Source organism: Pleurodeles waltl, chromosome 2_2, assembly GCF_031143425.1.
Source record: "Pleurodeles waltl isolate 20211129_DDA chromosome 2_2, aPleWal1.hap1.20221129, whole genome shotgun sequence".
NCBI lineage: Eukaryota > Metazoa > Chordata > Amphibia > Caudata > Salamandridae > Pleurodeles > Pleurodeles waltl.
The window spans coordinates 815,831,526-815,903,614 of NC_090439.1; the positions used below are offsets into that span (position 1 = coordinate 815,831,526).

At 45.5% G+C, this 72,089-nt stretch overlaps 1 protein-coding gene across 1 annotated transcript; it reads right to left on the minus strand.

Moving 5' to 3' along the window:
• Positions 1–15,494: 15,494 nt before the first annotated feature.
• On the minus strand, positions 15,495–38,316 carry LOC138277487 (putative nuclease HARBI1). The gene is made up of 3 exons (XM_069219228.1): positions 38,204–38,316; positions 15,981–16,623; positions 15,495–15,836 (listed from the first exon to the last, which is right to left on the minus strand). Exons 1-3 carry the CDS (start codon positions 38,314–38,316, stop codon positions 15,495–15,497), a joined length of 1,098 nt encoding a protein of 365 aa, XP_069075329.1.
• Between the last annotated feature and the right edge of the window lie 33,773 nt (positions 38,317–72,089).

Here is a 72,089-nt window from a genome sequence, read left to right on the forward strand (position 1 = left end):
CAATTATAGGAGTTTTACACTACCAGGACATATAAACTGCTCTGGTACATGTCCTGCGTTTTATCTACATAGCACCCTGCCCTATGGGTTACCTAGGACCTACCTTAGGGGTGACGTATATGTAGGAAAAAAGGGGAGTTTAAGACTTGGCAAGTACTTTTAAATGCCAAGTCGCAGTGGCAGTGAAACAGGCCTTGCAATGGCAGGCCTGAGGCATGGTTAAGGAGCTACTTAGGTGGGTGGCACAATCAGTGCTGCAGGCCCACTAGTAGCATTTAATCTATAGGCCCTGGGCGCATGTAGTGCACTTTACTGGGGACTTACAAGTAGATTAAATAAGCCAATTGGGTATTAACCAATGTCACCATGTTTTAAGGGAGAGAGCATATGCACTTTAGCACTGGTTTGCAGTGGTAAAGTGTGCAGAGTCCTAAAACCAGAAAAAACAGTGTCCAAAAAGTGGAGGGAGGCAGGCAAAAATTAAGTTTTGACCACCCTAAGGCGGTCAGGGCTAACAGACAGGGTAAGGGAGTCACATCGCTAAGATAACCCCTTCTCACCCCCTTGGTAGCTTGGCACAAGCAGTCAGGCATATCTCAGAGGCAATGTGTAAAGTAGGTGTGCACACACACAGAGTAACACAGTGAAAACACCAAAAACGTACCCCACACCAGTTTAGAAAAATAGCCAATATGTATCTGAGTAAAACAAGACCCAAATGACACAAATCCAGCATACACAATCATAGATACCAATTTTTAAAGATTAAATCTCAGTAAAGCGCTTAGAAACACAACAGCTCCAACCCGGGCTATTACAACGTCTTGATGGAGTCGTTCTCAACAGTCTGTCGCCACTTGCAAGGGAGTGTGAGTCTGTCACAGTTGCATGGACTGCAGGCACAGTACCTTTGAAAATGATGAGGAAACAAAGATGTTACATGGAGTCGGGGAGGTGAGGCATCACTTGAGCCGGTGCAACATTGGTTCCTTACTGCTACTGAGGAGGAGAGGTGTCAGTTTCTTATGGTTGCAGGGGAGGTGATGCTGTGTCAGTGGCAAGACATCGGTTCCTTAATATCAGGTGGGGTCGATGAAACCAGCAGGTCAAGACACAAGGCGTCGACTTTGCAGTGTCGTGATCACACCACGTGGCCACAGGTGCTGAAGCAGAGTAAGGGATCACAGACATCGGTGGCATAGCACTCGGGACTCACATTGTGGGGGACCTTCAGAAGCACTGCAGCAGCGTTGGGACTGTGGCGTCAGTCGCAGTCATTGCACTCAGCGGGGACCATGGCTGTGGTGCAGGCAAAGACCTGCAGTCGGACAGCGGTGCCAGTTCTGAAGTCGCCTTGGAGTCGGTGTACTTGGTTTCTTCTTGGTTACACCAGAACTCACTCCCAAGGGCACAGCAATTGTATTTGGCACCACTTGATAAGTCAGGACGCGCAGTAAGAGAGCCCTGGTGCTAACAGATGAAGTCTTTGATGTCCCTGAGACTTATAATTGGAGGCAAGCGCAGTCCAAGTCCTTAGAGATCCTTTGGATGCCGAATGCAAAAAGCAACGTCCAGTCCTTTCACTCCCGGACAGAAGCAGCAAGCAGCAGGCCAGCAGAGCAAAGCAGCAGGCAGAGTGGCTGTCCCTTCTACAGCATCTAGCTCTTCTTCCTGGCAGAATGTCCTCAGTCCAGAAGGATTCTAAAGCTGTGGTCTCAGAGATCCAATACTTATACTCATTCCTGCCTTTGAAGTAGGCAAACTTTAAAGGAAGTCTTTGTAGTGCAAAAAAGGCCCTGCCTTTCTTGCTCTGGCCCCAGACAGGGAGTTGGAGACTGCTTTGTGTAAGGCCAGGCACAGCCCTATCAAGGTGCAAGTGTCAGCTCCTCCCACCACTCTAGCACAGGAAGACCCATCAGGATATGCAGGTCACACATCTGCTCCCTTTGTGTGACTGTCTAGATTGAATACACAAACAGACCAACTGTCATCCTGGCCCAGACGTGTATTCCACAACCAGACAGATGCACAGATGGTTAAGCAAGAAAATGGCCACTTTCTAAAAGTGGCATTTTCAAACTTACAATTTGAAAATCAACTTCATCAAAATATGTATTTTTAAATTGTGAGTTCAGAGACCCCAAACTCAAAATCTCGACTTGCTCCTAATGGGAAATTACACTTAATATTTCAAGGCAGTTCCCATGTTAACCTTTGGAAGAGATAGGCCTTGCAATAATGAAAAATGAATTTAGCAGTATTTCACGATCAGGACATGTAAAACACAAGAGTACATGTCCTACCTTTTAAGTACACTGCACCCTCCTCATGGGACTGCATTGGGCGTACCTTAGGGGTGACTTACATGTAGTAAAAGGGAAGGTTTGGGCCTCGCAAGTGGGTGAACTTGCCAAGTTGAACTGACAGCTAAACCTCCACACACAGGCTCTGCAGTGGCAGGTCTGTGACATGTTTACGGAGCTACTCACATGGGTGGCACAATCAGTGCTGCAGGCCCACTAGTAGCATTTTCTCTAGAGGTCCCGGGCACACATATTACACGTTAATAGGGGTTTACTAGTAAATCAAATATACCAGTCATTGATACACCAATCACCAATACTATTTAGACAGAAAGCACTTGCACTTTAGCACTTGTCAGCAGTGGTAAAGTGCCCAGAGTCCTGAAGCTGGAAAAAAACGAAATTCAGCACAGGATAAAAAAATAGAAGGCCTGAAACCAAAAAGACAGGGGAAACCCAGCAGACAGGGCCATTTCTAACAATATCCCCTTATGATTCCAGTTCCTTATTACATGCAACATATAACAGAAGCATATAAGCAAGCATGCACGTTTCTTCCTGGTCTCCATTCTTGTTGAACTCCAATAAAATCAAAACACTAATTTCTGATGGATACACTACAACAGTAAACACCTAAATTAGCATAATTAATCATTGTATAAACTCTTATTAAGTTTGAAATAATGAAATAATGGTGTACAAAAGTAGACACTGGAATCAAGCTATTACGATTGTGTCAATGAGAACACAGGCAACATTGCTAGCAAGCAACACATGGACCGTATTCAAGAGAAGTATTGATGAACATCCAAAAAGTCTCCTTCTTGCATTTATAAAAGATGTTACCACAATAATATAGTGATTTTGAAGGTAGATATAATCTTAACCCACAAATGTAACTGTATACTTTCCATACTGACATTGCCGTGTTGTCACTTGCAGAATTATCATATCCAATGGTTTACCCTATATCTCTTTTATGTTGCTGATGATAACTAGTAATAGTTTCTCAGAACAATTTAATGTTGTAATCTTGAGAATGATTATGGCAACAATTTAGAAAGGCAGATATTCGACTTTGTGTGAGGGGCAGAAAACATGTCAAAAATCTCCACTAACACTAACAAAGGCTGCTCGAGAGTCAGTAATTAATAACATTGCATTATCTGCCTTGTTAATGTCTTAAATGCCTTTCTCTATGGTTAATCTCTTTAATCTAAGAGCATGGTTAACTTAAAACTGCAACTGGACTTTAATGTCAAATTAAAAAAAGTAGGGATTAATAGTAAACTCACAAGGGCCCTCTTTTCAAACCAAATGTATCAGCGACTTTACAACTGGTCCAGACAGTGGTCCTACTTCGTGAATAATGCGATGTCCAAAAATGTAGAAAAGTGTCACTAATACAAGATTTAGTCAATGTATATTTCAAATAGTATCAGTTATCTCTATTAAAAGCCTTTTTGTGAGTCAAAGGAAATTTATAATTGGTGGTTCGGAATTTCATTTTTTAAAGTGAATAAATACAAAGAATCTATTACAACTACTTTGATGTCCATTAACCCTTTCGCTGCCAGGCCTTTTCCCCCTCCTGTGCCAGGCCTTTTTTTGGCTATTTGGGGCAGTTCGCGCTTAGGCCCTCATAACTTTCTGTCCACATAAGCTAGCCAAGCCAAATATGCGTCTTTTTTTTCCAACATCCTAGGGATTCTAGAGGTACCCAGACTTTGTGGGTTCCCCTGAAGGAGGCCAAGAAATTAGCCAAGATACAGTGAAAAGTTCGTTTTTTAAAAAAAATGGGAAAAAGGGGCTGCAGAAGAAGGCTTGTGGTTTTATTCCCTGAAAATGGCACCAACAAAGGGTTTGCGGTGCTAAAATCACCAGCTCCCCAGCTTTAAGGAACAGGCAGATTTGAATCAGAAAACCCAATTTGTCAACACAATTTTGGCATTTTACTGGGACATACCCCATTTTTACGATTTTTTGTGCTTTCAGCCTCCTTCCAGTTCGTGACAGAAATGGGCATGAAACCAATGCTGGATCCCAGACAACTAAACATTTCTGAAAAGTAGACACAATTCTGAATTCAGCAAGGGGTAATTTGTGTAGATCCTACAAGAGTTTCCTACAGAAAATAACAACTGAAAAAAATAATATTTAAATTGAGGTGAAAAAAACAGCAATTTTTCTCTATCTTTTACTCTCTCATTTTTTCCTGCAATGTCAGATTTTTTAAAGCAATATACCGTTACGTCTGCTGGACTCTTCTGGTTGCGGGGATATATAGGGCTTGTAGGTTCATCAAGAACCCTAGGTACCCAGAGCCAATAAATGAGCTGCACCCTGCAGTGGGTTTTCATTCTATACCGGGTCTACAGCAATTCATTTGCTGAAATATAAAGAGTGAAAAATAGCTATCAAGAAAACCTTTGTATTTCCAAAATGGGCATAAGATAAGGTGTTGAGAAGCACATCTCTGAATTCCGGGGTGCCCATACTAGCATATGAATTACAGGGCATTTCTCAAATAGACGTCTTTTTTACACACTCTTATATTTGGAAGGAAACAATGTAGAGAAAGACAAGGGTCAATAACACTTGTTTTGCTATTCTATGTTCCCCCAAGTCTCCCGATAAAAATGATTCCTCACTTGTGTGGGTAGGCCTAGAGCCCGCGACAGGAAATGCCCCAAAACACAACGTGGACACATCCCATTTTTTGACAGAAAACAGAGGTGTTTTTTGCAAAGTGCTTACCTGTAGATTCTGGCCTCTAGCTCAGCCGGCACCTAGGGAAACCTACCAAACCTGTGCATTTTTTAAAACTAGAGACCTAGGGGAATCCAAGATGGGGTGACTTGTGGGGCTCTGACCAGGTTCTGTTACCCAGAATCCTTTGCAAGCCTCAAACTTTGGCAAAAAAAACACGTTTTTCTCATATTGCAGTGACAGAAAGTTCTGGAATCTGAGAGGAGCCACAAACTTCCACCCAGTGTTCCCCCAAGTCTCCCGATAAAAATGATACCTCACTTGTGTGGGTAGGCCTAGCGCCCGCGACAGGAAATGCCCCAAAACACAATGTGGACACATCCCATTTTTTGACAGAAAACAGAGGTGTTTTTTGCAAAGTGCCTACCTGTAGATTTTGGCCTCTAGCTCAGCCGGCACCTAGGGAAACCTACAAAACCTGTGCATTTTTGAAAACTAGAGACCTAGGGGAATCCAAGATGGGGTGACTTGTGAGGCTCTGACCAGGTTCTGTTACCCAGAATCCTTTGCAAACCTAAAAATTTGGTTAAAAAAAACACATTTTCCTCACATTTCGGTGACAGAAAGTTCTGGAATCTGAGAGGAGCCACAAATTTCCTTCCAACCAGCGTTCCCCCAAGTATCCCGATAAAAATGATACCTCACTTGTGTGGGTAGGCCTAGCGCCCATGAAAGGAAATGGCCCAAAACACAACGTGGACACATCACATTTTTTCACAGAAAACAGAAGTGTTTTTTACAAAGTGCCTACCTGTGGATTTTGGCCTCTAGCTCAGCTGGCCCCAGGGGGGGCAGAAATGGCCTAAAATAAATATGCCCCCCCAACCCCACTGGGGAGCGATCCTTGCCTATGGGGTCGCTCCCCCTGCGTGACATTGGCGCAAAAAAAAAGATCCCCGATGCCTAGTTGTTTCTGCCCCCTTGGAGGCAGATTGACCTAAAATCGGCCGATTTGCCCCCAGGGGGGGCAGAAATGGCCTAAAATAAATTTGCCCTCAAGGGGAACGACCCTTGCCTAAGTGGTCGCTCTCCTTACGTGAAATTCACGAAAAAAAAAAAAACTTCCTGGTGTCTAGTGGTTTCTGTCCCCCTTGGGGCAGATTGGCCTCATAAAAATAGGCCAATCTGCCCCCAAGGGGGGCAGAAATGGCCTTAATGTAATTTGCCCGCTAGGGGAGCGACCCTTGCCTAAGGGGTTACACACCACCTCTAAAAAACAAAAAAAACAACAACAAAAAATGATCCCTGGTGCCTGGAGGTTTCTGCCCCCCTGGGGGCAGATCAGCCAAATAATAGGTCGATCTGCCCCCAGGGGGGGCAGAAAAGGCTTTAAAAAAAATGCCCCCCCGGGAGCGACCCTTGCCCAAGGGGTCACTCCCCACCTCTAAAAGAAATACAAAATAAAAATGATCCCTGGTGCCTAGAGGTTTCTGCCCCCCTAATAATAGGCCGAAAGGCCTTTAAAAAAAAAATGCCCCCCCTGGGAGCGACCCTTGCCCAAGGGGTCGCTCCCTTATGCCAGTTTCATAAAAATAATAGAATTCCCTGGTGTCTAGTGGGCGTTTCAAAAGCCGGATTGTTTTACAATCCGGCTTTTGAAACGCTGAGAGAGACTTCAAAGGGAAGGAAATACATTTCCTTCCCTTTGAAGCCTCTCTGGGCCTCCTCCACGGGATAGGAAGAGAAATGCTTTGCTGGAGCTCAAATGCGGCATTGTGCTTAGCAGACATTATTCCTAGGCCATGTACAACCATAAGTTGATGTTTTATATAGGCCTATTACGTTTTCTGGGTTCCTTTACCCATTTTCCTTTCAGTGTCTTTTTGGTCATTACAGGGCCTTCTATTTTTCTACATTGGTTTGAGTCTTTTATTGTGTTGTTTCCTTGACCATAAAATTGCTGATATTATTTGCAATTAAAATGCATTTTTCCAGGGAATTCTGTCACAGCTACTAGGGGTTGATATAAAATTAGCTAACATTTAGGTTTTACCTTACAAGGGTATGCTTATTAAGTTGGCATGGACACCTCCTTCCTGAACTAATAACATTGCTTTTGATAACCTCACCTCACCATTAGAGCACTGGGAAGCCCATAAACGGGTAGCTGCACGCTCCATAAATATTTTGAACAATAATAATAATAACAATTCTTACTAAAATTAGGGGTACTCATTGATCTAACAATATCAAACATTTAATACAATTCTCAAAATTGTTGTTCATTAACCTATTCTGTGCCTTGGACGAGGTGATCTCATCCAAGGCACCGGTTCCCGGGTGCCTTGGACGAGATCACCTCGTCCTGCACCCGGGAACAGGGGGGAGCGCTAGCACTCCCCCCATGGGCCCCACACACCCCGGTCGTGGATGGAAGGAGACTCCCTTCCCCTTACACCCCCCACCCCTCCACCCCCCCGTGACGTCAGGATGGTATATCTGTCACGCGTGTGACTGAGTGAACCCCTTCACCCAACTCTAAATCAGGCTTTTAGATATTATGGCCCAGACTTATAGGCTTTGTGATGCAGGGTAGCTCAGCAAGTCACCTTGCTGCATTTCCATGCGTCACAGGGAAAGGGCATGAATGTGCTCTATTTATCCAATACAGCAAATTCCTGTCCTTTCCCCCTGCGGACCCACCCTTTTAGCTGCTAGCGCCAATGCAGGACTGTTACATGCAGGAAGGGGCAGTTTTCTGAAGAAAAAAAATCCTGTGAGACTTTTAGCTCTTTCTATCTGTGCCTGCAGAATACAGATCATATAGAAAGAGGAAAAAACGAGAAGTGAAGATACTTCTTGTTACGACATACCTGGGAGGCATAGGATTTTGGTGCACTCCCAGGTTTACCAGCTTTGGTAAATCTGGGAATGCACCTAAAACCACGGGAGTTGTGTGGGAACACTCATGCAATGTCCAGGGAACACCTCCCTATCGCAGAGTTAGTCAGCACATTGATTTGCGCTGTGTTGCCTTAAGCCATATTTATGATGTCACTCAAAGCCACTCAAAGTGGCTTTGCGTGGCTTAAAAAATATGACTTAGTAATTTGCACCACACGTTTACCACGTTGTGTGGTGCAAGCAAGGCGCAAACCCCTCATAAATATGCCCATATATGCTTTGATTGTGGAACCCCTGTTGAGCCCCTGTACCATCGACTACATTCCTGGATTCTGTCACAGCTTCATAATTGTGCTATGCCAATTACTTCTTGGCCCCTTTGGTGCCATATACAGATCATGTATGTTTGTAATCTCTCATTTTAGAGCAATAACAACTGCTACAGGATATCGGAACAAGATCAGTCTAATGACAAGTGTTTTGGCTCTAAACAGATAATGGTACTGTGCCACTGACATGTTAACTTTTTACCACAATGCTTCACTTAGTAGGCTATATGTTTCTCATTTACTGTAGAATGTTACCATTTGTGCAAAATCCACACAAATGAAAAACTATGCAAATTGTAAGTTTATTTAAGAACAGATAGTACCAGCAGTCTTGTACTCTGTTGAGAATAAAAAATAGTCACTCATGAGAGACTGCAGAAAATCCAAGAAAATCTCCATCTGAAAAGACAAGCTGTGCAATTATACACCAATGAGGGCTCCTGTGCGTCTTTACTCATATTCCATTCCCCATGCCCCTAATTCACCACCATCCTCAATATTTGTCTTGGACACATTGGGCATTGTTGCTGGGGAAGGAGACAGGTGGATTCAAAGTCATACCTGCAGCAGCATTCAGATCTGCAGCATGGTGGTAATCTGAATTTGCATAGAGCTATGAGGGCGCCACATATATTGGTGGGGTAAATAAATACTCCAGCCAACATACAACATTTAACTTACTAGACAGTTCAATAAACAATTTGTGTGAACCCAATTTTACAGTATTATGTTATAGGTGGATCACAAGCATTGTGGCACTGACTGGCAGTCCACAGCACACAGAGTTCTAATGCAAGTAAACTACTAATTCCCCTCCTTATTTCCTTATTTATGTAACTCGCATATTTCAGAGATTCCCAACTATCCATTACTTTTACGCTGTCTGAAGGTTAGTAGAATGTAAATTGGCCCCTGCAAATATTCTTATTCTTGAACAAAACGTAATCAGAACTTTCTGATTAGAGAAGAGAAATTATGTATAAGTTTCTAATAAGTTTCTACACCCCACCTCCACTATTTCGAATAGCAATCTTCCTTGCATGTATTGCTTCGATCATACTAACTAAAGCACCAGAAAAAAAAAATATGGGGCACAATAACAGCTGATGACTGGAGAATTAAAGTGTCTTTTTCCGCTGCTGATGCAGTGCATTCCCTTATCATGAGCATAACATTAGAAAAATATGTTTTAACTTCTCAAACTGGACTAAAACCTTCTAAACAAGAAGAAATGGAAGTCCTAGGTAAAGCAGTACAAAAATCCCCAAAGGAAGAGATTGCATTAAATGCCTCAAGACTGAGAATTAGAGCATCATCTGTTTTTATTAGACTTTGCAGACTCTTGTCCTCCTCTCAACTTTGGCAGTCTTTTCAGAAGACCGCCACGGTGGCGGCCGCCCAAAGACTATCATGTTGGTGGTAATCAGACTGCATTATTGCGAGCCACACTCTGAAGACCGCCACTAAACAGCCACAAATTAGACACCGCCAGGACATAGGAGGGCGGAAAAGAGGCAGTTCCACCACCAGCACCGTCAGCTTGACAACGTTCCACTCATCCGATTATGACCTACAAATCACTACAGCGGTACTTACATGGAAGAAAACCATTGGTGGTGTGAACCACTGTGCTCAAAAACCCACTTTAGACAGAACACAACACCACATTGGACAGTTTAAATACCACACATCTGACACATATACACACACCAGACACACATACTCACTGCACTATAAAACATGGCCCCACACAACCCACAATTCTTTGAAACTAAAACATTCACTGACACCGAGGAGCCAAAATCTAACAACGTAGCACTTGTACACCATAGGCACATATACACTTCCACTCAGCACACACCACACAACTGCACAAACACAATACACATATAATGACTACACACAAACACCACAACCAACCATCACGCACAACAAACCACCCCCACCCCATCAATCACTCTACACTATACCTTTACACACACAACACCCACCCCTACCCACAACACAACCACCACCATGTCCCGACAGAAGCACAAATCCTTCACAGATGGTGAGTTGAGGGTCAAGGTCAATGAAATTGTCAGGGTAGAGCCACAACTGTGTAGAGCACAGGTCCAGCAAACATCCATTGCCTGGAAAATGGAGTTATGGCAGAGAATAGTTGACAGGATCAACTCAGTAGGAAACCATCCACACACAAGGGAGGACATCAGGAAGAGGTGAAAGGACATACGAGAGAAGATGCATTCCATGGCATTGAAACACTAAATAGCCGTGCGGAAGATTGGCGGTGGGCCTCTACCTCCTCCCCCAGAGTTCACATCGTGGGAGGAGAAGGTCTTGGACATCCTGCATCCACAAAGCCTGACTGGAATACCCAGAGGACTGGACTCTGATGAGAAACTACCACTTCCCTGGCACACATTCGTCCTGTCCAGCATGCTTGCTCACCATCCAAGTACTTCCCAATTCACTTTTTTCTCCCACTACACCTACCACCTAATCACCTAATGCCCCTCCCCAGCATGCTACAACACCGCCCAGCCCCAATGCTGACACAGTCCCTGGCAAGTGCATGGATAGCAGTGCCAATAACAATCACTATGACTCCCACAATGCACCAGCCCATCTCCATCAAAACCTGCAACATGCACTTCATGTCACATCTTTAGCATGTATGACTATTGCACCAGCTACACCAACTGGATGCCACGACTGAGGACCACCACATGATAATGACAGCAATGCAATGGCTACAGCACAGCACTGTCAACAAGCCTAATGGTCACTTATCCTGATCAACAACCCTGAAATGGACTGCTCATGGTCTTGAAAGTCAGAAGGTATACTCCATGCACATGCACAACATGCACAGACAGGACAAACAACCTTCCATACATTGGACAAAAAGAAAAAAGGGAGCACACTGCCTCACACTCAAGCAAAAAGTTAGCCCCAATGCATCATGGTAAATGCAGTCACTTCGTTTTGTGCTGAAAAAGTAATCAAAAGTCTTTCACCTAAGTAGGTGCAGCAAGTGCTATGTATCTCTGGACACGTGTTTCTAGGTTTAGCCCGTCATCAGCAGAGAGCAGCCAAGTCTGTGGGGTTGCTTGAAATGCCGCCAAAAGTCTTCTCAGGTTTATGTACCACTCACTGGCGCACAGGTGCCTCTCCAGAGCTCGTCAGCTCGTTAGCTCAAGGGAGCAGTCATTGGACAAAAAGAAAAAAGGGAGCACACTGCCTCACACTCAAGCAAAAAGTTAGCCCCAATGCATCATGGTAAATGCAGTCACTTCGTTTTGTGCTGAAAAAGTAATCAAAAGTCTTTCACCTAAGTAGGTGCAGCAAGTGCTATGTATCTCTGGACACGTGTTTCTAGGTTTAGCCCGTCATCAGCAGAGAGCAGCCAAGTCTGTGGGGTTGCTTGAAATGCCGCCAAAAGTCTTCTCAGGTTTATGTACCACTCACTGGCGCACAGGTGCCTCTCCAGAGCTCGTCAGCTCGTTAGCTCAAGGGAGCAGTCATTGGACAAAAAGAAAAAAGGGAGCACACTGCCTCACACTCAAGCAAAAAGTTAGCCCCAATGCATCATGGTAAATGCAGTCACTTCGTTTTGTGCTGAAAAAGTAATCAAAAGTCTTTCACCTAAGTAGGTGCAGCAAGTGCTATGTATCTCTGGACACGTGTTTCTAGGTTTAGCCCGTCATCAGCAGAGAGCAGCCAAGTCTGTGGGGTTGCTTGAAATGCCGCCAAAAGTCTTCTCAGGTTTATGTACCACTCACTGGCGCACAGGTGCCTCTCCAGAGCTCGTCAGCTCGTTAGCTCAAGGGAGCAGTCATTGGACAAAAAGAAAAAAGGGAGCACACTGCCTCACACTCAAGCAAAAAGTTAGCCCCAATGCATCATGGTAAATGCAGTCACTTCGTTTTGTGCTGAAAAAGTAATCAAAAGTCTTTCACCTAAGTAGGTGCAGCAAGTGCTATGTATCTCTGGACACGTGTTTCTAGGTTTAGCCCGTCATCAGCAGAGAGCAGCCAAGTCTGTGGGGTTGCTTGAAATGCCGCCAAAAGTCTTCTCAGGTTTATGTACCACTCACTGGCGCACAGGTGCCTCTCCAGAGCTCGTCAGCTCGTTAGCTCAAGGGAGCAGTCATTGGACAAAAAGAAAAAAGGGAGCACACTGCCTCACACTCAAGCAAAAAGTTAGCCCCAATGCATCATGGTAAATGCAGTCACTTCGTTTTGTGCTGAAAAAGTAATCAAAAGTCTTTCACCTAAGTAGGTGCAGCAAGTGCTATGTATCTCTGGACACGTGTTTCTAGGTTTAGCCCGTCATCAGCAGAGAGCAGCCAAGTCTGTGGGGTTGCTTGAAATGCCGCCAAAAGTCTTCTCAGGTTTATGTACCACTCACTGGCGCACAGGTGCCTCTCCAGAGCTCGTCAGCTCGTTAGCTCAAGGGAGCAGTCATTGGACAAAAAGAAAAAAGGGAGCACACTGCCTCACACTCAAGCAAAAAGTTAGCCCCAATGCATCATGGTAAATGCAGTCACTTCGTTTTGTGCTGAAAAAGTTATCAAAAGTCTTTCACCTAAGTAGGTGCAGCAAGTGCTATGTATCTCTGGACACGTGTTTCTAGGTTTAGCCCGTCATCAGCAGAGAGCAGCCAAGTCTGTGGGGTTGCTTGAAATGCCGCCAAAAGTCTTCTCAGGTTTATGTACCACTCACTGGCGCACAGGTGCCTCTCCAGAGCTCGTCAGCTCGTTAGCTCAAGGGAGCAGTCATTGGACAAAAAGAAAAAAGGGAGCACACTGCCTCACACTCAAGCAAAAAGTTAGCCCCAATGCATCATGGTAAATGCAGTCACTTCGTTTTGTGCTGAAAAAGTAATCAAAAGTCTTTCACCTAAGTAGGTGCAGCAAGTGCTATGTATCTCTGGACACGTGTTTCTAGGTTTAGCCCGTCATCAGCAGAGAGCAGCCAAGTCTGTGGGGTTGCTTGAAATGCCGCCAAAAGTCTTCTCAGGTTTATGTACCACTCACTGGCGCACAGGTGCCTCTCCAGAGCTCGTCAGCTCGTTAGCTCAAGGGAGCAGTCATTGGACAAAAAGAAAAAAACCTTCCATACATACATACCCACCTCCGACTTGGACACCATGCTGCAATGTACAGCCATTCCCACTCACATCTAGCAAGCCTGAATTGCAGTGAGCTAACAGGACACACCTGTCATGTGAACCATCATACAGGAGCTGAATCCACCCATCGAGCAAAAGTAACGACGCGTGATTTACACCAATCTCTATGGAGCATGGTAGACATGTCACAATTCACTATCCACAAACAATGTAGGCTGTGCTACATCTGTCATTGTCATTGCTGGGAATCATGTCCAGCCACTGTATGCATCAGACAAAGAGATAACCAATTACACTTCCACCATTTAACTTTCTCTCACTCCATCCACAGGTACCCCTGCCAGTGTCACCATGGAGAGGATACCAGTGACTGCAAACCCTCCCCAGGAAGAAGGCCCCAGTGAGGAAAACAACTCTGGATGTCTGGACATGGACGACCTAGCTGGCACATCTGGGACACCTGGCGAGTCTACCACTCCCTGCCTCACCCTGCCCACATCAAACTGCCCTCACCCTGCGGCTTCACCATCAAAGCCAACCCTTCCTCCCCAAACCTGTGTCAGAAGGACAGTACAATCTATTGTGTACCCCACAGTACAGGGACCTGAGTTGCCCCCTCACACCCAAGACAATGAAGGACTTGGTGACACTGGGAGTGGGCACAACGTGCCAGGGGCACAGGCACATGAGCGCAGGTGATGTGAGAGGGGAGCTGTGGGGCGGAGGAGGGGGCACCCAAGGCAGTCAACTGACCAGCAAACCATCTCCCAAGTCCTGGGAGCATACCACCAATCCCAGGACAGGATGGGCCAGATCATTACTATGTTGGGGGAAAACCAAAGGCTGCAGAGGGAATACCACCAGGAGGTCATGTAGCAGTTGCAAGCCTACAATGCCACCATGGCTTCCATTGCAGGGGTGCTCATGGACCTCAACACCACCCGCGTGCTTCCTCTACCCACCAGCAGGCCCCTTCCACTAGCCACATCTCATCTGAGCCTTTAACATCTGTTGCAGCCAGTGAAATTAGGTCATGCCAGGGGCACCAAAGGCCTCTGGCACCCCTCCCTCTGTAGCTGAAGAACCCCCCTCAAACATGGCTGTCCACCCAGACATCCAGCTGGAGCAGATGCCAAGACCAAACCTACTGCCAGAAAGTGAAAGTCTCCTGATTTCTCTACTTTGTGTACCACTGAGAGACCCTGTTGACTGTACACCTTGTACCCTGGACCAGTGCAACCTACAGCTGTGCCACCTACTCTGATGATTACAACAACCAAGACCCCACTCATCACCTGTTTGTCACTGTATGCACCATACATTTTTTACTCACATTTCCCTTTTATGCACAATAAACACTATTGAACACAGCAACTGCATATGTGTCTTTATTTAAACATTTACAAGTGTCTTGACTGCAAAATGTTATGTGGTTTTGGCCCCCTACACCAACAGGCAGTGTAATGGACAGCAGAGGGAGGCATCCTCTGCAGGAGACACAGTACAACAGTATGACCCAGGACAGATGTAACTGAGTCACTATTCCATTCATACACAAGAGTATAGTCACATATCCAACCTGCAAAAAGCCCATGACAGAGAGTTCCATCGGGATAGAAGGCAGGTCCCACACAAAGAACATATTCAGTTCATAGTTGTTGTGCCCAGTGTAGTCAGCCTCCTAAGCAGGGCACAACATATATTAGTTCAAAATCCCCATTCTCAGGAAATACTTAACAAATTACAATAGCTGTCATCTGTAAATCTCTAATTTGTAATCAGTTAACAAAGGCTAATGACCATGAATGCCTCAAGTCTTAGGTAGAAGAGGCATTGATTAACATAACACACTCAGTGGGTGGAATGACATGAGAACAGAAAAATGCAGGACGCATAGCTCCAAACAGGTCTGAATCTAGCAACCTGCCGTGAGTGCACGTCAGTGAAGATACATTTCAACTCAGCACCTTACATTCAATGAGTCACCTCCCCCAACTCACACATAGGGATAGGAACATATTACAACATAACTCATGATTTAACTCAGAAGGTCCTATGTCACCCATCAATGTGGATATACAACACTTGCATACACAGTCATCATACCCGTATGTCACTGGAAGTAGTGATTGTTGAGCTCAGTCTTAGAGTCAGCTGCACCCTCCTCATCTGCCTCCTCATCACTCTCCATGTCTACATTACCAGTCACTGGTCCAGCTGCCTCGTCATCATCAGCTAGCAATGGTATCTGGCGTCTCAGGGCTACATTGTGGAGCATGCAGCTGGCAACTATGATCTGGCATGCCTTTTGGGAAGAGTAGAAGAGGGCACCCCCAGAGGCGTCCAGGCACCTGAATCTGGCTTTCACAAAGCCAAATGTCCTTTCCATTACACGCTTCATCCTGATGTGAGCCTCATTGAAAAACGAGGTCATCTTCCGTGGCAGGGTAACACACTGGTGTCAACAGCCAGGGGAGGTTAGAACAGCCAAAGTCATCTGTGTGCACAAAGGTAGGCCCTGTACAACACAGGTACAGCCACATGGAACAATATGATAACAGGTGCCATGACAGAGAAACACATCCAAATGCATACATACCTCTGAGCCAAGCCCTCTCTGTGTGTAGTGTGCCATCATGTGCGGGACGTTGCTGTTCCTCAGAATGTAGGAGTCATTCACAGATCCTTGAAACTTGGCCCTCACTTGTGAGATGTACTGGTCTGCCAGACACACCACCTGAACATTAATCGAGTGGTAGTTCTTCCTGTTCCTATACACCTGTTCATTGGCACTGGGAGGGACCAAGGCTCTATGGGTGCCATCCATTGCCCCTATCACATGTGGAATGTGGCCCATGTCATAGAAGTCTGCCTTCAAATAGGCCAAATGCGCACGTTCGGGGACCCAAATGTAACCGTCTAGGTGTTTTAGTAAAGCATACAGTACATCCTTCAACACAAGACTGAACATGGGCTGTGGCATCCCTGCTGTCAAGGCCACTGTATTCTGAAAGGAGCCAGTGGCAAGAAAGTGTAGCACTGACAGAACTTGTACTGTTGGAGGGATATCATAGGGATTGCGTATGACAGGTGTATGATCAGGCTCCAACTGTGTACATAGATCCATGGTAGTCTTACGATTCAGATGATAGGTCTGGATAATATGCCTGTCCTCCATGGTTGCAAGGTCAAGAAGTGGACGGTACACTGGTGCATGTCTCAGTCTCCTCATGGCAGGGTATCTAGGATAGAGAGGAGAAAATGTTAAAAGTGATAAGCACTTCACACATGTAAGCAGAACATGTCATTCACACAAACCTAATACTGTAGACATGCATTGCACTGCTGAGACAAACTATGATGGGCATGCTGAAGCAGCTTGGACTCCATCCTTGCTGCACATTGCTGAACCTGTAAATCGTTTGTGACACACATCACATGTGTAATGTACCATATGTGGCACACTGACCTGTCCTGCACTGATTATGTATATAGTCATGCTATGCACCTATATAGTGACACCACCTATGTGCCTCTGAGTATCTGGACATGCACGTCACTCTGACATCCTGCAATATCACATCACTGTTTCATGCATGTGACATGTCTTTTGCAAAAACATGATGGCACAACATAGGCCCACTCTGCAATTTGGGCAAAAATGTATATGGTGCACTTATTTAGGTAGGCACGATATGTGCATAAGATGGCAGCTGCCTGTCCTGCTGCACTGGACAGTTGGAAGTGATGTAAGTCCGCCGGCGTATGTCATCATGGCGGTAGGTGGTTGCAACCGCTGTGCAACTTCTCATTGGTTAACATTGCTGCTTATGGGGGACTGGGGCCAATGTCATTTACCGCTGATGGTGATGGTCCTGTATGCAGCTGCCATAAGTGACATTTTCTGGAGCCTTGCCCACTTGACTCCTGACACTCTTGTAAGCAAGACCTCCATTACCTGGGCTGCTTTGTACTGTCTCTGGGAGTCATAATGTCACATCCTGCAAGTAATAGGGCCCCAGCCTTCACCCCAGAGGAGCTGGAGAAGCTTGTGGAAGGGGTCCTACCCTTGTTTGCACAGCTGTATGGAGCACCAGTGGAGCAGGTGAGCCCAATGCCATTGTCCTGTGTGATAGGGGTGTGTGTGATGGTGAATGGGGTAAGTGTACCGGCGAGGGAGTACATGCCTTTAAGGGGCATGAAGTGAATGGGTGTGAGCCAAGAGGATGGGTATTTGTGGGCACTTGGTGATTCTGATGTGCATTGTCCACTGCTGTTGGTATGGTGCCAGTGTACATGACTATCTCCTTCTGTCTGTGTCATCCATGCAGGTGAAGGCCCATCAGGAGAAAGCGATCTGGCGTGGCATCACCAAGCAAGTGCGGATCCTGGGTGTCCACAGCCGGTGGAGCACGCATTGCAGAAAGAGGTAGGAGGATCTGAGATGCTGGGCCCGAAAGACCGCAGAGGCTAAGATGGGGATGTCCTCCCAATGAGGGAGGGGTCCCCATTGGACCCTGACCCCCTTAATAGTCTGCATTTTGGTGGTAGCCTGCCCTAAAATGGATGGGCGTTTGAGGACAGCAGAGCAGCCACAAGGGGGTCAGTACTGACTGTATCCTGGGACTTGGATGATCTTAAATGGGATTAGGGTCCTCACTGCAGCCAGTGTGACATTGTAGTAAATGCAACATGTTATTTGACTATTGGAAATGGGTATAATGCACCCTGGCTGAGTATAATTTGTAACTATGTGGCCATGGTTTCTTGTCAGGGTATCTAAATCAATCAATCAATCAGACATTTGTAAAGCATACTACTCACCTGTGAGGGTCTCAAGGCACTAAGGAGGGGGGAAGGGAATGGGGGGGTGCTGTTACTGCTTGAATAGCCAGGTCTTGAGAAGTTTCCTGAAGGTAAGGAGGTCTTTGGTGTGGTGCAAGTGGGTGGGAAGAGTGTTCCACGCTTTGTCATCTTGGTGTGAGAATGATCTACCACCGGTTGTAGTTCTGCAAATGCGTGGTAAGGTTGCGAGGGCGAGGTCGATGGAGCGGAGATGTGGGGTTGGGGTGTAGAAGGAGAGCCGTCTGTTGAGGTATTCTGGTCTGGTATTGTGCTGTGCCCATATCTAGACCTCTCCATGTCTGGAATGTGGTGATGGTCTACTGACATAGGTACTTGTGTGACTCCATCCTGCCTATTCTATGGTTGTGAGTATTTGCATCACCATAAGCATTGCGGATGACCAGCTCCATCCATCTGAATTTGTGGCTATGAGGTGTCAGGCCACTCCTATCTGTGTAGAATACCTGTATATGTAACTGTGTGACTCTCATTTTATCACAGGGACTATATACACCATGTACTGGTAATGGCATTGACTGAATGTGGGGCAGCCATTACAGTTCCACCACAGATATGGCCTTCATGGGACAGGATTATTGGCCTGATAGCTGTATAGCCATATATAGGTCATCTGCTGACTGTAGGGTATGTATAAGTTGCCAAACTGGGATCCTGAGACATGTTCAAATGATGAGGTGTGGTTGCAAACATTGTGCATTTATAGGTGCTAGGCTTGTGGGGATGTAACCTTTAAACCAATGGGATGATACTAGAGGTGGTAAGTGCCTTGAGAGATCTTGTATTTGTCACCATGGTATGTATTTGGCATGTATGACAATGCACTAGCAATTTCAATGCTACATTGCTGAGTTACTGCCAACATCATGTCCTAATGGTTAGTTGGGGCACATCTGATGGGCCTGAGACTATATCTGCTTGCCTTGGACAAGCTGAAGTGGCAGATTAGGAGAGGCGTGGGTATTGCATGACACATGGGATGTTGATGTGATTCAAATGTTGCATTTAGTCTCCTCAGGCTGCCTTATGTAACAGTGGGATGTGTAATTGGAGTACAGGTAGTGGTGTTGGTCCATGTGTGCCTAATGCATCCATATATTTACAGTCTGAGATGTGTGTTGTCTGGGCTCTATTAAAGGCATTGTCATTTCTGGAGTGGTGTGTGTGTGAAGGTGGAGTTGTGATGTTGCAGAGTTCAACTGGTGTAACTGAGTGTATGGTGGTATTGTAAGTGGAGCATGATGTAATAGGTGTGTTCCTGAAGAATAGCTATTGTGACACTGCACTCAGTGATTGAGTATGGATATGTTATATGTGCTAGATGGGCCATTGTAGATGCACTTTGCAGTATGATATGTTGTGACATATGTGTTTGGTGACTGTAGATCTGGCTCTGTGATTGGATCAGGCTAATGACATGACTATACCTCAGACTCATATTGTGCACATCAGAGGAAACCTGTTTGGGTGTCTGACTTGCAACGGCTAAATCAGAGTTGATATATGTATTGACATCATTGTACAGAGTGCTTGGTCTTCAGTGTGCTGTGTGGTCCGAAAGTGAAGTTGTCTTCACTGTAATGGATATATGACAGAGGACACGGACTGATCAGGTGTTGTAACTGTAGAGGCCTGAAGTGTCTGATTCTGTCAACTGCACATCCAATGGGTGATAGGGGTATGGAGAGTTATGATGTGTATTCAGGTATTCAATTAGTACAGCATCCAGGGCATGCTGTGCCTGCAAACATGGATTTGGTTGTCATCATATGGATGACTCCAGTCTTAGATATTGATGTAGGTGTGAGGTTTGGCATACAGATGTGGATAGTAGTGACAAGTTGTGACATGATGTAGGTAATGTGTATTGGCACCTGCGATGGCCTAGCCAGGATATGGATTGTCACAGATGTGCATGTGTACCAGTGTCTATGAGAGGTATATGTTATCCCATATTTGCCATATCTCTTTCTCTCTCCCTTCCTCTCCATTTGTGTGCAGAAGCATCATCAGGCAAAGAAGCAAACGGGCACAGGAAGCTGCTATCAGAAAGAGCGAGGGACCCAGTGGGACAAAGGGTGAGGGGATTGCCATGGGGGAAACCTGATCTATCACCTCTTCTTTGGAATTCTCCTTCAGTAGACAGACCCTGGCAGTGGCAGACCCTTCTGGAAGCACACCAGCACCATCTTTGTCCGCAACCCCCTTACTACCACTGCCTCCCTGTAGCTCCTCATCAAGTAACCCGTGTCCGCTCATTCAGGAGGATCGGCATCTCCATCGCTGCAGGCACCTCTGCCCCTGCTCCTCTCAGCCCTGCTTCTCTCAGTGAGGAAGCTATTGACCTCCTGAGGTCCATCTCTGTGGGTCAGTCGACCAGCGTGAATGCCATCCAGGGACTGGAAGCTCAAGTTCAGCAGAGTAATGCATTCCTGGAGGGCATTCACGGTGCCCTGGCTGGCCTCTAGAGATTCGTTAATGCTCTGGCCTCCACACTGACGGCAGCCAGTCTTCCTTTGTCTACTGTCCCCCCTCCATCTACCCCTTCTTAATCCCAAACTCCTCTTCCCAAACCCAACCAAAGCAGACAGACACACAAGCATGCATCTGCCTCAACAGACAAGAGTACCACTGACAAACACAAGCACCGCAAGACCCACCACCGGCATGCACACAATAAACATTCACCTGCAGAGTCAGCAACATCCACTATCTACACTGACTCCCACACAACCCCCTCCTTCACAGACACTACACCAGACAAACCTGCAGCCACCACACCAACATGCACGGAACCAGCTACAACACCTGTCTTACCCACAGTCAGCACAATATCAGACCTGCAGCCATCCACCCCAGTCACCACATCTGCACTCACCACAGCCACCAACACCCCCACATGCAGCACATCCACCATACCTGCAGACACCACCCACAACAGACAGTCACCCATCCAGCCTGGCATCTCCCTGCACCTCCTCCCAAGACACCTAAACGCCTGCACTCACTCACCCAAAATACACCCAGCACACACAAGTAGTCAACGCATGTACTTGCACCCATGACATTAAACACATCTTACAACCACTCCCTCTCCCTCCACTCCCAAACCCTTTTGCCATGACAGCCCTGTGTGTCTAAGAAGCATTTCCTTTCAGAGTTTTTTCTTTTTTCCCAAATCCTGTACCACCCTGGGATACCCCCAAGCGCTCTTTGTCCCTCCACTAGTCCATCCCTTACACCTCAAAGTCCTCCCCTGCCCCCCTGCTAGTGCCCCTGCCGCTCCCCCTGCCAAGAAGTCTACCCCTCCCAAGCCCAGGCCCAAGGATCCCCCTCCAAAGCCCATGGACCACCCTCCCGAACCCAAATACAAGCCCAAGAACCCCCCTCCCAAACCCAAGCCCAACCCCCCCTTCACCCACCCAGAATCCCTGGGTGCCTGCGCCCATGTTGCCCCTACCCTGTAGAGGTCATATTGCAGTCAGGAGTCAAGTAGAGTCACACTCAGGTACCATTTGTGCCTTTAGCACTTTAGACTGGCCAATGGCCCTAGCATTGTAAATATTTTATATTTTAATCATATTCCTTTTTGTAATACCTCTGACCCAACCTGTTGAATTTGATGGCAACATACTTGCCCTGCTTTTCTTTCCACATGACTGTTTGGGAACTTTGGTTTGTGTGTGTGTGTGTGTGTCATGTGTATGTATGTGTGTGGGTTGTGCTGGCTGTTGTGTCTGGGATGCATGTGTGGGTGTGGGCCTGCCATTTGTCCCACTGTCATTGCTGTGTATTGTGTGTAGGATATGTTTGTGTTTGTTACATTCATGTATGTATGTGAATTGGGTATTGTTTGTGTTGCCATGTGTAATGGTGGTATTGTGCGCCCATGTGTGGTTGTTGTGTGTGTGTCCATGTGTGGTGATGGATATGTCGTATGCATTGTGTGGGGTGTGAACGTGGTGTGTCATGTGCTTCATTGTATGGCAGTGTGATTGTGTTTATTGGTTGTCAGGTGTTGTTATATGTTGTTGTTAATATGTGTTGTCATGTGGAGGTGTGCAATGACATTGCTTGGCATAGCGTTTGTGTAGTTGCAGTTGTGATGTTGTTGTGTGAATCTGTGCTGTTTTTTATGGTTGTGTTAGACACTGCCGGTGCTGTGTGTCTGTGAGTTGGTGTGTGTATGGCACTTGTGTGTTGGCCTTAATGTGTGTAGTATGGGTGTGCGTGTATGTAGTGTGTGTGTGTGTGCGCGCCCGTATGGGTGTGTGGTTACGTCTGTGTCGCAATTGCAAGCTGTCCTGGATGTGTATGTTGTGTGTAGGTTGGGTTTTCCCTCCAGTGTGAGGTAGGTGTGTGTACTTGCAGTTGTTGTCTTTGTTGCTGGTTCCGCAGTCGTTATATCAGAAGAAGTAGTGGGAGGACTTCCAGTTCAGGATCTATGGTGGCTCCAGACAAGTATGTGTTCCAGAAGGTGAGTGCATCATTTTATAGAGTTGGTTTCTACCAGGGTTTTCGTGGAGGGGCGCCCCCCACAGAAACCTTGGCAGTGTGCAGTTTCGTAATGTGTCCGGGGGAAACATGCTCCCTGCCGGCCTGAAGGTATCTACCGCTGTGCGCGACAGCATGTCCGCACTGGAGGTACTGGTGGTTGTTTGGCTGTGTTCTGTTGGGGAGACCTCATGGTCAAAATTTGGCAGTCTTCACCCTGGTCCATTGGAGGTACGACTGCCACCGCCATCATGGCGGTCTTAAGACTGCCAAACTCATTGTTCCCTTTGTTCAAAACCTGAGGCGCTGTTCGCAGAGCTGAGAAAAGATACCACATTTGTGTGACTTTTAGAATAGATAACATGAATTAATGTAATTAAATTGTCCAGGTACATTTGCTCAGCCAATTTCGGTTTCTGGAAAATATTTGTGATGACAGGTGATGTCAGCTATTACAGGTTAATTGTGTTTGCTTCTATGAAATGTGGTGGTGTTCATGGTATTGTTATAGACACTTGCTGCAGGAAGAAATGTGTCAGAGAATGAGCCTGCTGTTTATTTTATTTAGGTATTATCTAGTATTAAGGAGTACATTTTGTTCTAAATGCCAACAATTACAATGTATTATTTTTATTTGGAACTATTGGAAGAGAAGGTGGAAGTGTCAACAGTTTAAGATGCAAATAATTTATCGGAATTTGTTTCTGTAAGATGAACTCTATTAGTACTCTTTCATTATGAGTTAGTGGGAATTTGGACAGGCTTAATGGGGGCTGGAATCTCCAATTCCGGCTGGTATCTTTGCAACAAGTTATGGCTATTCCAAGTTTTCATCCCAGAATGAGGAATAATTGCACGGAACTAGAAGTACTGAAGGTCATATTTACAAGTGACTTGTGCCGTCAGTGCACACTTTTTGTGATGCACTGGCAGCATGAGCTTCAGACCCATATCTACAATGCCATGCAAAGCCAGTTTCCATTCCTTTTCACAGCCTTGCAGATATAAAGTAAGGCTACACAAGTTGCTGCGTTGCATTACTCTTTGTTCCACGTGCTTTGTGGTGGGTGTTCCACACAACACCTATGGATTTTAATGCATTCTCTGATTTACAAGGTTTTGTAAACTTGGAAATGTGTCAAACGCATACACCTCCCCAGGGAAGGCATAACAAGAAAAAATACCTTAATTTCTCCTATTTTTAGAAGGACAGGATCTCCATTTACTGCTTTTGTGCCTCTTCCTGCAAAAAAACAATCATTCCTGAAAAGCAGACACCCATGCAAGCCAACTGTGCTCCAGCGCAGTGGAAGAGGACAGAAATTTGCCACATCTCATAAATACAGTGCATTCCTGCCCTTTTTTTTTTACACAGGGAAGCACAGCTGTGTGGTTTACTGTACATTTCCTCCCAATCTGTGGAAAAATCCTCTGTTGTTAATGCTTTCTGTGTGACGGGTCAAAGTGTTAGGAAGAGGGCAGGTGGAGAGTGAGGACATGAGGGTTAAAGGGATGGGCTGGGGTCTGGTTGTTTAGAGCATCCTCCTGTCTGTGTAGAGGAAACATTGACTTTTTCCCCTGTGCCAGGCTGTGCTGCTGTCCATAGGAGAGAGATCCAGTGTCCTGATTTAATGGGTCTGGAGTTTGCAGGCCTTGATCTATCGGGTTTGTTGGCACAGTAATTCTGGGCCTAGAGACACTTGAAAGTACTGGTAGCATACCTCAACCACGAGATATCACTCCTAGGTAGCAATCCAGGAGCGTTGTGCCTTCATGTTGTCAGATAACTTTTTGGGAAGGTGGAAATGTCTTAAATGTTGTTTGAATTGTGTCTCCAGTTAGTATGAATGATTATTTGCTTTGGGTATCCCCAAAAAGGTAATGTTATAATGTCAATAATTTGCAAACCTTTGGTGGCCAGATATTGATAGAGGTCAAATTTGAAGTATGTTCTGTGAATAGTGACACAATGTCATCGAATGTTTGCCACCATCAGACCTTGACAATGCATGTCAGATCTGTTGTACAATATGAATTCAGACTAGTAAAGTAATTTTGATCGACTAGTGGCACATTAATGTATGTATGTTGAATGAGCATTGCAGTGACAATAAAGTCCATTATATATTTACTACCCAATAGCACAATTGGAGGTGGAGAGAAGGAAATCACATTGTAGGAAATTGCCCTTTGTGTGTAGTCTTCCTCAATTCATTCCTTTTCCTGGACCCTATATTCATGCTGGCTTTAGAATGCTGTGCCCTGGCTAAGCAGTAGTAAAGTGTCTATGCTCACCCTTTAAACATAGTTGAATTTATATGGTCCTAAGAGGTATATTTAACTTGCCTATGAGTCGCAAGCATATAGTACAAAATGTACCTAAGGGCCTTGACGTTAAATACCATGATTGACCTGCAGCACCTATTGTGCCATCCACGATAGTGGCAGTGCAAACATGGCTTAAGGCCCACCATTGTAGCCCAACTGTAACAGTGCAAAACGTAATAATAATAAAAACTTTTTTGACAGGTAAACCCTCCCTTTTTAATATTTCCAGCTCACCTGTGTGTAAGCCTTGTCACCCACAAGGTAGGGTGCATGTTATTAAAAATAAAACACATGTAGAAACTTAATAGTACCATGTCCCTACAGTGACAAGGCCCTAAAAGTAATTTCTAACATGGCAGGCAAACCTGTCCTATGTAGAAAATCAGAGTAAAGATTAAAATGCTATCAATGTATCCCGGGATTTGGGCCAGCTAGAAAAATAATTACACCATTAATTTAATACCAATTCAGAGGTGAAGTTGGGTCATTAATAAATATTAAGGAAACCAACTTTTACCCTCTGTCTTACTGAACTTCCATAAGGTTAATTAGCTCGAGACTCTTCCATCTCCCGGCCTGTGCTCAGCATTGAATAGCTATGAAAATGGTATGAACAAGTTATGAAATGCATCCCAGCAGCAAACAATAGGCTGGCCTGAATGGGCAGAGGCAATGCCTCTGAACTCCACATAATATGCAGGTTGGGGGTTTGTGTGTATCCTTTTTAACACTATAGTGTCAAATGCTGATTAACAAGTCTGTTGAGCCACATGTAACACATGGGTCACACTTGAAATGGGCAGAATTATTTTCTATTCACTGTCTTTTTGCTAGAAGACCCTACGTTTGTTCTACCAGACTTCTGTTTTGGATTGTGGGTACAGTGCCTGGCTAAAACTGAATTTTAGTGTTAGATGTAGGAGGGCACTAGGACACTTAGGGCACTCAGACACATAGTAAAGACACATAGTACACTTCCCACACACACACCTCCAGCCCTCAGAGCCCAAGATTAGCATGGCCGAAGGCTTTTGTCATCTTCAATTTGCTCTGACACATTCCATTTTTAGCCTGTTTGCCATACGATAAACCAGAACTACTGCAAATGTGATTAGGATTGGCCAGGGAAACTTTTACCCCGTGAGTTACATCATGTCTAGAAGGCACCCCCAAATACTAGCTATCACCAGGCATAAATGGGCATTTCCAGGCACCCTCTCAAAACACTTTCTGGACTTCAGAAGAGCGCTGCACCTGCTGTCTGTGGTCTGAGAGGGACCCTAGAAGACTGGGCACACACCCTTTTGTGCCCAGGACAGAGAAGTGGACTTTCAAGGGTTAGTTGGCTGACATTCTGTATAGCTACAGAGAGACAACAAGCTGTAAGAAGCCTATTCCTGGGAGTACCCAGCTGACCATTGGCTACTGAACCTAGACTGACCCTGCTAGTGGATGCTGCATGACACATTGTGAATGTCTAATGGAGCTTTAGAAAGCTATGCAAGTGGTGGATTTGGACTTAAAAGACATATGGCCTGCTTTATATGTTGGCAGAGCGGGAACTCCACTGCAACGGTGACAGAGTCCCCTACTCACCAACATAATCGTCTGCTCATCTGATTTAAATTCGGGTGAACTATAGTTTGATGACTGCAGATTACTCTTTCTTCATGTGGCCAAACCTCCCCAATGAACCGATGGAGTAAGAGCCATTGGAGGTTTGGTTGTATGTCTTCCCACCTAATTTAGATGGGTGGACACATAGCTGTTTTTCAACGCCTGTCACAACAAGGAAAAACCTGACGGTACAAGACACAGAAAAGTGCTCAATACACCCCATCCATGGCGAGGAGAGCATTTTTTGGTTTTGTTTCAAGAAATAATTTGTGCTTTGAGATTTTCTTTTTGAAAATAAAAAAAAATTGCACATTTTGACATACTGCTCTGACATGTTGATGGAGCCGTACATCAAACATACAATGCATTGGCAGGAACCGCTGTGATGGCTGTTCTCGTCAGTGCTTGAAATGTCTGCTGTGACTGCAGACATTTCAAAATTTGGCAGGCAGCGCCTCCATCAGGGCAACAGAGTAAACTGGAGGATAAATGTGCTGCCCGCCAAAATACAAGTCGAGCCCTAAAAGAGAAGGTAAAATATTTTACCAGGATGACACATGATCCATCGCAGTCATCCTAAAATTGTGCCTACATCCTGATTTACTGATACCATTGGCAGCCATTGGTTCTCAGTGCTCTTTGGCACTCTTATTTTCATATTCAATTTTTAAAACTTGCATCTCTATTTCCTCTTATTGCATTTTTGTCTTTTTGGTGTCATTTTGTTTATTACATTTTACTCTTCTTATTTGGTTTTGTATTTGTTATTGTTTTGTGTTTTTAACAATTTACACATTGTCCTAAGTTGAGCCTGTGCACCTTGTGGCACAGCTACCAGGGCATTGAGCTCAGATGACTTTAGTTACTTCGAGGGTTCACCTGTCAAGTGCTGTGGTAATTCCTTGAGGTAGGAATAATAATTCATTTTCTTATACATATCAAAGAAAGTCTACAATGTGTTATTGTTTGTGAAATGTACATCGGACTATTAAAAACATACTGTTGAATACAACTGCACTAAACATGTTGCCACTCCTCCTTTTCTAGAGGGAGAACTCCAGAAACTCAAGTGTGCATCTCGTGTTGACAAACAAAGGAAGAAAAACATTTATTTTCAATTTGTGTATGAGTTGTAGTACAAATTGCACATTAGGGCTCTCATTTTGAGGTTGGCCGGCAGAAAAGGCCGCCCGCCAAGCTCTTGCGGTCAGGTCACCGCCAGTGCGGTGATCTTCCTGCTGCCCCTATTACGAGTTTCCTGCTGGGTTAGCAGGCGGAAACAGAGTTTCCGCTCGCTGGCCAAGCATGAAACAGCCCACAACACTGATGCCGGCTTGTAATCGAGCCGGCGGTAATGTTGTGGTGCATTGGATGCAACAGCACCCGTCGAGCTTTTAGCGCGACAAGGCTTTCATGGGGGCCCCTGCACTGCCCATGCCAAGTGCATGGGCAGTGCAGGGGCCCCCATAGGGCCCCCTGTACCCAAGTCTCTGCCAGCTTTTACTAGGCAGTGGTACTGCCATGCAGAAGCTGGAGGAGAGGGGACTCCTAATCCCCAGGGTGGCGCTGCATGCAGGAGTCCTGGCAACGCAAGTCCCTCATGTGGTGGGATCTGGTGGTGCCGGCGGTCCGACCATGGCGCTTTCGCGATGGTCATAATGTGGAAGTGGGACCATTGCTTTGGCGGCGGTGAGACCATCACTGCCAGTCTGGCGGCCCCAGGACTTAAGTGTAATTAATAATTAAAAGAGTTTCATAATTACAAATACGTTTAACAAGTGAGTATGGCACAGGACGGCTTCTTCCGAGCAAACTACTTGTTTAGAGAGTGATGAGTTGTAACATATGTGGAATCAGGAAAATATTGACCCATAAGGTGAAACAGTTGGATTTTGAAAGGTTTGTTATTTCAAGTGTTTAGTGAAGATGAAGAAATGACAAATGTACTGAAATAAAGAGAGATTGACAAGATTGTGTAGAAGATGACCATGTAGTAGAATAAATATCTCATTCTTATGGGTATCTTTGAGATTACTGGCCGTTGATGATGGCCAGTGCTGGTGCTGGAATCAATGCATTCATACTGGACCCGAAAGCCTTCGGACATTTTCAAAAATATAAACATTCACAAGCAACCCATAACAAATTTGGAAGAATGCTGTGGTATTCTTTCTCACTGCCTAGAGAAAGCAATTACTTGACTGTGATAAAGATAGATAGACCAGTAACCTAAAGGCCTATGGGAATCATATCATTGTTGAGTGCACTGTTCCTGAAAATATTTCCTGATCGTGTCCACCCAAATTAACACAATGAAATATGCTAATTGTCATTGACAACTTAGGAACTAACAGATATATTGTAATAGCAAGCTTAGTAAGATGTTGGTTGTAATAAATTGATTATATCAGAACATTCTTTTAACAATTACCTCGCACCACTCCCCCTGTTCCTCTGCACAACCATATATTTTTTTCTTTTGGTCTTTACTCATGTCATCTGGACAATCTGAACAGGTTATGCACTTGGCCACTAAGAGCAAGCTCAAATATTGCTCAGCATGCCATCAATTACCCCCACACAAGTAAGGCGAGAGGATCTCAAAATGGCAAGTTTTATTGTATGCATTATCTGGTCAGTCATGGGGACTCTTGTTTTAAACGGATTCCCTACATCAGGCACCCACACATAAACAATTCCTCCAATCAGGTCCAAAGGGCCAATTCTGGCATGCTAATCAGGACCAGAGCACTGGCATTTAGAAGCATACTGTACCATAACCCATTCTGGATACATCATAAGTGATACTGAACCAATTAATATCAAGTGCTAGATATAACAGCTCAATAAAACATCAAGACTCTCTGCCTGACCTAAACAACCTTAAGTGACCTCATACCAAACTTAGCAGAGACCTATGTTCGACCTTCCAAATTGTGCTCGCCATCATCTAACCCAAAAACAAATATTTTGAGGGCTGATCCTTTTACTAATAAAGCATATTACATTGACCCTCACCTCTGCTTCTCACCCAACTTGAACCCAAATATTTGACACTGAGCAAAGCACTAAAGTATCACCTGTTCACTTTATCTTAGGAAACTGGTCTACTGTGCGGAGATGATAGACTTCTCTTCCAATCGCTACCTCTCTGTCTCTCACCCTTCCGAGGTCACACCATAATTACATTTCACTCCCATCATTCCTGGAAGCCCACACAACATGACCACCAAATAAATTAAATGTACGACAAAGTTTCTCCATCCCATCTACATCTTCCTTCTAGTATTTTGCCACCCATGTGAAGCAAACCTATAAGTGACCATTCACAAGCTGGGAAACCACATGTACTCCCAACACAGTGCCTGATTCACAATGGTAAATTCACACTTTTGTGTAAGTTATGATTGTTTGCTATTAACAAAGGTAATTTACTAGTAGTATCTTTATGACTGAAGAGTCTCCAGACATAAAAGGATAGGACTTCCCCATCTTTTTATGTGCAGAGACTCTGCAGACATGAAGATACTACTAGTAGAATACCTTTGTGAATTAGAAACAATCGTAACCTCACACAAAAGTGTAAGTTTACAATTGTGAATCAGGCCCATAGACTGTAGCTAATGAACAAGCTTTGTTTAGACCTCGTCCATGAATTTATACTCCAAGCACTTCTATCTGCTATCTTAAGAAACAGCTGCAATTATGTTAATGTTTGGTGAAAGCAAGCAGTTGTTCACTATGTACCCATCTTGAGTGTGTTATGTTGGTCCCCTCAAACCATTGGCCCCTGTCTACATAGGGTCAAATAAGTACCTCAACCTCCTCTCCCTACTGTTATCCACCCCCACCACCCTCTACATTTATCCTTCCCATACTGAAATTGAAAAGAAATTACTTGGAGTCATGCAACCACCTAAACCGCATTCTCGTCATACCTTCCTCCTCACCCTCCCACCTTCCTAAGGCTCTGCGTATACCTCCTGCGCAAATTTGCAAACATAATACCTGGCGCTCTTCCTAGTCAGACACACAAACCTCTGTATATATCATTCCCCAGCCCAAGCTAACAAATACATGTGTCCCCTCCTGTCACTCACTGCAACCCATTCCCACCACACTTTGGGGATGATTTAAAGAAAGTGGAGCTGCATCCAGTGCAGCGCCTCTTTCTTTGCTGCCCTTACCGCCCCTCTACCACCACTATGTGTGCACCATATTTAAAATACAGCTCACCATGGCACAGGGTAGGGGGCAATACCGTCTTAATTTTTTACACTATGATGTACTCTGCAGGAGTAGTACCAAAATTAGGCAGGACTCCTGCAGAGTACATAGGGGCCCATTGTGTGCAATGGCATAACGCCTCTGAGTAGGCAATAAAAGTGCAGAAAAAAATCTGTTAGATTTCTTTGTGACATTTTGTCGGCACCCCCTATCAGGGGAACTCCCCCTTTGCATACATCATGCCTGGTGCAGGCATAATGCAGCGCAAAGGGTTACAAAGTGGCTCAATGCATGCATTGCGCCACTTTGCAAATATAGAGCGGCATTTTTGGCCTTCTAAAGCCACATTAGCTTAAAAAAATGAAGCTAATGTGTTGTTAGGTGGGCGCTAGGGGGCTCTTAAATTAGCTCCTCTGTGCCGTCCCAACTCCTGTCTCTCAGTCAGCTGAGTTCTGTCACCACGTGGATCTGGGAAAGCCACTTGTTAGCGTGGCTTGCTTTTGTTTGTCAACAAAGAGGAGAAGGAGATAGGAGCAGGCAACATGCCATCCACATTCTCTTGTCTTTCACCGATCTGTGGAGAATCAGGAGAAGTGGTAGAAGGCAGGAGAGGCCGTCTGCTGCCATTTTGATCAGTAGTAAAGCAGGCCAGGCTAGGTGGTGGAAAGCAGGAGAATGGATCAATTCTCTTGGTGACATCACAACAGTGGGAAACAACTAACCAGATTTCAATCCAGGTATTCATGCTAATGGCTTTCTAAGAAAGCCCTGCATACCTGTAAAACCAAATAATCTCAGCAACAATTTGAACATACACTTCTTTCTGAGAACATTACAAAACAAGTCTTTTGCGCACTTTTGTACTTGCTCAAATATCTGTGAGACATTTTGACAACATAACAAGAAACGAGCGTTTCGATCTCAGCTGGCATTTTAAACGTGACTGTCACATATTCAATTGCAGCAGAGTTGCGCACACAATGAGGCAAATAGTTTCACATTTTCGACAACATCTGTGCTCGAGAAAACTATGCCAGCTGTGCCGGAATGCCATCTAAATTCTCAAACCAATTTGTTTTGAAATGCATTATGAAATGGATTTAAATCATGTGAAAATGGCGGTGGATGGCATACAAAGACATCACTATAAAACCTGTTATCTAGCCTGGGTAATTTCACGCTACTTCATAACGGTAGTCAATGAAGAAAAGCCGCTCACTTTCACGAAACCATTTCTATTTCAAAGACTGAGCACACAATGTAAACAGGACAGTGGGATGACGTTTATATGAATAGAAGTATTTTTCAAAACAGATTTGAAAAGGAACTGGGAAAAAGCATGCAATGAAGAGTACTACTGGAATCAACTAAGAATATAAAACAAAGTGTTATCCTACATATGTATGTGACCCTTCAACTCTTCCAACCTTATGCACTCTATTTTAAACTGTGTTAAATTACGACAAACCGTGGCGCACTAATAAAATGTTAACAGCTTTATTGTCATTTAAAGCAATGTTTCTTCTGGTTTTAGCTCCAAGAAAGGACTAAACATCAACTGGTGCATAATGCAAACACATGACATTGTGGCCCATATTTATACTTTTTGACGCAAAACTGCACTAACGCAGTTTTGCGTAAAAAAAATTAGCGCCGGCTAACGCCATTCTGAAGCGCCATGCGGGCGCCGTATTTATTGAATGACGTTAGCCGGCGTTAGCCGCCGGCGCCGTCTGGTGTGCGTTAAAAAAAACGACGTACACCAGGCAGCGCCGGCGTAGGGGGATATGGGGCTTGGGCATCAAGAAATGGGGCAAGTCAGGTTGAGGCAATTTTTTCGCCTCAACCCGATTTGCGCCATTTGTTTTCACTCCCAACCCCCATAGAAATGACTCCTGTCTTAGCAAAGACAGGAGTCATGCCCCCTTGCCCAATGGCCATGCCCAGGGGACTTCTGTCCCCTGGGCATGGTCATTGGGCATAGTGGCATGTAGGGGGGCACAAATCAGGCCCCCCTATGTCACAAAAAAAAACACAAAAAAAACACTTACCTGAACTTACCTTAATGTCCCTGGGATGGGTCCCTCCAGCCTTGGGTGTCCTCCTGGGGTGGCCAAGGGTGACAGGGGGTGTCCCTGGGGGCATGGGAGGGCACCTCTGGGCTCCTTCTGAGCCCACAGGTCCCTTAACGCCTGCCTTTTGCAGGCGCTAAAAAACGGCGCAAAAGCGGCCGTACATCGGTTTTTTTGACCCGCCCACTCCCGGGCGTGATTTTTGCCCGGGAGTATAAATCTGACGCACATGCCTCGGAGTCGATTTTTTAGACGGGAACGCCTACCTTGCATATAATTAACGCAAAGTAGGTGTCCACGCTAAAAAATGACGCTAACTCCATGGACTTTGGCGCTAGACGCGTCTAACGCCAAAGTATAAATATGGAGTTAGTTTTGCGTCAAAATTGCGTAAAAAAAAACGATGCAATTCCGGCGCAAACGGAGTATAAATATGCCCCTGTGTCTCTTAAAAAAACATTTTGATAGGCGTGGACTAAGTGGAGTTCAAGTTGTAGTTTCGTAATCACTAAGCACTTATGCATACAAGACATTAGCTGTTGACTATACAAATAAATAATCAGCCACACACTTCTTACCATTGACCCACACAGAACATCGTATCTAACACAGCATGCACAAAACACACACATGCACATAATAAAGCACACAAAGCCACACAACACTCCAAAAAACACATCTCAACACAAACAACACACAATCCCAACACTTCAAAAAATCTTGAACACACAATTGTCCATCACACAACACACACCCCACCACTTTCAAACAAAAGAGCTGCACACAACCTCGCACACTCGCTAAACAACACAGGTAGCCCAAACAGCACACATACAGACACACAACTAATGTCAGCCAGGGACACCTCCATACTAGGGAAAGAAATGCATAACAAAGACTTAAAGAGGAAACCAACAACATTTTGGCTCAAATTATTATTAAATCCAATAAATTGGAAAAACAAATGCCAGAGGCCAGTCCATAATTAACAGTACCAATGCACAAAGTGCACATATGTGTGCTCCTTACTGCCATGTAACCTCCACAGATAAGGGCATCTATGTGACAGGCACGCACCTCAGGGGTTATCTGGGAGGTGGTGGTGGAGAGGGGTATGGGTTTAGGTTTTGAAGGGGGGCCGTTGGGATCTGGTTTGGGGACGGGAGTCTTGTCTTCATCTTAGGTTTAGAGGAGGGTTGAGTTTTCTTAGGAAGGGAAGACGTCTTGGCATGAGGAAGGATATGGGTACTTGCAGGTGGGGCAGGGGAGGTCTTGGAGATCGAAGGGCCGGACTTGGGGAGGGACACAGAACATCTAGGGGGTATCACAGGGTGGGGGAGGAGTAGGGAAAAGGGCAAACTCTGAAGGAAAGCTTTTTTAGGCACACGGGGATGGCCATAGCAAAACGGTTTGGGTGTGGAGGGAAAGGGAGTGGTTGTCAGAGGTGTTGTGGATGTAATGGGTGCATGTTTGTGTGAGGTACGTTTGTGGGTGATGGGTATTTTTTGGGTGGATGAGTGTGGGCGTTTATGTGTCCTGAAATGAGGGGGGTGGAGGTCCTGGGGAATGCCGTAGTGGATGGGTGACTGTTTGGGTGGTGACTGCAGGTATGGTGGATGTGCTGCATGTAGGTGTGTCAGTGTTTGTGGTGTCTGTGGGTGTGGTGACTGGGGTGGATGTCTGAGGGTCTTCTGTGGTGCTGTCTGTGGGTAGGATTGGTGCGGTGGCTGGATCAGTGAATGACGGTGTAGTGTCTGCAGGTGTGTCAGGTGTGCTATCAGTGATGCCTGGGGTAGTGGGGTTGTCAGGGCAGGTTGTGACTGTTGCTGGGCGTGCATTTGAAGGTTGCTTGTGTGCATGCCAGTGGTGTGTCTTGTGATGCTTGTGTTTGTCTGAGATACCCTTGGATGTTGAGGTGAATATATGCCTGTCTGTCTGTGTGCTTTGGCTGGGTCGAGTAAGATGGGTTTGGGTTTGGGAAGAGGAAGAGGAAGGTGGAGGGGGGACAGGAGGCAAAGGGTAACTGGCTGCCATCACTGTGGAGGCCAGAACCTGAAGGATCTCTGTAGGCCAGCCAGTGCACCATGAATGCCCTCCAGGAACGCATTACACTTTTGGATCTGAGTTGCTAGTCCCTGGATGGGATTCACGATGTTCGACTGACCCACAGAGATGGACAACAGGAGGTCAATAGCCCCATCACTGAGGGCAGCACGGCCGACAGGGGACGGGGCAGAGGTGCCTGAGGCAAAAGAGACGCCCACCCTCTTGAGTGAGCAGGCACGGTCAACCGGGTGGGGAGCCACAGAGGACGGTGGTAGTAATGGGGATGGCAGACTTAGATGGTGCTGGGGTGGTCCCAGATGGGTCGGCCTCTGCCATAGAGTGTCCGCTAGAGGAGGATTCTGAAGATGAAGATGTGGATCTTTTCTTCCCCGTGGCACTCCCCTTGTCCTCTGGGCCACTGGTTCCTTCGGTATCAGTGGTATCAGCATTTCGGGTCCTGTGGCCAGCAGCTTCTCCACTCTGCTATGTCCCGTCTGCTTCTCCTGCCAATGCTGATGCTGTGAAACAGAGAGAGAGGTATGGTCATCACATTCTTTACATACACATACATTATACCAGACACAACAGTAACATACCATCTATGTGTAAAGCACCCCCAGGTAGGAATCATTTTTAGCCAACATCATGTCACAACAACATACTTCCCACAACCCTATATGACAACAATGCCACACCCAACATAAGCCTACTACATGACCTCTACATCACCAACCTATCAGTACAGCTATAACAAACACTATTCCTGCACAAGATGATTTATCAACATAAAAAGCATGTCCCTATACAGAGTGTCACTTTGAAACAACAAACCATCAGTGGAAATCACTGTTCACTTTGATTTCAAAATCATACCTACTCCAAATCTACACTTGCTCAGTCCATTGCAAGCCCTCATGTTCTATGAAAGTTATCTCATCACATTCCAATTACACCACAGCATTTTGCTTACCCATCACATCTCTAAAATGTAACTATATCTAAAACATTCACTATGCCAAATAACTCAGATCCATCTACACCATTTGGCATATTCAATTTTGAAGTATAATAGACTCCCAAACCATTTCTCCTCCACATGCATCAATTGTTTTTTTGCAAATGATTGCACATACATTCAAGACCTATTCATCTCAGTCATTCTCACATTGAAAACAAAGTCATGTACAGCAATAGGGGTCTACTTAGCACACGGGATACACCCACAGACAACCACAGGGAGCATCCCAACACCTTCGATACAATGGTCACCTGTTGTGTGCATGAAGACCATACAATTCCACTAATCATGGTGAGCAGCAACCTCAAGAGATCCAGATCAAATAACCAACATCACTATCAACATTTCATACATGAGTCACCTCACATCTATGGAGTACAGTTACACTGACATAAACCACTTCTAAAGTAACCATGATTGACACATACGCCTAGAGTCCAGCAATTTGAATAACAACATATATTATTCCACCAACATGTAATTGTCAACTACAACACCTGCAACTCTATGTAGTCATGGTTAACTGAGCTTATCCATACTAGAATACTTTAAAACATATTCACAATAGCAAACGTAATTATGCCAAACCTAAATCTTAAATCTAAAAAATGGCAGGAAGTACCAATGTACCCATGATGTTGACAAAAAACAGTGTATGTTGTACCTATATAGGAGATGTCCTGCCCTATGTAGCAGGGGCAAAAAAATGGCTAAATGAATAGCAGGCTGTCCACTTATCTTCTCAAAAACACGAACATGGTACAGATAGTCTGAACTCACATGTCTATGATATGTCTTGCACTAGGAATATATAATTACCACCATACTTTTCATCATGTAGGATGCCCATCCTAATCAAACATCACATTTGCCAATGTAAAGTCCACACTTAACAATGGGGACACCTCCTCACACCTCTGAGTAAGTGTAGCAAGTATGCCATGTGAAATATCTGAATGAGATAACACCCTCACATGAAGTTGACATCTATTTCACAACTCAGGAATATTTGGCCTGTTTATCACCTTTCACACCCTATGTTGCACATAGAACTAGATCCAGTGGAATAGGAATGGACTGAGACCAGAGAGCTGGACAACTTACCAGGATATTTGGACTATGGATCAGTAGGTGGGACGGATGACACAGGAGGATCCACATATGTATAGCACTGTAGAGGCACACATATGACACAGTTACATGTACATCACCACATGCTGTTATACAATAAGCTTAACATAGGTGAGTGGTATATTTCTCTATACACAATACCATGTCCATAACTGTGTACTGTACTTCTATGCATTCCTAGGAGACCCTTTACCTTTAGCACTTACCACTTTGTTACAGTTTAGATACTTACACATCAGACACTGAACTGGCAGAGGGATTTAAATGTCAGTCGTCAGTACCCACCCCCTTGTGGCTGCTGTGCAGCTTTCAAATGTCCATCCAACTCAAGGTAAACCACCACCAAAATGCGGGCTGTTAGGGGAGTCACGGTCTGACGGGCATTCCTCCCTGATTGGGAGGACATCCCCAGCTGGGCCTCCACGGTCTTCCGGGCCCAGTGTCTCAGGTCCTCCTAGCACCTCCTACAGTGGGTGCTCCACCGGCTGTGTACCCCCGGGTCCACACTTGCTTGGCGATGGCATGCCAGATTCCTTTTCTTGATGGGTGTTGACCTACATGGATGACACAGACAAAAAGAGAAAGTCATGTTCACATACACAATACCAACACAAGTGGTCAAAACAATTAAGTCACAGTAAGTAGGCAAACATTTCCACTAAGTTCAAACACCTTCACAATTTAGCATCTGCAGGCAGCCCATATGTGTGTGTCCCATACAACATGCATGATCAGAACCTGGTATTGACTACATGCATATGACCAGGCCACATGATTGTACGTAACATGGAGTGTCTACAAAAACATTTCTTGCACCATCATTGTTGTCCATGCTGCAATCTATGCTGTGAATAAATTAAGTTACATTACGCACTATCTACCATGTGACAATACTGTATGTCTGCCTAAGCAAATGTACACATTTCTATACACCTAGACATGAGTTGCAAAACCTTCACTAATTCACATTTCAGGTACACCATCATATACTCCAACTTTCACACTGTGGTATACCAATGGTCTCACCTGCTCCTCTGGTGCGCCATATAGCTGTTCATACACGGTAGGACCTCGTCAACAAGCTTGTAGAGCTCTTCTGGGGTGAAGGCTGGGACCCTATCACCTCCAGGATGTGGCATGATAGTTCCCAGAGGCAGGACACAGCAGCTCAGGTAGTGGAGGTCTTGCTGGCAGCAGTGTCAGGAATCAAGTGAGCAATACTGCAGAAGATGGCGGTCATGTCCACCACGTACAGGACCGCCACTGCCGGCGGACATCGCTATTGGCCCAAGTTCACTAAAGGCAGGAACGGGTTCCAATGGCAATGTCACCTCGGTCGTAACCACCTACCACATACGCTGGTGGAGTGATGTCACTTCCTCATGGCCAGTACAGTAGGTCAGGCAGCAGCTATTTTGATGCAATTATTTTTATGGAAAAGTATGGGAATCTGCATCATTAATAATTCCACACATTGCAGGAAATATCAGTGAATGCTGCCTTTGTGTTTAATAGTCTAATTGTGCATGTGAGTAGTAAAAGCTTTCTGAAAGGGAGGGGATAGTGGAAATGGAAATGTACACCTATTCTCAACATACTATGTGCATCAGTAATGTACAATAGCTACAACAAACATATTTCACATGTACACTAAGTTGGACTATCGAGGATTCAGGAAATGTGAACCAAGGGGAGTGTTCATAGGATGCATAACAAGATGCTGTACTTCAGATGTCATATGTTGTCTCTGACATCGACAGCAGATATGTCTGACTTGTGTATGAACATATTCATTATATGTTCATTGTAAAAGTCACCTACAATCTATTTGTTTTTCCACATAGTTACTCTGGAATGAGGAGAGGAAGATAACCTCCAGTGTACCTCCCACTAGTAGTTCTGCACACCATGGAGGACAGATATAATATATACGGATCTATTGCCTGAATAGGCAGAAAATCATGGACCTTTGTGATCAGTTGGAGCCATATCTGATGCCTGCTTTTCGCAATCCCAATAGCGCACTTCCTATTGTTCAAGTCATGTCAGTGCTACACTTCCTGGCCAATGGGTCCTTTCAGAATACAGAGGCCTTAACTGCAGGGATGTCTAAGCCCATGTTCAGTCTAGTTTTGAAGATGTACTGTGTGCATTGTTGAAACACCTGGACAGCTACATCCGCTTTCCCCAACGTGCGCATTTGGCCCATGTGAAGGCAGGGTTTTATGCTATTGGATATATTCCACATGTGTTTGGAGCCATAGATGGCACCCATGTTGCCTTGGTTCCCCCCAGTTCCAATGAACAAGTATACAGGAAAAGGAAACACTGCCACTCCATCAGTGTTCAAGTGGTGTGTTTGGCAGACCAGTACATTTCACAAGACTATGTGAAGGATCAATGATTAATTCATGATTCCTTCATCATGCGCAACAGCAATATCCCCCTGCTGATGACACGATTCTACACAGAGAGGGCCTGGCTGTTTGGTAAGTCACATTCAACATGTGTGTTTGCTAAGTTTATCTCTTCCTATCACAAATCTAACTGTCCCAGATATCTGTTTGTGTTCTTATACCTATTCCTCACAGAGGACTCAGGCTATCCAAACAGTCCTTGGTTGTTGACACCAGTGAGGTATCCAACCATGCCAGAGGAAGTCTGCTACAATGAGGCCCACGGAAGTACAAGGTGTGTCATTGAACGGACATTTGGGCTCCTGAAGGCAAGATTTCACTGCCTGGATATATCTGGAGAAGCCCTCCTCTACTCATCTAACAAAGCTATGTCAAATAATTGTTCCTGCTGCATGCTACACAACCTTTCCCTGAGATGTCAGATACCATTCATACAAGATGAGGGGGAGTCAGCAGAACCTGTTGATGGAAATGCAGATTTTCCAAATGAGGGTGAGCCAGATGAAGATAAAGCTGGAGACTACAGGGCAGATCTCATCAATCAGTACTTTAATTGACTAAAGGTATGTGATGTCTTCTTAATGGTGAGATTTCATTTTAAAATCTAGAATTGATGGCTGGGGTGTCACCGCCTATTTAGCATCATTCATGAGGTCTTAGGTAGCTCCAATGCTAATAATTGAGTTGTGCATGCAGTTTGTAATTTTGTATTGCACACAGAACAGAGTGGTATACAGTCTCCTAAACTGTTAGTGCACATGCAAAGTCACACTTGTGAAAGTGACTTGTCATAATTAATGTATGTTTACAGCTATGTCCTATCCCTCATCTCTTTCAATCACAGATTTGCTGAGCTTCTGTTTGGCTCTTCATCATTGGCAAGTCACAGACAGCATCAGAGGAAGATGGGAATTGCAGGTAAACATGAGAAATAGACAATGATGAAACCATGTACTGATTGACATGAGTATGTGGAGTGTAACTAATATGGCCAGATTGTTAGGACACTGGGGTGGAAGTGTGTATTCCCACCAAGAAGACCTGTTTGGTACTGGAGGTAGTCAAATGGTGTCATGTGTGTGTTCATATGTGCCTGACATGAGAAAATCTTGAACCAGAGCCTCTATCATCATAATGGTTTCTGTTGTATGTGATGTCAGTGTGTTCCTACTTTGCAGACCAATGTGCATGTGTATGTGGACTGACATAGGTGAGTGGCAAGCGTACAGGTACGTGACCAATGTAAGTGAAAGGTTCCTGGATTGTGGACACCAGTACTGATCTCTGTCTGTATCATGGGGTATGATTATTAGGAAAGTAAGGTATGGGTATGTGGGTATGTGATAAGGCTTTACATGGTGTTACAAAGGACCAATCTGTATATCTCCTGGTTTGTAGAAAGACTGACATACCCCTAACTTCTGTATCCTGTCGGTTAGTAGTGTATGATACCCAAACTGACAATCATAAGTCACTAGCAGTAACAGTCTATCTGCTGTTTGCATATCTAGAAATACATGTGTTGAGATGTACAACACAGCTGTATTGGCTTCTGTCTATGATACAATCCCAATGTAATGAGTCTCCTGGTGATAGAGCACACGTGTGATGTCCATAACAAAGGCTGTACAATACAGAGGGACATATTGATACTATAGTTGGCATACATGGCAGTTGTACATGGTTGATGAATGACACTTACAAAGACCTGTGTTAAAGTGGTATTATAATGTGGAGTGCACAACAATATGTACGACTAGAAACCAAAAAAGAAACAAAGTAAAAAGTCAAGCGTTCAGTAATGGTTGCTGAAATCATCAGGGTAGCTGCTACACCATTAGGAAACACAAGTCCAGTGTTCTTGCACAACAGGAAAATGGAGTGAGTTTTCAGAACAATCAACAGGGTGTATCTGTGGCACACCAGGGGAACCAGCCAGGAGAGGTTTACTTCCTGGCAGTGGGTTTGATCTTGGCATCGGCTCCTCTGGATGTCTGGGTGGACATCCACATTCGCGGGGGGTTCCTCTGCTACAGAGGGTGGGATGTCTGAGGCATGCCCTTCCCCTGGCATGGCCTCCATTCCACTAGCAGCTGCAGTTGTCGAAGGGCCTGAAAAGCCATTTCTAGTGTAATAGGCGTGTGTTGTTTGCTAGACCTACTCAGGGTAGTATTAATGTCCCTCTGCACCCCAGCAATGGAAGCCAGGATGGCATTTTGTGCCTGCCACTGCTGCATGACTTCCTGGTGGTTGACCCTCTGCAGCTGTTGGATTTCCTCCATTGTGGTGACTACCTGGCCCATCATGCCTTGGGAACTTTGGTAGGCTCCCAAGACTTGGGAGATGGTTTCCTGGTCAGTATTGTCTCTTGGAGCCCCCATCCTCTAGCCAACACCATCCCTCCCATGCACCCTACCCCCATGTGCCTGTGCCCCTGACACAGTGTGCCCACTCCCAGTGGTGGCAGGACCATCATTGTCAGGGGTGACAGGGTGAGACTCAGGTACCTGTACTGGGGGACACACAATGGATAAAACAGTCCTTGGGACACAGGTTTGAGGGCGAATGGTTGCCTGTGACGTTGATGCAACATGGCTGAGAGGAGTCGCTGTGGGCAGGGTGAGGATGACAGTCATTGACTTACCAGATGTCCCTGATGGGCCAGCATCGTCCTCAGTGTCCACACTTCCAAGGGTGTTGTCCTCTCTAGGGCCTTCAACCCGAGGGATAGTGGTAGTCTTTGGTATGCTCTCCATGGTAGCAATGGCAAGGTTACCTGTGGGAGAAGTGGAACACAAAGTTGCAGTAACTGATACAAGTGATGTTTTATTGAGAGTATTAGTGATGTTGTATGAGATGCACACAGTGACTTAACATGATCCCCAGAAATGACAATGACAGCTGCAGCAAAATCTTACCTAGTACAACATGAGACTCGGTATTAACAATACCATACAGCATGCTTAAAGATATTAAACTATGATAGTCATTAGACCATCTTATGCTGTCTGACTATTGACATAGGTGTTCACCTTTGTTGCCTAGTGAAGTGTCTGGCATGATACATTGCACAAAAAAGCTGGACATTGCGCTATGGACATTTGGAGGGGTGGTGGGTGGTTTGTTAATTGAGGTGGGGTAAAGTGATGAAGGAGCATGTAGGACAAAACAATTAGGTGACATGAATGTTGTGGTGCCTTACCAGACTCCACTCTCCCAGGTATACCTGTCAGGCCCTCAGGATGCAGTATGTCCAAGACCTTCTCCTCCCAAGATGTGAAAGTAGGGCGGAGGAGGTGGGGGCCCACTGCCAGTCTTCAGTACTGCCAGCTGGTGCCTAAATGCCATGAAATGCACCTCCCCCCGGAGGTCATTCCACCTGTTCCTGATGTCTCTTGTGTGTGGATAGGTGCCTACTCCATTGATCCTGTTGACTATTCTTTGCCACAACTTCATTTTCCTGGCTATTGATGTTTGCAGGTTTGGCTATACTCTGACCATTTCATCCACCATGACCCTCAACTCATCATCAGTGAAACTTGGATATTTTTGTTGGGACATGGTAGTGGAGGTAAAGACGGTGAGGTAGTGTTAAAGGAAAAAGGCTGAAACAAATGTAAGTGATAAGGTGTAGGTGCTGTGATGTGAGTGGGTGACGGTCATTGTGTATTGTGTGTGATTGTAAATTGTGTGATGTGTACCCTGTGCAGATGTGGGACGTATGCGTGGTGAAATGTGTATGGATGCCAAAAATATTTACTGCTAAATCTGTGATAGTTGTTCCTCCTTTGTGGCTGTGAATGCTGTTCTATTTGCAAAGGATTGTGGGTTGTGCAGGGATCTGTAATATAGTGGCATGTGTAGGTGTGTTGACTGTGTAGATATATGTCAGGTGTAGGGTATTCAAACTATCCCATGTGATGTTGTGTTCAGTGTGATGTGAGTTGAGACTGCCGTGCTTCGCACCACCAATGGTTTTCTGCCATTGAAGAACCACTGTTGTGATTTGTGGATTGTAATCTGATGAGAGGATTTTTGTTGAGTTGGCGGTGCTGGTGGTGAAACTGGCTCTTTTCTGTCCTCCAGTGTCCTGGCGGTTTTGAAAAATTGGCTGTTATTTGGCAGACTTCACAGTGTAACTTTTAATAGGGCGGTCGGATCACCACCAGCATGGCAGTCTTTTGGTGACAGCCACTGCAGCGGTCTTCCCAAAAGACCGCCAAACTCATAATAACCCTCATAGTGTCTAGGCATGGGCAGGTTTTTTATGAGATGTAATTCCTGTTGTTTGGGTTAGACATATGTCACAGAATTATTTTCCTTTCATTCATTGTTGCTTAATTTTCTCATACAATTTCCTGCAGGAACTGACCTGCTAACTGATAAGTGCTATGATTGCAAGATATTTGTTAATTGGACTTGCTCTTCTGCTTGTGTCTTAGTAACTTTTGCATGTGAAGAGTGCCCTCTGTTGGCCAGCAAAATAGATTTCCTGTAAGAGGCATCATTTTTGCATAAATTACAGAAGTAGGAATTGACTAGAAGATGTGGCAGCTGTTGGAAAATGGCTCTTTGAAGGGTCATCACATATTTTTTACTTTTCTCCTCCTCTTTTACTGACCTTGTTTTTTGTTGGCTTTAAGACTCTAGAACTTTACCGCTGCTAACCAGTGCTAAAGTGCATGCATTCTCTCCCTAAAACATGGTAACATTGGCTCACACCCAACTGGTATATTTAATTTACTTGTAAGTCCCTAGTAAAGTGCACTGCATGTGCCCAAGGCCTGTAAATTAAATGCCACTACTGGGTCTGCAGCACTGATTGTGCCCCACACATAAGTAGCCCCTTAACCATTTCTCAAGCCTGCCATTGCAAGGCCTGTGTTTGCAGTTTCACTGCCACTTTGACTTGGCATTTAAAACTGTTTGCCAAGCCTTAAATTCCCCTCTCATTACATATAAATCACCCCTAATGTAGGCCCTAGGTAGCCTACAGGGCAGGGTGCTATGTAAGTGAAAAAAAGGACATGTACTTGTCAGCTTCACATGTCCCTGTAGTGAACAACTCCTTAAGTCATTTTTCACTACTGTGAAGCTTGCTCCTCTCATAGGCCAGCACTGGAAATCCCTTTACATACTTTTAAGTGGTAATTTCTGATCTGAAAGGAGTGGTATTGTCATGTGTGGTATGGATGGAATGGTGGTGAGAAATCCTGCTTGCTGGTGAAGTTGGATTTAACGTTACTATTTTAAAAATGCCACTTTTAGAATGTAGGCATTTCTCTGCACTTACTGCTCTCTGTGCCTTACAGCCTGTCTCCAATTCATATCTGGTCTGTGCTGGTTGACAGCTCCCCTTGTGCATTCCAGTCCGACAGCTATAAACACAGGACACAGCTGCATCTACATTCATCTGCATACTGATGGGTCTTCCTGGGCAGGAAGGGTGGAGGGGCTCTCACTTACACTTCAAAGGCTAGTGGCCTGCCCTCACACAAAAGACTGATACCCTCCACAGATCACCTGGCAGACAAGACTGGGTTGAAAGGGGAACTGGTGCACTTCAAAACCTCTCTTTTAAGGTTCATCAACTTCAAAGGCACATTTGGTAATACATACTGGATCTGTGACCCCATCAAATCAGACACATCTGGACCTACAGCTGGACTCTGTCGGAGGGACTGCCTTGCTGCCCAAAGGACTCATCTGGACTGCTTTTCAGGAAGGATTGCTCTCCTGCTTGTTGTCCTGCTGCTTGCTTCTCCTTGACTCTTCTGGAAGGACTTTGCCCTCCCCCACAAGTGATCTCCAAGGGCTTGGACTGAGCTTGCCTCCTGTTAAAGAAGTCTCAGGGCCATCAAAGACTTCTTCTGAGAAAGAAAATCCACTGCATTGAAAAAGTTGATGCAGTGCCTGTCTCGCGGCTGAAAAATCACTGCATCACCTACTGGATCGGCGCAGCACCAGTTTCATCTTCCCAGCCTGTTTTGGATTTTCTCGAGTTGTCCCTGGACATCAAAATATCTCCACACCGCAGTAAGGGGCCAAGACTGCTCATCTGAAAACCGACACATCACCTTGCCATATGGAACGTAAAGATGCATCCACTTTTCCTCATCGGAAAAAAGCTTTCTAGCACATCTCCTCCTCTGCGGCCCTCTGCGCCATTATTTTTTAAGCATTCCTAGGTACTGTGTGTTAAAATGATACAACCACTGATTCCTAAGGATTGAGACTCATCTAAACCTTTAAAAAGTGATATCTTGACTTGTGCATATTGAATTTTTGTCATTTTGGTCTTATTTTTTTTCAGATAAATAGTATCTCTGTTTCTAAACTGGTGTGGAGTACTTTTTACTGTGTTTTCACAGTGTTACTGCATGAGTTATTGCACAAATACTTTACCCATTGCCTTTGAAGTTAAGCCTGCCTGCTCTATGCCAAGCAACCAGAGGGTGAGCACTGGATCATTTAGGTTGTGTTGTGACTTACCCTGACTAGGATTTTGGTCCCTCCTTGGACAGGATGCATACCTTTTCCAACTAGAGACCCAATTTTTAACAGCAACAAATACCCTTGTGGAATGCCCCACAATACTAGCTTTCAGAAGAATTCAGAAGAGTTAATAATGATGTATTTTCTTCTGTTTGATAGGAAAGAATCGATCCCGGCCAAACTGGACTCTGACATTCCAGTCCACCTTCAACTGCAATAGTGGCAACTAGTGATCCACTGCTCCATAATTGGCAGATAGGTCAAGGAGGATCAGTGCCGCAGAGTGGATCAGGTTTAAGGATGTCTTTGACAATATGTATAAAAACTGATTCTGTGCAGCTCAAGACATGAATCATGATTGCCAGTAGTGAAGAAGATTATCATTTTCCAAATGCTTGTGGAAAATTATAGATGAAGATAGTGGGATGTATATGTGTGGTAAATACACAGTTATATTTGCCAATCAACTATTGTCAAATCACTTTCAAACCTGCATAGTGTAACAGTTCTGCAGGGAAACTGGTATAACTAAAAATATCACACTTAAATATGTGGTTCTTTAAATTAGGTCCAAAAAAGAAAAAAATTGCTTTGGTGCCTATTTGCCAGCATGCTATTGTTTTACATATTTGTGTGGACTTTAATCTTGATCAGGAACAGGATTTATTTTTGGAAGTGGCTATTGATACCCCTAACACCCCAATAATTCACAGACTCTTCTATTTATCCAGTGGCTGGCAAAATAGTACATCATCTCTGCTATTTAGCCAGCGTGAACAAAAAGGAGAGAGGAGCAGGATGGTAGTTTTCTTGTAATAGAGGTGCAAAGTATCTGAAGCATTTGAAAGTTAGTACACATAGATATGTATGGAATGTGTGAATTAACTTGTTTACAAATAAAAAAGTGACATCCATTTGGAATAAATGCATTTATGGTGATTGAATTAAATTATGTTTAGAAATCGAATTCCTGAAAGGCTGATCGATAGGAAGTGGATGATGACCAATAGGAGACTAAGGGCCAGAAGGGCAAGAATAACTAGAGTCAGGCAGATCAGGACATGAAGACCAAGGACCATAACAAGGAGTAGGGCGACCAAGTCCAGAGGGTACCAGAAACAAACAGACGTGGACGTTGATTCACCAAAATGCCATGGGTAGCGGAAGGAACATCACATGCCCTTTGACCCCAGATGATGTCACAGGAAGTGACATCACACAAACTTTGATAGGGTGACATCATGTGACCGGCAAACCCCCATGACAATTTCATATATAAGCTGATGAATCACATCATGCAAGATAATAATAATACCAAGCGAGATCAACAGTGGCAACATTAACATCTATAACACTGGCATGTGTGTGAGAGGGACCTCCCTACAGAGGCTGAGGGAGCCAGGGAAATAGTACAGGAGCAGTGCAATTAAGAACAGCAAGCAGGAGAAGACATGAGGGGTGTGAGAGAGTCTATCTGTTAATGTGCAGGGGGTGCCCCAGTGGTGTCTATAGTAATAAAAGTGTTTTAGGATGGTGGAAGGTGAAAGAGGGGGATGACATCCAATGCACAGGTCCTGGTGAACAACATTTATGGGGGAGGTGGAGAGCAGGGTACATCAAGGAGGGGGAGGATGTAACCTGTTGGAAAGCTGTGTATATGTATGTATGTCCCAGAGCATGATGGCCCCCACCCACCCCATAGAAGCAGATGATAAAGCATCCAACTCTGCAATCGCCGATTTATGTGTCGCTCAGAGCCATACTGAAACATCGGGTGATTAGACTGCTTTCCAAGACGTGGATAATAATCTTTTAAATAACACGAACGCCAAGTCGGCTAATTTTAAGTAGTGTTTAGAGTGTTCAGAACGTTTAGTGATGCCCAATAGGTAAAATGATGGGTATGGGGATATTTAAGGGATGATCACTGCAGAGGTGTGCTCTAGTACTTGGTTCCAGGTATGCATCAACATTAAGCATTCTGAAACCATGTGTAGAAATGTGGCATCCGTGTGTCCGCACCTTGGACAGGCCGGTGATGTTCCCATAAACATCACATGGAGCCGGTGTAGGGTAATAAATTGCGTAAATTTAAGGCACACATTTGGGTACACTTGATTGACATGACGTAACATCATTGCCCACTGTTTGTGCGTAAACTCAGTGCCTAAATCCATCTCCCACCTAGTCTTGCTCTTGAGTGTCCTGTTCACACTTGGTGCTAATAGAGCCATATAAATAAATACAATTGCTCTTTGGCCCGCCCCGTGAGCAAGAAAGCAGTGCAACCCCTGATGGAGGGGAAGCTAAGCATCTTTCATCTAGCATGTGCCCTCAATAACTAGTGTCAGAACACATTAGGTGAGAATGGAGCCTACACCTAGATCATGAGCATCTTGAAGTTGTGGAAATGCCTTTAGGGATCCATCCTCGTAGAGGTCTCCCAGATGGAGCAGTCCAACCCTTCACCATTGGACAGGGTCGTGAGCGGCTTAGAGTTGTCATGTGCTGGGTAAAACCCAGAGGGGAAGTTGTGGTGTATATGGAGGTACGGAGTGCCTAGGCTGCATATGCCTGTTCCATACCATTTGACTATGTGTAATAGCTTAGGCAATATTGTGTCTGGGTTGCCCACTGATAGGAGCAAGTGTAATAAATTTGTGCCTCCAAGTGCATGGAGTACAAAATGAAGCTTTTCTATTGTGTCCTTTTCTAGCCACCACATAAGCCATTGAAGTTGCGGAGCTGCAAAATATAATTCGGAATCTGATGTACCCAGACCCCTTCCTTCATAGGTAGATGTAGTGACAGACTTCTACGGGAGGGACCCCAAATCATTTCTAATTCTAGATCACAAAACTCCCTGAAAAAAGCTTTAGGGGGAAGTACCGGGAGACTGGAAAAAAAAAATAGAGCAGCCGCGGGAGGGCAAGCATTTTCGCTATATCTTCTCAGACCATCAGTGACACAAGTAGTTTCATCCATAATGCTAATGATTGGCGTATCAAGGTCAAGGCCGTGCCATAGTTCCCTTCTAACACACCTTCATCGTGGTGGTACACATTGACCCCTAAATAGTGAAAGGTCTCAAAATGCCAGGGGAAATGATCCTGACCCAGTCCAACCCACTCCTTTGGACTTAAACAATGGAGAGGACAAATGCAGGACTTGCCCCAGTTGACGTGAAGTCCAGCTAAGTCACCAAAAGTGTCCAACCCAATGTGTTGAAGACCCTCTCAAAGTCCAAAAAAGCACCACCGGAGTCGGTGACACATCTTTTACTGTGCCTATGACATGGTATAGGTGGCAAGGCACTTCAGACTCCACGCAGGAGGCATACATGGCAAGGCCCTTCAGTGGATGCACTTCTTCCTGACACGAAGAACACAGAGAGTCAGACTCCTGCCACACCTGTCTGAATCTACAGAGATCAGCTGTGGAATACCCCAAGGATCCTCATTGGTTCCTACTCTGTTCAATATCTACATGGCCCACTCGCCCCAATCGTCAGAAACTACAGACTGAACATTGTCCCCTAAACTGACGACATCCAGCAGATCATCTCCCTGACTGAAAACCCCATAATGGCCAAGAAGAACTTCCAAGATGGGATGAAAGCAGTCGCCACCTGGATGAAGGAGTGCTGCCTTCAGCTAAATTCCAACAAGACTGATATCCTCATCCTGGGTTCCTCCTCCACTGCCTGGGATGACTCCTGGTGGCCCTCAACACCTGGCAACCCCCCACTCCTACAGACCATGCAATCAACCTCGGCATCATCCTCAACTCAGCGCTCAACATGACAAGACAGGTCATCTCCACCTGTTTCTACAGCCTTCCGCTCCCGGGAACATCTTCACATGGATCCCAAGTGACTACTGCAAAACCGTGACACATGCCCTGATCACAAGCAGACTTGACTACGGCAGCGCTGGTACCACCACGAAGAACATAAGCAAACTACAACAAATCCAGAACACCTCCGCCAGACTCGTTCTGAACATCCCCCGTTGATAGCACATAACAGGACACCTGGGAGATCTCTACTGGTTCACCATCGAAAAGAGGATCAACTTCAAGCTCCTCGTACATTCCTACAAGGCCCTCCACATCCTTGGACCCAGCTATGTCAACCACCACATCACCTTTTGCTCCCCTTTCATACCTCTCCGCTCCTCCCAGCAGTCACTCACCACTGTACTCCACATAAAGAAATCCTCAGCTGGAGGAAAATCATTCACTTACCTTGTAACAAAATGTTGGAACACCTTACATCTCTACCTCAGACATTTGTCATTGCTACCTCAATTCAAGAAGGACCTCAAGATCTGGCTCTTCGACTGAACCCTGGGGACATTCCCCACAGCGCCTTGAGACCCTACAGGTGAGTAGCCCGCTCTAAAAAAGTCTGATTGATTGATTGATTACATGAGGTCAACAGACTTGGAATAAATCCACATTGGTAGGAATGGATCACAAAATCCAATGTGGGAAGCAATCTATTGGCTAGGACCTTGCTTAAGATTTGGTAGTCAATATTGAGCATTAAGAAGGGGCGATAGGAATTTACCAAAAGCAGGTCCTTGCCTTGTTTCAGCAATACTACAATAAGAGCCTCAAGGAGAGAGTCAGGCAGACAACCCCTTTGGTGTGCTTCGTTGTACATCACTAGCAACCTAGTGGTTGCTATAGTTACCACTTCAATTTCTGGAGTGCGGATTTGTGTCTCGAAGTACATGATAGAATGCAAAAGCATCGATCTCATGCTCCAAGAAGAATTTATGTAGTGCCTCCCCCCTCATGACTGCCTTCATGGCATCCCATTAAATGCCTTTGATGGTGTCCGCACTATCATTGTGTTCAAAGCAGTGGTAGAGATGTGTGCCAAGGGCATCTCTACAGGGCACGTCCCTTAGAGCCTCTGTCTGCAATTTCCATGTTAGAGTGGAAAACTTAGTCCTCCCCAATGGAATGTCACTTTAAGTAGGCTTTGGTCTGAAATAGTCTAGCCCAGATATTCGGCGGTCTACATTAGGAGCCAGCATTCTGAGGGGCAGAATATGTAATCTAGCCTATTGTGGATATGATGGCCAGAGGCATAATAGGAATATTCTGTGTCAGTTGGATGAATTAAATGCCAGGCATCATGAAGATGGCACACTGCAGTCCAGTGTTGAAAGCACTTAGTTGTCTGTATCCCCTGAGTCCCCAGTAGTGGGGGTGGTGATATAACTGAATGCAAGTTAGGATGCAATTAAATTCTCCACACTATAACCCAGGGGCTAGTGGGTCGTGTATCAAGGATGGGGACAAAGTGTGGAAAAAATCCCCTCGCTGTCTGTGAGGTGTGTAAACCAAAGATAAAACGAGGGGGCAGCTATCTAACAGTCCCTCAACCAAAAACATTTCTACCCTCGGTGACAATCATTACTTTGTGGGATACAAAAGGCATTACAGGAACCATCCAAATCAAAACCACACGGGCAAAAGCAGAGTAAACAGTACCATAAGTTTACCCTCCCCAGCGGTTGGCAACCTTCAAAAGTTCTGTATTTGTGAGATGTATTTCCTGGAGGCATGCCATATGCACATTGCGTCTCTGAAGGTAGGCATATCTCTTATGTTGCCTAGCAGGTCTGGCCATCCCTTTAATATTCTAGATTAGCACAGTAAATAACATAGACATGATAATAAGAGGAGTCCAGAAGAAAAACAAATGTAGCAGGATACATAACATCATGTAGAAAACCCTCACCTCACATTCCCATAATCCCTCCCTCACAGCCAGATTAAAAGAGAAACCCATAAGAACTGAAGTTCAACAAAATACCCAACCCCAGGCTTTAACACCAACAGGCGTCTTGCCACTGAGATCCGACAACAAAAAACACTCAAAGTGTAGGCCACTAGTAAAAAAGTGTCAATTCAGAAGTAGAGTAAAGAGGAGGGGGGCAGACCCAGTGCAATTTGCAAAAAGTCGGCCAACAAACATAGAAGGTTCTCTGAGCCCAACAAGTGTGATTTAAGTATGAAGCCCCAATATTCACAGGCACATCCTGCTCCGGCATCCCACTGTATTGTACATAGGAAAATGCAAAGGGCACAGAACAAGCAAACGTGAAACATGAGGAGCTTAGTTAATGGGTGTCTGAGATTTCCCCCCCAAGGGAACCCCAGGGGAGTGACCAGAGAACCCATTTCGGATGCAAACGACTTCGGAGCTCTGACTTCTGAGTCTGTGGCCAGGGCCTAATAATGTTTAGTGTTATAAGGGGAGACCTCAGCCACTGCATGTGCCCTCTCCAAAGCTGCCTGTTTTTCCATGGGGCAAGGGCAGAATTTTTGTGGGCGGCGGCAGTGCTTCGACCTCCTATCCGACCAACCCCCCAGCTCTGTTTGGGAGGCATTGGAGAGAAGCTGTACACTCTTGGAGCTCAACCCATTCCATGCTGTGGGAGGCTGGCCTGGTTTGTAGTGGGTACCTATGATACTTACACCTTATACCAGGTCCAGTTATCCCTTATTAGTGAAATGTAGGCAGTGTCCATAAGCCAGGCTCTCTATTGGTAGGTGTAGCTGAGCAGCCAAGGCTTATCTAAGAGACATGCAAAGGGCATGCAATACACTGTAGTCACACAGTACTCACACACATGAAAGAAAGCACTCAGGCTCACATTATTAATTTGGCGGTAAGTGCCGCCTACCGCCGTGGCGATGGCCACCAAGAGACCGTTGCCTCAGCTAACATCCGTCCGCCATAATATGAACACAGCTGGATTTCCGCCACAAGAAGGCCAGAATCCAGCTGTGGCCATGCTGGCGGACGGTGTTAAGGTGGCGCTGCTACCACAAGCAGCGCCACGCCAGTAGACCGCAACCAGCCCGTATTATGAAAAATAATACGGCCTGACGGTGTTCTGCTGGCGGGCGCTGCTGGCGGTAGGAGCGCTCCATCCCGTCCCCTGCAGGAAGACCCCCTGGATTCAGGTAAGTCAGGTTTCTGACAGTGGAGGGGGGTGAGGGGTTTTGTGTGTGTGTGTCGGGGTGTGTGCATGAATGTGTGAGTGTGTGCGTGAATGTGAATGAGTGTGTAGTGTTGCTTGTATGTGTGAGAATTCGTGAATGAATGGAAATGTGTATGCGTGTCTGCTTGTAAGTTGGGATGTGTGTACAGATGTGTGCATGAATGAATGGATGCATGCATGTATGAATCCGTTTATGCCTGTGTGAGTGAGTGTGTGAATGCGTGGTGTATGCCTGCGAGTGTGCGTGTATGGGGAAAGGATTGGAAGGGGGGACTGTGGATGGAGGGGATGTGGGGTTGTCATGGGAGTGTTGGGGGGTGAGTGGGCCTCCTACCAGTGACAGGGAAGGAATTCCCTGTTACTGGTAGGGCCTGCCGCCATGGTTTTTGTGGTGTTATGAACACCACAAAAATGGAAAGGTCATAATGCTGCCGGGGGAACAGTAGCGGCCACCGGGTTGGAGATTGTTGTCTTTAGCTCGGTGGCTTCTACCGCCATGGCGGTTAGTCTGGAAATGTGGCAGTATGTACTGCCATCCTGTTGGTAGTATTACCGCCACATTTACACCGACCCCCGGGGTCATAATGACCCGCACAGTGTTACAAAAATAAAGGTACTTTATTTTGGTGACACAAATGCCAAAAATACCATAGAGACTATACTTCCTTAGGAGGTAAGTAATACACAAATTGTATACACTAGTATGTAAAAACAGGTGTAAAAACAGAAAACAGTGCAAATAGTGAAAATCACAATAGTTAGAAATGGGCCTGGGGGAACACAACCATATACTAAGAAAGTGGAATGTGAATGGTCGTTTCCCACTTAGGCAAGTGTGGTGAGTAGAGGGTCACTGGGAGTACTAGAATACACAAAAGCTAAGTACTAGAACCCGCTTCAGAGCCCAGGAAAGTAGGAGTAAAGTGCAGGAACTTTCCCAGAACACACAGAGACACGAGAAAGAAGATTATGCAAGAATCTGAAGAGACTGCAAGACACCAGCAGTGGATTCCTGGACCTGAAGACCTGTGGATGAAGGGGACCAAGTCCAAGAAGCACAGAAGAGTCCAGGGAGAACAGGAGCCCTTGCTAACCCGGATGAAGGTGCGAAAGGAGATCCACTGGTGAAGAACAACAGTCAGTACTGCACCCAAGAAGACAGATTCGGGTTCTTGGTTGGTGCAGATGATGTCCCACACTGGACGGAGGATTGCAGTCTTGTTTGAGTCGCTGGCACATGCATAGCTCACGGTTAGCGGAAAATGGCGCTGCCCGGGACCAGGAGGGACCTGGTGGACTCTACCCAGGAGGGGGAGTCAGAAGCTGCTCTCAGCAACTCAGAGAGCCCACAGAAGACCAGGCAGCGAGCACAGGAGTCCCACAGCACAGGGACAAAGAATGTGCCAGGGAGGCCCATGCAGCACTGTGACAAAGGCTCCCACAACGCCAGAGAACCATTCACGAAGATGTGCATCAAAGGATAGAGTGCTAGCCGCTGGAGCTGCACTGTACACGAAGAACTTCGTAGAAGGATGCAAACAAGCCTTAGCAACTGCAAAAGATGCGGTGCACAGGAGTACTGTCTTGCGTGGGGGGGAAAACTCTTACAGCCCCCAAAGGTGGACAGTAAGATGTCAGTACCATCAGGACCACTTCAGTCTACCACCTGTGATGCAGGATCCATGCAGCTCATCAGGAGAGGGGATCCATGCAGCCGGTCGTCATCGCAGTAGGTGTCTGATGAGACAGGGGAGTGACTCCTTTACCCCAAGGGATATTCCTTAACTCTTCTTGTGCAGGCTGAAGACAGGCTGTCCTCTGAGGATGCCCAACTATGAAACAGTTGTAGTTGCTGGCAGGAGCTGAAGAGACAATGTTGCAGAAGTCATCTTTGCTTCTTTGTTGCAGTTTGTAGAGTTCCTGGAGGGTCCAGATGCAGTTTCTTCACTGAGAAGGTGAAGGAGTGGAGGATGCAGAGGATTCCTGCTAGAGTCTTGCAATCCAAATCTGAAGAACCACCCAAAAGAGAGACCCTAAGTAGCCCTGAAAGGGGGATTGGTCACCTAAACAGGTAAGCACCAGGGGAGGGCTCTGACGTTACCTGCTGGCGCTGGCCACTCAGATGCTCCCTGAGTCCCCTGCCAACTTGGAATCCAAGATGGCAAAACCCAGGGACCCTCTGGAGGATTTCTGAGCATCACCCCTGGGGTGGTGATGGACAGGGGAGTGGTCACTTCCCTTTCCTTTGTCCAGTTTTGCGCCAGAGCAGGGACTGGAGGTCCCTGAACCGGTGTAGACTGGATTCTGCCAGGAGGGCACCAAATGTGCCCTATAAAGCATTTCCAGCGGCTTGGGGGGGCTACCCCTCCCAAGCCTGTAACATCTATTTCCAAACGGAGAGTGTGTAACACCCCTCTCCAAAAGGAAATCCTTTGTTCTGCATTCCTGGGCTTGAGCTTCTCAAGCAACAGGAGATCACAAACCTGTCAGAGAGGTGGCAGCAGCTGGACCTTCCTCGAAAACCTCAGAAGGCTGGAATGGAAATACTGAGGGTCCTCTAAGGAGCCCTCAGAGTGCATGGAATCATACAACCAATGCTTTCAAAAGCCTTGGGATATGATTCCTACCTGTTTGATACCAAACATGCCTATGTTCGGAGTTACCATTATGTTGCTGGACATAGGTAGTGACCTATGTCCAGTACAAATGATGTCCCTGCATTCATGAAGACTGGGGAAATGGTCCTGGAGGTCGTGGGAGCACCTCTGCTAGTGCACACACAGGTACTTTGCACCCTACCCTCAGGGCTGGAAGGCCTGCTATAGGGGTGACTTATAAATGACTTGGTGCAGTGTAAATGACGGTGAAATGGTTCACCAGTATGCAACAACCAAATTTAGAGGAGAGATAGCATAATCACTGGGGTCTTGGTTAGCAGGATCACAGTGAACATAGTCGAGCACACTGACATCAGGCAGAAAATGGGGGTAATCATGGCAAAAGGAGGGTACTTCCCTACACACGCCTCCTCAGAGGTGGAGAAAAAGTGTGTGGAGTCAGAGTCAATCACTCGCAGTTTAGCAGGAAAAGTAATGCATAAGAAAGACCCAAGGTGCGGAGTTGCGCCTTAACCACTGTAAATGTATTGAGCTTCCTCTGAACCTCTGCTTTGTAATCAGGATAAGCTGCAATATTGATACAGTTGTAGGTCCAGGGGCCCTTCACGCTACATAATTTTAGCAGGAGGTCTGCATCTCAATAATTGAGGTGGGGCGCTATAATGGGGAGTGGTGGATATCCAGGGGGGTGCCCTCAAATCCTGTGGGCCCACTTGATAGAGAAAAAGTTCAGTACCTTAGCCAGAAGCACTGTCATTGTTAGCCATCCCTCCAGGAACAGCTCTGTGCTCAGGGCCTCAACCCCCTGGGGGAAACCCAGAAAGTGGACATTATTCTGCAGAGAGTGGCCCTCCGCATCCTCCGCTCTGGCGGAAAGTTCGACAGGCTGTGCCTCCCATTGAGAGCCCCACGTCACCACTCACCAAGCCCTGGAAGCCTATACTCAGATGCCAGTCACCAGTGAGGAATTTGCAGTGTGTGGGTGTAGTAGAAGCTTCAAAGGTAGGATGTGAGGGCCCACCCAGTTCCCTTGTGGTGCTGGAAATTAATTTCAAGTAGCTCAACAGAAAACCAAGCCAAGAACTGAGGTCCAGGAGGAGGCCACAAGAGGAAGACGGAGGTCGACCTCAGAGGGGGTGGGGGGCCCCCTCACAATACACACAGCAGGGAGGGTCACTGTGTCAGGTCACTTCCTCTATTTCCAGTCCAAAATCAGTATAGTTGAGTAGAGCCAGCTAGTTTTACTTTGAGCCCAACTGTCTTCTGCCATGAGTAGCTACTGGTTCTGATCTGGCATGAGTATCTGCTGCTTCTGATCTGATAAGAAGTGCAATTTTTTGCATGTGAGCAGTGAAACATATTTAAATACATCCTGTCAAAGCCTCATTGAGGCTGCCTGAGACCTAGCAGCAAATCAGCTGCTAGATCAAAATAAGCCCGCCTTTGAGAGCAAGAAGAGTGGAGCTGGGAATCAGGCATTGTCTCCTCAGCTGCAAACATCTAGGTGTATTGAAGCAGAACCTGGTATTCTGAAGCTACTATTATGCCCTGGTCCCAGCCCGAATGTAAGTGAATTGCATAGGGCAGCCCTCCGATCACCCAACACAACCTTTAAAGCCATCTTATCTTATTTTTAAACCAAAAAAGCTCTAACCTAAAACTGTGTCATGCTCAGTTTGACACATATGAAAGTCTGGGAGCCAGGGTTCACAAGCATATTGACAACGGTCATAACAGTTTGCCTATCTCCTACTCTACATCCATGGCATTTGCAGTTACCCTTATTGGATGAGTAGAATGTGAGCTCACATAAGCTATATCTCCCATGATCATGATTTCACTATTATTAGTTTTTAACTTGAGACAATTACTGCTCTTTGTTACTCATCTTTGAACTACTGCTCTTGTTACTCATCTGAGTAACTGCAAATGCTGTTACTCAGATGAAATGAGCCCCAATGATGTCTGGAGACCACCTGGAATGAATGAGTTTGACCTAAAAAAGCTTGCAAATGACTTCAGGTAAACAGGTCTGTGGAGTAGTCTGAGTTACGCCATACTGCATAGTGGGAAGTGATGTGTGAAATTAGCAAGTGACATAATTGGCAGAAGGCTGAGGGCAAGAAGTGGGTTGTTATAAGATATTTTCTGCACCCAGCTTAAGATTTCATGCATCTTAAAGCATTAACAACAAAACATCATATACAGTTCAAACTTTGTCAAATTAGTAATAGAGTCCTAATTCTGGTAGCTGGAGTAAAAGCTGGTGAGATGTCCAAGTGTTACATAGTGTGAGCAGGGTAAAGATATGTAACTCTCACAACTGTGTGAGAAGTAGGCACTGCATGACTAACAACAGGCTGGAAAGATGAGAGGAGAATCACTACCCTATTCATATTCATATTCATATTTTGCCTTGCCTGCAACCTTCAGCTCAGTGGACTGGTAAATTTAGGTGGGGGCAGAATGTAGAAGAATGTGTAATTTAGAGGCCAAGTAGGATAATGTGTGATAATCCCATACCTAATAGGTAGAGGAATAAACAGTGATCTGTATCTTTCTAATCAGCAGGCATGTGTGGCTAGTGTTAGTCCAGTCAGGTGCATCATTTTTAGCTCACTTTGATGGAAAAATACAGTGCTTCTATAATTTCACTGCCAAGCTGAACATATTCTGGTCATCAAGAAAGCTGGGTTTAGTGCTGCTCACCATGTAGGATTGCAATGCATAGCTGGTGATTATTCTTGTTTAGCTATTCCTTAAAATACCACAGGATACTTTGACGGAGCAATTCAGCCCTCAGCGCAATAATTAAACTGCACAACTTAAAGACAACAGAGGTGAAAAATTAGAAAAATACTGCTACAAAATGTAAAAGAGATAAGAAATAAGGGAAACTGGTAAGTTGCGACCAGTGGCTACACTTAATAGTTGTCCATGGGCATTTAATCTATTGACTAGGGTAGGGTGGCCACTAGGGAGACGCAAATACAAGATAGTAATTCCTAAAGTTCATTTGGATCATAGAAATACAATCAAGCAACCAAATCTTAACATGATGCATCACCAATAGTAATTTAAATCATGTTTTTTCCTGAAAAGGTATCAATTTTGATTTGTTTTGTGGGATGAGCAGTCTCTCTGATATATTAGCGTGTACAGGCAGCAGAAACACATTATTATACATAAACATGACTGAAGTATTACTGGTGTGAAGTTGATATAATTCTGAAAATGATGTCCTTGTTCAGCAAATTGGAAGGTACAGCATTTGTCTTCCCTTTCTTTTTTGTATGTTTAGGTTCTCTAAGGGTTCTTTGTCTGCCATAGAAAAGATACACATGAAGCGAAACTGAACAAGGGAGCAAGAAAATGCAAAATGTGGGTGAAGATATCAAATAAGGGATTGGAAGGCTGACATTCACTATTTTGGAGGAAGAGTATGACAGTGGTTGTTCATTTGTGGGTAACCTCATATAGGGGATTTTCAATGCCATCACACAGAGTTTTGGAAGACAGTTTGCATGACTAAAGGGGTTAGAGGAGGGTGAGGACCTGAAACTCAAGCATTGTTGTCAAGATAGCTCGGGTTTTGAAGCCTGTGGCAGAATTCTGTGTTTTACCTGTAGTCACAGGTTTAAATTCAAATTCCAGTTCTTCCCAACAGTCTCACATTCTTCAGAGGTTGATGAAAGCAGAACCATTGTGTTGGGAAACAAAAACACTGTGCTACCTCAGCTGCAAGTAATTGCCATACTTTGTATAAGCATTATATATATATATATATATATATATATATATATATATATATATATATATATATATATATATACATACATATACATATGTACATATACATATATATAGAGAGATATATATGTATATATATATATATATATATATATATATATATATATAGATATATATATATATATATATAGATAGATATTTATATATATAGATAGAGCGATATAGATAGAGAGATATAGATAGAGATAGATATAATATATATCCAACTCCAATGCTCCTGAAGGACCTTCCAAGCGCTCTCAGGATTTCCAATTTTCAATTTATTCAAACCTAGGCAGATGCGTTTCAGCAGAAATTGTCTTTCTCAATGCTGGTTTGTAAATCAATAGGTAAAACATAGACAATGGACAACCATAGAACCTTAGTATTACATGTAAACATTTTGGCCATCTTTAAATGTGCTCAATTTCTATTATACCTCACGGAACATTGTATGCAAAACATCATAACTATCGTTTTTATATTTCATAATAGTTGTTCATTCAAAAAAATTATACATGAATTACCCTAAATGTAACTATCCCCATTTGTACTCAAAAACGAAATGCTTTCTTTTACACCGAGGTTTCTCAGGTGTTCTAGGCAATGCGTTGTTGCAATATATATACATATATATATATATATAGATAGATAGATAGATAGATAGATAGATAGATAGATAGATAGATAGATAGATAGATAGATAGATAGATAGATAGATAGATAGATATACCTATTGGCAGTCACCAGTAGGTAGTTATAGTTAGGACCTAGTTTCCATAGGAAGAACATTTTTTGTTTTGGTTATAACTCTGGCACTGCTTGATGAATCTTCATGAAATGTTCAAAACATATACTTCAGTGGGTTCAGCTGCTGTCTTGAAAGTGTTGAGGTGATTCGTCATGCAGGGGCTGAGAAAAAGGGGCTCTCAAAAGTTTTTTTTCCCATGCATTATCCCTTGGGGGATTTTGAACGCAACTACAGCCCAAACCTCTGGATGGAATTACATCAAATTTTACAGAAAGCTAGCTCTTGGCCCAGAAAGTGTGCTTTCTGTGATTTAGTGTAAATCTGTCCACTAGTTTTGCAGTAATTCGAGATTAAAAAATATAGATATCTAGGGACACGGATGCTCCTTGGATCCCCATGCTGATATCTGATTGGCTGCCAACACTTCGACAAGGAAATGTTGACAGTCATTTTGGGACTTGGTTTGAGTTGAGTCCCACAAAAAAAGTAAAACAAAAGAAAAGGGGCCAGGGTAGGGTCACCCTGAGCCCCTAGCCTTGGTCTAGGGGTCCCTTATGCACCCCGCTGGGGCTAAAAGGCATTTGTTTTTAATCTCGGAAAAATCAGCTGATAAGGATCCGTGGATTTTTATGAGATTTAAAGGGACAAGGGTGGTCTCCTGCCCTTATCTTTTATTTGCCCCAAGGTGGAACAGGTCGCGGTGGCATTAAGAAAGGAAGGGGTGCACAGGGCTTATATTATCCCCAGTGTTGGAAAATGGGTTATTGGTAAGGGCAGGTAGGTACCTACACCTAGCAACAAGCCACTAACCTCCACCTAGGTACAGTTAGGTCTCAGTAAATTAATCCCAGCTCAACCCTTGGTAGCTTGGCAACGAGCGTCAAGGCTTAACTTAGGAGACAGTGTGTAAAGCATTCAAATATCACAAAACAGTAATTAAATAAAACACAGGAAACAGTTTAAAAATCCAAAACCAATTTATAAAAATAGTTTATATTTTTATCTTTAAAATGACACAAAAACGAATAAAATCGGATAAAGGGAACCGGAGATATGAATTTTTAAAGAATTATTACTTTTCTAGTGCTTAGAAACAAAAAGCGCCAATCGGGTCATCTGCTTGCACCTCGACCGGGGCAAAGTCAAAGTTTCAGGCCGACCGCGATGGAGCCCTGCTCGGCTACAAGTCGCGGGAGGCCTCGGTTAAAAAGTTACCTTCTGACTTAGTCTTTATTTTGAAGTTTTTCTTCACCGGGACGAACCTGCCAGTTGAATCCGACCTCCTGGAGCCCTTGTCCGGATACGCGATGTGGGTTTCCTCGGTGGAGACTTTTACCTTCGGACTTAGTCGTTTTTTCGAGATGAAAATCCTTCGACCGGGGTAAACCTGGATCTTGATCCGACGTCCATGGAGCCCTTCTCGGATACGATGGCTGGGAGGTCCCAGTCAACTTTTTACGTTCGGACTTAGGCCCATATTTATACTTTTTGACGCTAAACTGCGCTAACGCAGTTTAGCGTCAAAAAGTTTTGCGCCGGCTAACGCCATTCTGAAGCGCCATGCGGGCGCCGTATTTATTGAATGGCGTTAGCCGGCGCAAGCAGACCGGCGCTGCCTGGTGTGCGCGAGAAAAACCACGTACACCAGGCAGCGCCGGCGTAGGGGGAAAATGGCGCATGGGCGTCTTAAAATGGGGCAAGTCAGGTTACGTCGAAAAAATCGTCGTAACCCGACTTGCGCCATTTATTTTCGACGCCCATCCCCCATCAACATGACTCCTATCATTGTAAAGATAGGAGTCATGCCCCCTTGCCCAATGGCCATGCCCAGGGGACTTCTGTCCCCTGGGCATGGTCATTGGGCATAGTGGCATGTAGGGGGGCACAAATCAGGCCCCCCTATGCCAAAAAAAATTATTAAAAAAAAATAAAAAAATACTTACCTGAATGTCCCTGGGGTGGGTCCCTCCAGCCTTGGGTGTCCTCCTGGGGTGGGCAAGGGTGGCAGGGGGGGTCCCTGGGGGCAGGGGAGGGCACTCTGGGCTCATTTTGAGCCCACTTGTCCCTTAACGCCATGCCTGACCCAGGCGTTAAAAAGCGGCGCAAATGCGCCGTTTTTAGCCACGCCCACTCCCGGGCGTCTCTTTTGCCCGGGAGTATAAATACCACGTAAAGGCCTGGGAGTCATTTTTTAGACGGGAACGCCTCCCTTGCATATCATTAACGCAAGGAAGGGGTTCACGCTAAAAAATGACGCACATTCCGGGAACTTTGGCGCTATTCGCCTCTAACGCCATAGTATAAATATGGCGTTAGTTGGCGTTAGTTTAGCGTCGAATTTGCGTCGAAAAAAACGACGCAAATTCGGCGCAAACGGAGTATAAATACGGCCCTTAGTCTCTTTTTTGGATGTTTTTCTTTACCGGGACGAACCACGAAGTCAGGCCGGGTCGCGGTTGAGGCAAGCCGGCTAGAATTTCCGCGGCGGGTCGGTCCCTCTCTGGAGCTTTTTTACAAAATTTTTCAAATCTTCTCCAAACTTCTGGGGCTTCACCCAGATGTTCTTTTAAGGTTCTTTTGGGGTCCACAGCTCACCCCAAGGGTCCAGAAGTTCTGTGATGGTCCTTGGGGGGTGCGGACTTCAACTCCCAGAATGCACCTGACGCAAACTCCTTTTTGGCCACTGGACAGTGGTCAGCTGGTCACTTTTTCAGGAGTTGGTGCAGGGGACTCTGGATAGCAATTTTTCACCTGTAGCAAACAGGGAGTCCCTCCTTGAACCAGTTGAAGCCAGGCAAAGTCCTTCTTGTGGTGAAGCCCAAGTGTGCAGCTGGTGCAGTCCTTCTGAGTGCAGGTTCCAGGTGCAGGCCAGGGGTCCAGAAGGGCAGTCCTTCTTCTCCTTTAGTTCCTTCTTCTTGAAATTTGGTGGGGATCTGAGGTGTGGGTGCAGGTCTGCCAGTTTTATCCTTGCTCCTGGGTGAAAAGCAGGGGGGCCCTGGTTCTCCAATCAGGGACAGGGTCGTCCCCCTGTGATGACCACTTCCTGGGAAGTGTGGCAAAAATCCATCCCAGAAGGCAACAGTCTCTAAAAATCCAACATGGCTGAATCTGATTTTTGGAGGTTACATCTGGCTGAGCCCACCCACTGGTGTGGCTAAAAATCATAAACACACCCCTCTCCTGCCCTCTCCTAATCTAATCAAGGGGGCACCTAATTGTCTGGGGTTGCAGGATGTGGGGGTGTTGCTGGGTGCGCCAAATGTCCTTCTCTGCCTTTGAAGACCAGTTTGGCAGCCCTCCCCCTTCCTGCCTCACCATCTGCTGAGGGGAGATTCTTTACCCCAAGCACATTCCTTTGTGTGAAGCCAGGCCACTTCACACCTCATCAAGGCAGCCTGGCAGAAGCTGCTGCAGGCTGGCCAATCAGAGCACAGCAGCAAAAACAATGCAGAGCTGAAATTGGCAACTTTTTAGGTAAAGTCTAAACTTTTTACCTGAACAAGTTATATGAAATCCAACAACTGGAAGTTGTGGGATTTATTACAACAACCAAATTCCATTTAAGGAGACTTTAAAATTTAAAATAAAGTCTGCCCATTCTAGCCTATGAAGGCCATTTACTTCAATGAGGGAAAAACGAATTTGGCTGTTTTTACCTCACCAGGGCTTATAAATCTATTTTTATAAAGTCCCTGCTTATAGTTACATGGCACCCAGCCCTAGGGGCACATAGGGCACACCTTAGGGGTGACTTATATGTAAAAATAAGGTAGTTTAAGACTTTGGAAGTACCTTTAATTCCAAAGTCGAATTTGCATATAACTTTAATTTAAAAGCAGCCAGCAAGGCAGGCTTGCTTTTAAAATGACACTGGGCACCTCAGCAGTGCACCTAGGTGTGCACCACCTATGCTGTGGTCCCTAAACCTACATGCCCTACCATATACTAGGGACTTAGAGGTAGGTTAACTTAGCCAATTATAATTAGCCTAATTTGCATATCCATTTTACACAGAGCACAGGCCCTGGGACTGGTTAGAAGTACCCAGGGCACCATCAAAGTCAGGAAAACACCAGCAAAAAGAGGAAAATGGGGGCAAAAAGTTATGGGGCCTCTGCAATCAGCCCTGTCTTCTCACACCCAGGGACCACCACCTCCCTGGAGCTATTAGTCAGAAATGTGCAGAGCCGTTGCCGCTCAACCCTCTGCAGTCCCTGAGACCATCAGCTCCCCAGGGCTAAACACAGAGTTTGTGCGTCCCCTGACCCTGGCCACCTTTGAAGGACTTGCCATGTCAGACACTGGCTCTCATTAACCACTCCCGGGAAAAAATCTAGTTCATGTGTGGAAGGTTTTCTTCTGCTCCTGTGTGGGTTGTGATACCAGTGGATTTGTTGAGGTCGAATCTCCCTTTTATCTGCGTTTGGAATAACTGAATATTGTTTATTAAAGCGCAGTGTAGGGCCAACCTTGAAAGTACTAAAACACTAATGTTGTAATGAGGCATTCCTGCTGGGGGGAGTGGCGGGAAAGATATTCAGAGTGGATCAAGGCTTGATGAAGAAGGGGCTACTGATGTCACACATTATATAAAGTGGGTTCTGTCTGTGGAGTGATTTTAGTTTCGGTGACAGTTTGCAATTAACCAGCAGCCTGTCCCTCAGTTGTTTGCTTAGGTGCCTGTGTTACAGTTCTCAGGCCTGCTCCATACATACCGTGGCCACACCTGGATTCAGTGAACACCCACCCACGATGGGTCAACTGGAATTTCACCTGGGTTGCTAATTTCTGTGATAGTTATGTTACCAGCACTGCCCAGATGATTAAAAGATCACTGAGGTTGCAGTGCCAAATAACACAGCACTGTGCATAAAACCTGTACTGCTGATGGGTTACTTCAATTTACGTCCCTAAATCACCCAATTAATCGTGCCCTGGTGTTGGTACAGGCTTCCAACGGCGCACACAGTCGAACCCCAAGTATTTGTCTACAGGTACAAGGCTTTTTCTCTGGGGTGGGTGCTGGGCAATCATGTGCCGCCAGCTCCCGTGTGTTTAGCATTAAGTGTGTGAATTCCTCTCTGTGATAGGGTGTTGGCATTCTGACGTGAACCAGGTTAGTTTGTGTGCTTTTCCCCTGTGCGTGCGCAGCCTCCTCTTTCCAAGAGAGGCAAGGCTGTCTCACGAGGAGCCAGCTCCCGACTAAGTACCTTTGAGTGGACAGCCTACTCTCTGTGGGGAGTGATAAGCATTCTTATGTTCAACCAGCTCGCGCCTGTATACCCCTGGGCACCACCACATCATTGTGAGAACTGCTGACACTATCATTGAAGTCAGACGGTTTTTGTGTGTTAACTTCTGGTAGGAAGCATGGTCTCCTCACAGCAAGGGGTGCAGGGCATCTCTCTGTGCAGGGTGAGACTCTCCTATGTAGCAAGCCGGCTTTAATGGGTTAACCAGTGGAAACATGACATTTTCTCTGTGTAGGGTGGTGGCACTCTCGGGTGCAGCCTTCCGACTTTCCCGTATTAAGCCCTGTCGTCTATGTAAGGGATGGTGGCACTGTCGGGTACAGCCAACCGGTTTTCCTGTGTTAATCTGCGTGTGTAGAGGCTCCTCGCTGCTAGGGCTGCTCAGTGCAATGACGTGTAGCTTGTTTGTTTGTCTCATTTCCAGCCAGCTCCTCTGGGCACTCACGTGCAGCCCACCGGTGAATGTCTGTGCCCACCCTCCCCATGGGCATCCGTTTGTAATCTGCCAATGTCCTCTGAGTTTGATGCAGAACAATAGACCCGTGGGTGTGCTTATTTCAGACTGGCGTCAGAACACCACCCCCACCCCATGCATAAAAAGTGAAGAATCCCAGAGGTAAAGGAGCTTTGAACTGTGAGTGCCCCCTGGACCACCAACAGGATGGAAAAGGCAAAAGTCTTCCAGTGGTCCAAATACCCAGGGACAACTTTAGGATTTTGGGGACTCTGGACCAAACATATTTTGGGGGCCCCTATATGGATTTGCTTTGAAATTATGATCCAATTCAAGCTCTTTCTTGCCCTCTTTGGCCAGGTCACTGACAGTGCACAGGCACACTTGAACAAATTATAAATGTGTTTATGTTGACTATTCAGGGATAGTGGCTTGTGTTATTAATATTTTACACAGCAGCAGCTCACTAAAATCACTGCAACAAATCTCTGTGGGGCCTTCCAATTTCCCATATGTGATGTCCTATTTTGATGTCAAAGAAACTATTTTTTATGAATGTTGCATGAAACATAAACACAACATTTCACCACAAAATGGCTGTAACAGACTGTCACTCATCACCCACATTAAAAATAAAGGAAAGGAAGCCCATATGTAAAACAATCTATAAGAATTATTCAAGTTATTCTGGCAAGCGTCTCTGTAGAATTATGCTGGCTCTATCATGGGGTCCCCTGAAAGGCTGCGAACCCAGGCCAGGACCCAATATGCCCTTGCCTTCAAAAATCTCTGCAAATACCCACACATTTTTTGGATCAGAAGAAACAAGTAGTAGGTAAAGAGCACATTCGTTCACTAGGCCGCAGGACTAAGTGGTTCTTTGATAAGAAGGAAAGACCCCTTTCGAAGCTTGATGCATAACTTTAGAAAGTTAGTCTACGTTATGGGTCACCCATTCGACTTTCATGTTTATTATGCCATCAACAATGGCGAGCAAGGCCTAGAACCACAGGAAGGTTTCAAAGTCCACCCACCAATGGTGAGTAAGTGCTCACCATGCCCACGTGAGAGTCAACGCTACACTTCCACACTGGGTATAAATATGTTGTGTATTAATATCAGTAACTTACTTCTTCCCAATGTTTAGCAACCATGTACAGGCAGTTATAACACACACCCAGCTGAACTGATTTCCTCACAGCGAAAACAAACGAGTCCAACTGCGAGTGTTTGTGGGCAGGCACTCAGCTAGTTAATAAATAACCAAGCTGCCCTGTGCTAGCAGGACATAACACAGAAACACCCACACAAACACAGACATAAACACGGGGAAACTGACACAAACACACACCACACACATACACAAGATGCACACAAACACAGGGAACAGACACACACAATTACACATACACCAAGAAAAGATGCACAAGATATACACACGTGGGGAAGCAGACACAACCGTGCATGCACAAAGCACACACACACAGGGGGAAACAGACACACAAACCCACGCATAGCAACGACAAACACACATATGGGGAAACCAACACACACACACTCATAGCAAAAATACACACTCATATACACACACACAAGATACACACAACCACATGTTTGAGAAGCAAGGAGACACATACAAGGGGAAACAGACACACATACACGAAGAAAAGACACACAGACACAGGAAACAGACACGCACACATGGAGCAAAGATACACACAACCACACACACATGCGAAGCAAGGAAACACACACAAGGAGAAAGAGACACACAGACGGTGAAACGGGGACATGCACTTGCAGTCTCTTCTGGTTATACTTTGAGTACGCTGACATCTATAACTGAAAGGATTAGGGGCCTTTTTTATCTGGACAGCCCTACGCACACCTGTGCGATCAACCATGTCCTATGAGATAAGAGCACGCACCACGCTGCATTTTGCTAACAGAAATGTGTGACAGTGGCACTTATTGATGTCTGCACTGGGGTAGGCTCTGCATAATGCATCCGAAACATGCAATTTGCACAGAACCGATGGATTTATGAGCGGACATCGATAGATTTGTTGGCGCTAGGATGCTTGCATCTTTGCTAGACATCCATTGAGTAAAACTGTTGACGCAGATAGAGGCAAACCAGAACCGAAGCCTTGAAAGCTGACTTGCAAATAAAGCACTCAAAGTGGGGAGGGGGGTGTGGGGTGACTATAGAGGAATGGGGAGAGAGGGAGATTTAGAGATAGATGATGAGAGGGGATAGAGAGGAGATGACTCAGATAGTTAGATAAATAACTAGTTAGTTAATGCGGCAGACGGATAGCCTCAAGGACCGACCGAAGGAGGGAATAAAGTATATGAAGTGAGAGTGACAAAGGCGAGTGGGATGAATAAGGAGGATCCAGAGAGAAAAACTAGAGTGCTAGAGAGAATAAGAGAAAGAGACAGACACAGAGAGTAAATGAGGGGTCAAAGGAGAGAAAGATAGACCTAAATAAATTTAGCTAGAGAAAAACAAAGGAAAGAGATAGAGGCCTAGAGAGCGAGCACAGAGACAACTCGGAGATGAAGTAAATGAAATGCAAAGAGAAAAAGAGAGACAAGGAACGCATCTGTAAACCAAAATGTCATGTCTTTGATCTGTAGTGGTACTAAATTGAATACAATTGATAACATGCGAGAGAGCGAGCGAGAGAGAATAGATTACTAGATAAAGCATTGCTAGATAAAGCAAGAAAGAGGGAGCACAATTGAGAGAGAGATGAAGAGCCAGGAGGAGATAGAACAAGAGAGATGCGATGAATTGAGAGAAAGTGAACTCGAGGGAGGGAGTGAAAAAGAGAGATTGAGCTAACTAAGTAGAGCCAGAATGAGAGTGTGGCAGAAAGAGCGGTTGGTAAGTCGAGGATGTTGAGCTAGAGAGAGAAAGAGAGGAAGCTAGCAAGGAAGTAAGAATGATGAATATACGAATATATATACACACACACGTGTAAGAGAGAGAGAGAGAGCCAGAGATTGATGGAATAATAAGAAGGAGAGAGCACAGGAGATTAACAATAGAAAGAGACAGGGGAAGAGGGACATAATAAGAGCGAGAAGCAGAGAAAGAGAGAGTGCTTGTCTGTTGCTCATGGCCTCCTGCCCTGCAGCAAGGAGTGGTGGCTTCAATCCGCTCATCACTGGCCCGAAGGCACCGCCTCAGCTGCCGCCCTCCTCCAGGATGGCTCTGGGATGGCACTGAGGACTGTCCTCTTTGATATCAGTTGTACCGAACAGTTTACATTTTGTTCCATGCCCATTTTTCTTTAACAACAAATCTTAATGTCCGTGGATCTTCCCACCGGAACATATTTACTAAATATAAAATTTGAAAATATACATGAGTACGTTTCTTTCCAAAGCATGTTTAATAGAAAGGGGTAGAAGTTTTACCTTGACTTTTATTCGAACTAACAAAATCAATGGCGTTTTCAAATTATACCCTTTATTTAAATAATAGAAGTAACATTTTGGGGGTCATTCTGACCCTGGCGGTCATGGACCGCCAGGGCCGGGGACGGAGGAAGCACCGCCAACAGGCTGGCGGTGCTTCTGGGGCAATTCTTACCGCCGCGGTCAGAAAAGGGAAACCGGCGGTTTCCCGCCGATTTTCCCCTGCCCCAGGGAATCCTCCACGGCGGCGCTGCAAGCAGCGCCGCCATGGGGATTCCGACCCCCTTCCCGCCAGCCTGTTCCTGGCGGTTTACACCGCCAGGAACAGGCTGGCGGGAACGGGTGTCGTGGGGCCCCTGGGGGCCCCTGCAGTGCCCATGCCACTGGCATGGGCACTGCAGGGGCCCCCTAACAGGGCCCCATTAAGATTTTCAGTGTCTGCAAAGCAGACACTGAAAATCGCGACGGGTGCCACTGCACCCGTCGCACACCAGCAACTCCGCCGGCTCCATTCGGAGCTGGCTTCATCGTTGCTGGGGCTTTCCCGCTTGGCGGGCGGGCGGCCTTTTGGCGGTCACCCCGCCCGCCCAGCGGGAAAGTCCGAATGACCGTCGCGGTCATTTGACCACGGTACGGTCTGTTGGCGGTCTCTGCCCGGCGGGCGACGCCCACCGCCCGCCGGTGTCGGAATGACCCCCTAAGTGTCATTATTCCTTGAACTTGGTGTCTATTCAGAATAACAAAATGGTAAGTTGGTTCAAAATTCCTATCCTTGGTTCCAGGAGATTTCAGACCCATTCTCAGAAATTGGTTCCGGGAGGGGGGCATAGGGCTCCCTACCTAATGAAGGCTGGGCCATGGGGGATGGGGTCCCCGGGGCCAAACTCAGTTGGGTGGTTATAGGTGTTGGTTGCAGGGCCTGGCCAAAGGCAGTACACAGGGTTGGGAGGTTATAAGGGTTGGCCTTGGGTAGGAAGCTGGCTCTCTATAAAGTGTGTAAAACAAGGCACACTGTGCAGAGACTCCAAGCAACTACACATTGGTTTACAGAAGTAAAAACTAGACCTTCTAATGCTCTAATATTTATGGTAGCTTGGTCGAGCAGGTAGGCCAATCTTGGAGCAGTTCAAATCATTTGTTGTACTCACAGTATCAGTAAAGAAAGACACACAATCAAAGGCATAACTCAAGACCAATTTGCAAAACTATTTCAGATTTTTATTTTTTGTAAAGACCAAGATCATCAAAATTGGGTAAGTACTTTTTAAGTTATGATTTTTCAAAGTTTAGCAAAAACAGTCTTTTTATGCGTAATTACGCAACATAGGAATCAATGGAAGAAAAATGATTTTTAAAAATAAAATCAGGCAATGGTTTACCAATGTCTCCTTTTGTTCTTACATCGAGGTCATCAAGAGGTCCCGTGGGCCAGCCAGAGGAGTTCAGGCGGTTCCCGGTTTTGGTGGGAAGAGCTGTTGAAATGTCCCTGGAGCTGGTGCAGGACTTCTTCGGGGTATTACTTGGAAAAGCATTGCACAGGTGGACTTCAAGGTGAGTCCGGTGTGTCCTCCTTGGAGTGTAAAGCTTGCAAGGGGTGGGGGACCCAGAGCCCAGGGAGGCCGGCTGCAGAGCAGATAAATGAGCCAAAAGCTCAAAAGCTGTTTGCGAAGGTGCCCTTGGAAGCAGGAGGTAGATCACTTTGAGGGTCTCTTACAGGTCAGCAGAGCCAGTGTGGTGGGTGCTTCTGGTTGTTTCTGAAGTCCCTTGACTGGAGCTTCCTCCTGGACCTTTGGTGGTCCGAGGTGGACTTTTGTTCTTGGTGTGCCATGTTAAGTGACCAGTACACTGAGCTATTGCACGGTTCGGCCACTGGAGGGAACAGTGCCACCAAACTTGGCACACTTGCAGGATTTGTCCTCAAGGTCTGTTGGGTAAATTTTGGTCTAGCTGCAGTGTTTGGTTCCTTGGTCAGCACCTAGTCAGTGAACTGATCTTCAATGCTCTTTGGGTCCTTGCTGCAACAGCATGATGCCTTCTATGGCAATTTTTTCAGAAGATTGGAGTTCCTATGTGGATTTTTAGAATTTGCCTGATGTCTGAGCAACCTCTCAGAGGCAATTGTCGAGTCTGGGCACATCAGGCAGTGTTTAGTGCTTTTTTGTTTGTGGAGCAGTGATGCAGTTCTCAAGCCTTGGGTCTTCTTTGAGGCTGGTCTTCTTGTGTTCTTAGAATCTGATCTGCAGGTCTCAGGGTGTCAACTTAATACTGCATTTAGCAGGCATTTAGGGGAGTACCTAGTAGCGACTAATGGGTCATGTACCTTAGGGTGGCTACACCCACTATGTGACCACTTCCTGTGGCAGAGGTCACTTCCCTATCCCCGAAGGGCTAATTTCCTACCATGCAAGATAGTGAAAAATGAAATGAGAGGTCACATCGCATGCAACAGCTTAGGGGTGGTGCAAGCTGGGGGTTGCCACCCCTCCTTTCCTTTGTGCATTTTCCCACTGTTGCTCCCACCAAAAGTGAGGGTTTGCAATGGGGGCAGCCATATACTGCTAGCAGCAAGACTGGGGGTCGAGTTTCAAGGACTGTGCACTTTCCTGGGGGAGGAAGTGTAACACCTCTGCCCAGGATGGGCTTTGTTCTCTGGGTCTAGAGAACACATAGGCCCTCATTCCA

Bases quoted from the DNA above. Each gene is read 5' to 3' on its own strand.
- LOC138277487 (XM_069219228.1), bottom strand. From the start codon at position 38,316: ATGCCACATCCTGGAGGTGATAGGGTCCCAGCCTTCACCCCAGAAGAG. The intron at 16,624-38,203 runs GTGAGACCATTG...TCTCTATCCTAG, and splicing joins ATGGCGCACCAGAGGAGCAG to ATACCCTGCCATGAGGAGAC. The intron at 15,837-15,980 runs GTATGTATGCAT...TGTTGACACCAG, and splicing joins AGAGAGGGCTTGGCTCAGAG to TGTGTTACCCTGCCACGGAA.